At 45.4% G+C, this 72,089-nt stretch overlaps 1 protein-coding gene across 1 annotated transcript; it reads right to left on the bottom strand.

Annotated features, from left to right (window-relative positions):
* Positions 1–12,836: 12,836 nt before the first annotated feature.
* On the bottom strand, positions 12,837–39,927 carry LOC148526641 (E3 ubiquitin-protein ligase RNF31-like). The gene is made up of 11 exons (XM_088470183.1): positions 39,870–39,927; positions 39,487–39,695; positions 38,078–38,251; positions 35,843–35,941; positions 30,702–30,791; positions 27,341–27,455; positions 27,142–27,260; positions 26,858–26,971; positions 19,437–19,494; positions 18,175–18,271; positions 12,837–12,978 (listed from the first exon to the last, which is right to left on the bottom strand). The coding sequence occupies exons 1-11, from the start codon at positions 39,925–39,927 to the stop codon at positions 12,837–12,839; spliced, it is 1,275 nt and encodes a 424-aa protein (XP_088326309.1).
* Positions 39,928–72,089: the final 32,162 nt, after the last annotated feature.

The following is a 72,089-nucleotide window of genomic DNA, read 5'->3' as shown; positions in this document are numbered from 1 at the left end:
GTCGGCGCCATTTTCTCACTCGGCTGTGGACAGTGAAGAGGGAGGGTGGGAGTTAGGGCTGTGTAGTGTAGTGTAGTGTAGTGCTGCTATTGTCCACTACTTCAAAGTCCATAGGGGCTGGCTGTGTTGTGCTGTGCTGCTGTTGTTAATAGGGGCTGTGTCCACTACTTCAAAGTCCATAGGGGCTGGCTGGACTGTGTTGTGCAGTCAGTTCTCCATAGGGGCTGTGTCCACTCCAAAGTCCTGTGCAGTGTCCCAGTCCTAAAGAGGTGCTGTAGTGTTGTCCAGGGGGTGCTCTGTCCATCAGGGGTGCTCCCCCCAAGTGCTAAAAAAATAATATATTTTCTGTGTTTGTGAATTGTGTGCGCAGTAGCCGCACGTGCATCAACAAAGTAGTGCCAAGCGTGCGCCTGTGTCATAAGTAAAGGGCCGGCTGGCTTGACCGTTAAAGGGTGCTGTAACCCCCGAAAGTACACTCCAGTCCAAACCAAAAAAAAATTATTTTCTGTGTCTGTGAATTGTGTGCGCAGTAGCCGCACGTGCATCAACAAAGTAGTGCCAAGCGTGCGCCTGTGTCATAAGTAAAGGGCCGGCTGGCTTGACCGTTAAGGGTGCTGTAACCCCCGAAAGTACACTCCAGTCCAAACCAAAAAAAAATTATTTTCTGTGTTTGTGAATTGTGTGCGCAGTAGCCGCACGTGCATCAACAAAGTAGTGCCAAGCGTGCGCCTGTGTCATAAGTAAAGTGCCGGCTGGCTTGACCGTTAAGGGTGCTGTAACCCCCGAAAGTACACTCCAGTCCAAACCAAAAAAAAAATTATTTTCTGTGTTTGTGAATTGTGTGCGCAGTAGCCGCACGTGCATCAACAAAGTAGTGCCAAGCGTGCGCCTGTGTCATAAGTAAAGGGCCGGCTGGCTTGACCGTTAAGGGTGCTGTAACCCCCGAAAGTACACTCCAGTCCAAACCAAAAAAAAAATTATTTTCTGTGTTTGTGAATTATGTGCGCAGTAGCCGCACGTGCATCAACAAAGTAGTGCCAAGCGTGCGCCTGTGTCATAAGTAAAGGGCCGGCTGGCTTGACCGTTAAAGGGTGCTGTAACCCCCAAAGTACACTCCAGTCCAAACCAAAAAAAAAATTATTTTCTGTGTTTGTGAATTGTGTGCGCAGTAGCCGCACGTGCATCAACAAAGTAGTGCCAAGCGTGCGCCTGTGTCATAAGTAAAGGGCCGGCTGGCTTGACCGTTAAAGGGTGCTGTAACCCCCGAAAGTACACTCCAGTCCAAACCAAAAAAAAAATTATTTTCTGTGTTTGTGAATTGTGTGCGCAGTAGCCGCACGTGCATCAACAAAGTAGTGCCAAGCGTGCGCCTGTGTCATAAGTAAAGGGCCGGCTGGCTTGACCGTTAAAGGGTGCTGTAACCCCCAAAGTACACTCCAGTCCAAACCGAAAAAAAATTATTTTCTGTGTTTGTGAATTGTGTGCGCAGTAGCCGCACGTGCATCAACAAAGTAGTGCCAAGTGTGCGCCTGTGTCATAAGTAAAGGGCCGGCTGGCTTGACCGTTAAAGGGTGCTGTAACCCCCGAAAGTACACTCCAGTCCAAACCAAAAAAAAAATTATTTTCTGTGTTTGTGAATTGTGTGCGCAGTAGCCGCACGTGCATCAACAAAGTAGTGCCAAGCGTGCGCCTGTGTCATAAGTAAAGGGCCGGCTGGCTTGACCGTTAAAGGGTTCTGTAACCCCCAAAGTACACTCCAAACCCAAAAAATATATATTTTCTGTGTTTGTGACTTGTGTGCACTGTGGCTGCACGTGCATCAACAAAGGAGCAGCGCCAAGCGTGCGCCTGTGTCCCATAAGTAAAGAGCCGGCTGGCTCATTTCTTAAAGGGTGGTGTAACCCACAAAGTGCACTACTCTCCAGCAAAAATAAAAAAATATTTTCTGTGTTTGTGTGCGCTTTAGCCGCACGTATATATATCAATATAACATAAATGGAGGACCAAACTTTCTCTGATAAAAATAAAATAGGGAAAGATCAAGAACCACTTCCTACTAGTGCTGTTGCTGCTGCTGGGAGTTGTTCATCATCCCAGAGAGGAAGTAGGAACATCACTACTTTTACTAAACAATTGACCCTCCAACAGTCCCTAGCAATGAGGATGAAGTACGACAGCAGTCATCCTGAAGCAAAACGTATAACTGAGGCCTTGACTGCTATGTTGGTGTTAGACGTGCGTCCGGTATCCGACATTAGTGCAGTGGGATTTAGACAATTGATGGAGGTAGTGTGTCCTCGGTTCCAAATCCCGTCTAGATTCCACCTGCATCCTCAAAGCAGCAGCGACAAGCGTGCGTCTGTCTGTTAAAGGGTGGTGACACCCTCAAAGTGTGCTACACAAACAATTAAAATATTGTTCTTTTTTTTTCTGTCTTTGTGAAATGTGTGGGCTGTAGCCGCACCTGCATCCTTAAAGCAGCAGCGACAAGCGTGCATCTGTCTGTTAAAGGGTGGTGACACCCTCAAAGTGTGCTACACAAACAATTAAAATATTGTTCTTTTTTCTGTCTTTGTGAATTGTGTGGGCTGTAGCCGCACCTGCATCCTTAAAGCAGCTGCGACAAGCGTGCGTCTGTCTGTTAAAGGGTGGTGACACCCTCAAAGTGTGCTACACAAACAATTAAAATATTGTTCTTTTTTTTTCGGTCTTTGTGAAATGTGTGGGCTGTAGCCGCACCTGCATCCTTAAAGCAGCAGCGACAAGCGTGCGTCTGTCTGTTAAAGGGTGGTGACACCCTCAAAGTGTGCTACACAAACAATAAAAATATTCTTCTTCTTTTATCTGTCTATGTGAATTGTGTGGGCTGTAGCCGCACCTGCATCCTTAAAGCAGCAGCGACAAGCGTGCGTCTGTCTGTTAAAGGGTGGTGACACCCTCAAAGTGTTCTACACAAACAATTAAAATATTGTTCTTTTTTTTCGGTCTTTGTGAAATGTGTGGGCTGTAGCCGCACCTGCATCCTTAAAGCAGCAGCGACAAGCGTGCGTCTGTCTGTTAAAGGGTGGTGTAACTCTCAAAGTGCTCCAAAAAATAAAAAACTATTTTTTTTATGTCTTTGTGACTTGTGTGCGATGTAGCCGCACTTGCATCCTCAAAGCAGCAGCGACAAGCGTGCGTCTGTCTGTTAAAGGGTGGTGACACCCTCAAAGTGTGCTACACAAACAATAAAAATATTCTTCTTTTTTCTGTCTTTGTGAATTGTGTGGGCTGTAGCCGCACCTGCATCCTTAAAGCAGCAGCGACAAGCGTGCGTCTGTCTGTTAAAGGGTGGTGACACCCTCAAAGTGTGCTACACAAACAATTAAAATATTGTTCTTTTTTTTTTGGTCTTTGTGAAATGTGTGGGCTGTAGCCGCACCTGCATCCTTAAAGCAGCAGCGACAAGCGTGCGTCTGTCTGTTAAAGGGTGGTGACACCCTCAAAGTGTGCTACACAAAGAATAAAAATATTCTTCTTCTTTTTTCTGTCTTTGTGAATTGTGTGGGCTGTAGCCGCACTTGCATCCTCAAAGCAGCAGCGACAAGCGTGCGTCTGTCTGTTAGAGGGTGGTGTAACCCTCAAAGTGTGCTCCACAAACAATAAAAATATTCTTTTTTTTTTTCTGTCTTTGTGAATTGTGTGGGCTGTAGCCGCACTTGAATCCTCAAAGCAGCAGCGACAAGCGTGCGTCTGTCTGTTAAAGGATTACATCGGTGACAGCATCCAAGTAGGCATGTCAGACAGTCCGTACCTGTACTGGCAGGAAAAAGAAGCAATTTGGAGGTCCCTGTACAAACTGGCTCTATTTTACCTGAGTTGCCCCCCCTCCAGTGTGTACTCCGAAAGAGTGTTTAGTGCAGCCGGGAACCTTGTTAGCGAAAGGCGTAGGAGGTTGCTTCCACAAAATGTGGAGAAGATGATGTTCATAAAATGAATGATCAACTCTTCCAGGGAGACCAGCCTCCAGAACGTACAGAGGGACCTGTGGTTCCAGCAGGGACGAATTAATACTCTGTGAGGATGAGGATGTACATAACACTGAAGAGGGTGAGGAATCTGTGGATGAGGAGGATGAGGACGACTTCTTGCCTCCGTAGAGCCAGTTTGTGCAGGGACAGATTAATTGCCAGCTTGTTTTGTGGGGGCCCAAACGAACCAATCATTTCAGCCACAGTTGTGTGGCAGACCCTGGCGCTGAAATGATTGGTTTGTTAAAGTGTGCATGTCCTGTTTATACAACATAAGGGTGGGTGGGAGGGCCCAAGGACAATTCCATCTTGCACCTCTTTTTTTTCTTTGCATTATGTACAGTTTGGGGCCTAGTTTTTCAATGCCATCCTGTCTGCCACTGCAGTTTCACGCCTAGATGGGTCACGTGTTTGTGCCGCCCACTCGTGTCGCTTAGCATAGTTATCCAGCTACCTCGGTGCAACCTTTTGGACATAAAAACACTATTGTGAGGTGTGAGGTATTCAGAATAGACTGGAAATGAGTGGAAATTAAGGTTATTGAGGTTAATAATAGCATAGGAGCAGAAAAACCTACAAATTCTGTGATTTTAGCTGTTTTTATGCTTTTTTTCAAAAAAATACAGATCCAAAACACAAAACCCAGAACCCAAAACACGGAAGGGTGGTTTTGGCAAAACCAATCCAGATCCAAAACACGAAGAAAGATCCAGATCCAAAACCAAAACACAAAACACGAAAAGTGGCCGGTGCACACCCCTAATTTAAACACATTTTTTACAGGAAATCCCCCAAAAATGGATGTACCCATAAAAACTAAGTATCTCCCAGGTCTTATATATCTGCTGAGGTCCCATTTTCGCTTGCAAAAGCAGCCCCAATAGACAATCCGGAGCTTGGCCCTGGTAGATAATGCCATCATTAAATGGTGTTAGCCCATAGCAGCCTAAGGGGTACTACATTATGGGGCTTGCACAGCCTGACAGTAGTTACAACTTTGGTTCTAACTGCCGGGAAAGGGCTTTTTTTTAGAAGCTCTGTCCTGGCACCTCTAGAATGGCACATACACAAAAAGAGGAAAGTAGGGCTAGTTGTTGCGGCACACTTAGAAAAATACAATTAAAATATAACTTTTATTAAATATAGATCAATAAAATAAAAGGTACCAAAATCCCCCAAGAAAAAGCAAATAAAACAGATACAAATGCATTTAACTTTAGAATGGTAAATGCAAGTGGCAATTTACATTATTGTAATATAATTAGGGGTAATATTTTCACAACACAGCCATATTTGAAGTGTGCATGGGTATGCTGGTGCTTGTAGAACTACATCAGCCTATGCATGGCTTAAAACCTCAGAAATGTATGAACAGAGGACCACGTGGCTGCCTTAGAAAGATGTTCAGCTGAGGCGCCACGGCGAGCTGCCCACGAAGGACCCACAGAGCGAGTAGAATGCCCCGTAGCAGTAGCCGGTACAGGAAGTCCTGCCTGCGTGTAGGCCTGTGAGATAGTCATGCAAAGCCATCTAGCCAATGTCTGTTTGTTGGATGGCCATCCCTTCTTGTGAAATCCAAAGAGCACAAATAAGGAGTCTGATCTCCGAAGGGAACTGGTACGGTCCACGTATATCCTGAGGGCATGGACCACATTCAAGGAGGCCTCACCTGCCGATAGGTCTGGTGATTGAAAGGCCAGGACTACAATTTCCTCATTAATATGGAAACTAGTAACAACTTTTGGGGAAACCAGGGTGAGTCCAAAGCACAGCCCTGTCCTGATGGAATATCAGAAATGGGGAGCGAGAGGAGAGCACCTCTAAATTTGACACCCTTCTGGCTGACGCCATAGCCAGAAGAAAAAGAGTTTTCGCTGTAAGCCACTTGAGTTCCACAGATTCCAGGGGTTCAAACGGAGGACCCTGGAGGGCACGAAGCACTACTGACAAATCCCATGGAGCCACTGGAGGAACAAAGGGAGGCTGTATACGGAGGACACCCTGGGAGGAAGGTGTTGACATCTGGTAGTGGAGCAAGTCTACGCTAGAACCAAATGGATAGAGCAGAGACAGGCGGAGGCCAAGGTCTAATCCAGCTTGAAGGAAGGCCAGGACTCTGGAAATCCTAAACACTTGGGGGTCGTAGCTTCTGGTACAACACCATTGGAAATATGTATGCCACACTCTGTGGTAGATCTGAGCAGAGGCTGGCTTACGCACTCTGAGCATAGTTTTGACTACAGAGCTAGAGAATCCTGTGGACCTCAGGAGGGATGCCTCAAGAGCCACGCCACCAAAAACAGACAATCCAGGTCTGGGTAGAGGCAAGGACCTTGAGACGACAGGTCAGGTCATTGAGGCAGCAGGACGGAGTGTCGATGGAAAGATTGTGAAGACCTGAGTACCAATGACGTCTGGGCCAAGCTGGAGCCACCAGCAGTACAGTGCCTCCATCTTGTTTGAACTTCCGAAGAACACAAAGAAGAAGGGAGACTGGAGGGAGTAGGTACGCAAACTGAAAGGACCACTGCACTGATAGTATGTCTTCAAAAGGTTGCCTCGGCATCCCTTGTTCTGGACCCGTACACCCGGCAGTTTGTGATTGTGTCGGGAGACCATGAGGTCCACCTCTGGGAGGCCCCATCTGCTCACTAGGAGTTGAAAAACCTCTTGGTGACGAGACCATTCCCAGGGATGCACGTCGTGGCGGCTGAGGAAGTCTGCTTCCAATTGGCAACTCCCAGAATGAACACAGCAGAGATGGCCGGGAGGTGACCCTCACCCCATGTCAGAATGCGTGACACTTCTGTCATTGCTGCTCGACTTCTAGTGCCTCCTTGATGGTTGATGTAGGCCACTTTTGTGGTATTGTCGGACTGTACCTGTACAGGTTTTCCATAAAGTATGTCCTGGGCCAGTAGGAAGGCCCTGTAGACAGCTCGAATTTCTAATATGTTGATTGGTAGAGTTGATTCAACCGATGGCCAACGGCCCTGAAAGGAGTGTGGACCGGTCACTGCACCCCAACCCTGGAGAATGGTGTCCGTTGTTAGGAGTACCCAGTACAGATTCCAAAGGGGTGACCCTTGGTTAGATGAGATGTCTGTAGCCAAGATAGGGACAGTACCATCATCTGAGCTTTGATCCGAGGGGGTAACCCGTCCCACCTGGAGAGGATCAGCATTTGCAAAGGCCTGGGGGTAAATTTACTAAGATGGGAGTTCTATTTAAGAAGTGATGTTGCCCATAGCAACCAATCAGATTCTACTTCTCATTTATCTAGCACCTTCTAGAAGATAATACCTGGAATCTGATTGGTTGATATGGGCAACATCACATCTTAATAGAACTCCCATCTTAGTAAATTTACCCCCTGCAGTGGAACTGAGCATACTCCACCATGTCGAAGGTGGACACCATGGATCCCAGAACCTACATTGCTGAGTAGATCGACACCCGGCGACTGTAGAGACATCTGCGCACTCGTAGTTTATAAAGTGTAGAAAGATCTTGACTGATGTTAGAAAGATTCCCTGATCCTGAGAATCCAGCAGGGCTCCCAGATAAATCATTCTCTGGGAGGGATTCAGGGAGGACTTTTTCCAGTTGATTAACCATCCGTGGTTGTGAAGGAAAGCAATGGTTAGCTGCCGATGGCGGTGAAGCACTTCTAGGGATCCTGCTAAGAGCAGGAAGTTGTCCAGATATGGTAGCAGTCGGACACCCTGACCACGCAGGTGGGCCGCCATGATAGCCATAATTTTGGTAAACTCCCATGGAGCTGTGGATAGTCCAAAGTGCAGAGCCTGAAATTGGAAGTGTTGCTGTAGTATAGCAAACCGGAGATATCGCTTATGTGAGGGCGCTATAGGTACATGTAGGTATGCGTCCTGAATATCCAGAGATACCATAAAGTCCCCAGGCTCCATAGCTAGGATGCTAGAGCATAGGGTTTCCATCCTGAACCTGGGTACCCTGTGAAATTTATTCAGGGATTTGAGGTTGAGGATAGGCCGATGAGACCCATTCGGCTTTCGAACCAGAAAGAGAGTAGAATAATAATCAGAACCCCACTGAGTTAGTAGGCTGGCCTGCAGTAAGGACTGTATGGCTTTCTAGATTAGTAGGGCCTTGTTCGTGTCTGAAGGAGGGCCTGTGTATAAAAACTGGTGGGGAGGCCGTCGAAGAAATGAGAGGGCGTACCCCTGAGAGACCACTTTTCTTACCCAAGCATCCGTGGTAGTTTAACACCAGCACTGGGCAAACTGAAGAAGTCGGCCTCCCACTCTGGGATCCCTCAGAGGGAGGCACGTCCCATCAGGCTGAGGGCTTATCCTTGGGTTTTGAAGCAGGTCGTCTGTTGGTCCAGGCCTGCTTGGTCCTGGGCTTGGTGGCCCTAGTGGAAGCCAACTGACTAGGAAAAGACTTATCTTTAGAATTCCCATGAGGACGAAAGGACTTAAAAGATGTAGTCCGAGGCTTTGTAGCCGTAGTTGCTGAAGGCAGAAATGCAGTTTTTGATGCCGCCAACGTGGTTACAATCTTGTCAAGGTCTGGGCCAAACAAGATCCCCCCATTGTAGGGTAACACGTCTATGCCTTCCTTGGAATCCGCATCTGCCTTCCATGAGCGTAGCCACAGGGTACAGCGGGTAGACATTGCCGCGGCCGAGACTCTGGACGAAAGACATCTGATCCGTAGAGGCATCTGAGGGAAAGGAGACTTCAAGTGCGTCAGCCCAGCTCTCTATAGCTTCAGCCACCCATGCAATAGCCATGGTCGGGCGGGCAACAGATCCTGAAAGAGAGTATATCGATTTAAGGCAAGATTCCACCTTTCTATCCGTAGTATCCTTCAAAGAGGTTACTGTAGGGATAGGTAACGTAGCACTTTTAATTAAACGCGTAACATGTGAATCTACTGCAGGGGGAGTCTCCCATTTTGAACAATGAGTGGCAGCAAATGAATAACAGGAGGTCAGATGTTTTTGGGGCTGAAACCTCTTACCAGGCTACTGCCATGTGTTCAGCTAGTTGATCTGATAGATCGAACTCTGCTAAATCCACTTTCTGTTGTTTAAACAGTGGGTGCTTAGATTTAGGGGCTGGCTCGTCATCTTTATGAGTAAGATGGATTTATCAGCTCGCACCAAGGCAGGAATATTAATTAAGGGAGTCAGCGTTAGAGAGATCACCATCTTCTGTCTCCTCAGATGACACTTCAGAATCTGAGAGCTGCGTGGACTGCGATAACACAGGACACTTAGAAGGCTTACTGGGTAGGGGATTCTCCTCTTGCAACATAGTTTGAAAGGCTGTGGAGGTAGCCACCAGACTCTGTACTGAGCTAGAGAATAGGTCAACCCATAGAGGGGGCACAGGAGGTACCTGTATCGCCTGAACCTGTTGTGGCAACCCCATAGGGGGGAATTATGGCCTGTTGTGGTAACCCAATAAGGAGAACCACAGCCGAGACCGTAGGCGGTCCACAATAGTCGCCACAACCTGAGTAAAGGAAGCCCAGAGGGGTTCTTGTGCAGGAGCTGGGGGGTCTGATGTACCTGGTGGAGTATAACACTTAACACATAACCCATCTTGTATCAAATCCTCCTCACTTAAGCCTGCAGCAAATAATTTATATGATAGCAGTATGGGTGCAGATGCTTGATTGCTACTCTTGCCTTTGCTAGACAAAGCTGTAGAGTAGTGTAGTATAGCACACAATATGGCACTGGGTATAATGCAACCACTGGTAATGTAGGAAACAAGTAGGAATGCAATATACTGATCCTATCTTATGCTTGGGCAAGCTGCAGGAGCGCACAGCACAGATATGGCACAGTGCAGTAACCAACAGTATGTGACAACCCTCACAAATACATTTGCTGTAGAGATGTGAGGCACTGGAAAAACCCTGAATACACCTGTATGTTAGGGCAAAGTCAGAAAAAAAAAGGGAAAAATATAGAGAAATAGGCAGCACTAGCATAAGTCACATACAATGCAGAAATACCATATAACTGCAGAAGGGCACTACAATCAACTACACAGATTCTGTGGTCAGTGACTCAACATCTGGTAGGCTATAGCGCTACATAACCTGACTCCAGAGAGATGTATTTAGGGTAACCGGACCCTGCGTTTCCCTGAGAGAGCTGTGGCTGAGCCTGGAGAAAATGACAGCCGGAGACCTCTGAAGGAGCGTGGTCGAAGGAGAGCAGTTGAGGGAAGCGAGACGTCAGAGGACTGGCACCTGAGGGGCTGCTTTAATGTGGAAAGCTGACCTCCGCATGCTGATTTTTATCCAACGGGACGCTGGATTCCAGCTCCATATGTACCCTGGTGGTCTAGTGGATGACTTTGGACAAAGCCTGTGTTCACTCTCAGCGCCTCCAGTTCTGTCCCGAGACCGGAGGTATGACTCCCAATCCGCGGGTCACCGCAAGCGATGACCTACCTTGACTGTCCATTGCGTCCGAGCTGCAGTCTGGGTCCGTCCGCAGGGCCGGCTAGCGATGACCCCTGGATGCCTGCCGAAATCCCTAGTGTTGCGGTTCCCGATGGGGAGACGGAGCGGCAGTGCAGACATCCTGTGGACAGTCTGCTGCTGAAAGCTCAGTAGGAAAATAGAAAATAAACAAATCATAAACAAAAGCTATTTGGGCTGCCTAAGCAGCCCACTGCATAATGGTGATCAGATTCCGGCCGGGCACCGATGAAACTGAGGTGCTTCTGGCTCGGGGTATAGGGGGTGGACTGATGCATCCTGGGAGCTGAAAGCTTTAACTGCGTGGTGCCCAGTGGTCCTCAACCACCACCTACACCAGTGTTGGCTAACCTTGACACTCCAGCTGTTATGGAACTACATAACCCAGCATGCACTGCTACAGTTTTGCTATTAGGGCATGCTAAAACTGTGGCAGGGCATGCTGGGATATATAGTTCCACAACAGCTGGAGTGTCAAGGTTAGCCTTACACCCTAAGGTCTCCCTGTGGAGCCCTATGGACCTAGAAGAAAAAATACAATTATCAGTTTTCCCATCTGAAACTTGACAGATCCACTGGCATCAATGGGATTCAGCTGAAGAATCTACTGGCTACATACGTGCTGAGTTTCGGATAAACCGAAGCATTGCATCTCAACACATTGGGGGCAATTCAATTAGCAAATTGGCCTTGATGTGCCGTTTCGGAACAACGCATAAGGAAACTTGCCATGTTTAGGATACCATAATAGGCAAATATGTACACAGCTGAACATCGCTGGAAGTTAGGCTGCACATTGCCTTTTCTGAATCATCCCCAAAGAATGCCCTCTCACTCTTGTATACAGTCATAACTCAGGTTTCAAACCTGTAATCGTCAAAAAACCCAGAGAACCTATTTATTATAAAGTTTCTCTTGTCGCTGCAATCACAGTATCAAATAGATATCATCTCTCTGGACCTACATGATGTTCCACCACTCTACGTGCACAAATCGGATTGTAGCAATGTTCAGACTAGATTTCTGGCACCTTGCATGACCAACATCGCAAATTTAAGAAATTTACTGATGCACCAATTCCCATGCACACAGATTTATGTAAATAAATGATGTGGGGCCCTAAGTTTGATGAGGCCACCGCTGGAGATTTGTGATCCCAAAGATGAGGCAATTCCCAATGACTGTGGCAGCTACAGAGCCATTTCTCTACTTAATGTAGATATTAACTGTTTGTAAAGATCCATGCTAACAGATTGGTCTATGTAATTTTAATAAATTAATTATACAGTTTTATCCTGACCAGATTGGAACCTGACAAGCCTCTGAAAATACTAGAACTTATTGTCCTAATTTTTTTATCAACAAGTAAAAACTTTCCACTGTAATGCTTGACGTTGAGGCAGATACATATTTTTTAATAGAGTGGCCTTACCTTTTACGCAAATGTCTATGAAGATGGCCCTCAGAGGAGGTACTTAGATCTAAAAGAGAGGGGAAGGAAGAGCAAGAAACAGAGGCAGACACAGAAGGGCAGGAAAGCGAGAGGGGGGAAAGGGCAAGACAGAGGAGGAGTGAAGTGTATGCAAAAGAGAGACAGTAGAGGAAGAGAAAGAATGGAATAGAGAAAGGGAAGGGTGCCAGAGGGAGAAACAGAAAAGGACAGATGAGGGGGAAGAGATGGAGTAAGAGCGGGGCTGTGAGTAAAAGAAAAAGAGGAGGGGAAGCGCTGAGGACAGAGAGTAGGTAAAAAAGAGCCAGAAGAAAAGAGAGCAAAAAAACAAAACTAAAACCCAGGCAGCACCGGGAACAAGCGCTATTTTCACGTATAATAGATTCCAATGTAAAATAGGCGTTATTAACAAAAAACTTCGTAAACATTTTGTGATGGGTATAATAATACATGGATTTATTACTTGAACATATGTCATAAAGTTATGAAAGTACAGTATTAAATGAAATAAAATAAAACATATGACAAACCACATACACAAAATATATATATATAACATTCTATTCAGTGGATAAATCATCAATAGATCCTCCAATGCTTTTAAATGCCTTAAGGAAAGTGGGAAGAGAGAAAGTCATTACGAATGCTGGTTTCTTTGGACACTCAGCGTCAGTGGGATCTCTGACATCAACACCTAAATGGAGTTTCAGAGTGAGGGAAGATAATTAAATAGATGCATGTATAATACAGAGAAGAATAAATAGTTCTAAAATAATTTACAAAAAGAAACGAGGCAAAGAAAAAAAAAAACTAGACAGAAAATAACGAAGCTTACTTCATACCCATTCCCTCATACCCACTGCATTTTCATCAAGGTAAATGATAGACACTCACTCTTCATTCACCTCTTGGGCTGGACATACCAGGAGGTAGCGTCTATATACAGTGATAGTCTCTTCCAAGTCATAGAGCATACAAGGGTCCAGAGACAGTGCATTAATACGGCTGACCAAGTACTCCTTATAATGAGATCTGGGAGAGAGAGAATATATGACTGAGGTATTTTCTAATTGGACATATTTTAATATGTGTGCCAGTATGCAATGATGGATTCACCATCCCACATAAATCACCTCCTTGCCAGCCAGATGTACAAGTCACACATATAATGGGGGCATAAAGGTGTGCATATGTTCTAAGTGCATATTTCAAAGTGTTTTTGGAATTCTAGCAATGAGTATAATAATACATGGATTTTATTCTCAATAGCTATCATCTGCAGATTAAATAAAGTCATGTTTGAAGGCATGACTTTATTTAAGCTTACAGAGACATAGTAAACTGCTTTGTTTGTTTGTTTATTTAGCCTTTTGTTGCTAGCAATTCTAATGGTTGTGTATGGGCGGTTGTTAGCTCTCATTGGCAGCACATGCCTGTTTATCCTTACTTAAAGATCATTTCATAGGCTGTTTGCCATAGAGGCTGTGTGCATAGGTTTTGAAATTAAAGGAAAATGTTGGCATTACACTGGCATTATTCCAAAGGAAATCAGAAGGAGAACATTCTATCAGCCATCTCTGCGTCAGGACAATTTTGAAGCATAAATTGTGAGTTAACTGACTCTCCAAAACAAACACCTGCTGTCTGCATAACCCGATCACTCCACACTGAACCCCTTGCTCGGACACTGCAAGAACTTATCACCTTGCTTGAAAATATTTGTTCTGCCTTTTTGTTTTCATATACATAAGACGGCATAGCTGTACCAATGTCAATCTACATTTATGCCCGTTAGCCCTGTCTGAATTACCATTGCTTTTTAGTCTTGCCTCACATCCTCTCACTCTAACACTGTAACCCTGGCATTCCAAATGCACCAGATACCTGCAAAAAAGTTCACGAACCGCCGAGCAACAGTATAGGAAATCGCGGTCTAAGGCAGACTTCCTCCATTTTAAATTTATGCTCTCATCCTACAGTGCTGCCCTTTCCCTCTACAAACAGTCATATTTCCAGTATCTCATCTCCTCCCAGTCCTCAAACCCCCGGCGTCTCTTCACCACTTTCAACATCCTCTTCTGACAACCCTCTCCCCACCTCATACTCTGCCCTTGACTTTGCCACTTACTTTACATGTAAAATTGAATCCATACGTCAGGACATTGCATCACACCAGAGCCTCCTTTCACATGCCATCCATCTTGCCTACTCTGCCACTTTTTCTTTCCTTCCACTCCCTGCTTCACCCATTTGAGACTGGCTTCTGTCCTCTCCACTGCACTGAAAGTGCCCTGACGAAAGTCAGCAATGACCTCCTTGCTGCCAAAGCCAAAGGCCACTACTTTATGCTTATTCTCCTCAACCTCCCTGCTTCTTTTGACACTGTGGACCACCATCACTCTCTCCCTGTCACCCATTGCTGTCTCCCTCTCTCTGTCACCCTCTCTCTGTCACCCATTGCTGTCTCCTTCTCTCTGTCACCCACTGTTGTCACCCATTGCTGTCTCCCTCTCTCTGTCACCCATTGCTGTCTCCCTCTCTCTGTCACCCATTGCTGTCTCCTTCTCTCTGTCACCCACTGTTGTCACCCATTGCTGTCTCCCTCTCTCTGTCACCCATTGCTGTCTCCCTTCCTGTCACCCACTTCTGTCTCCATCACCCACTGCTGTCATTCTCTCCCTGTCACCTAGTGCTGTCACCCTTTCCCTGTCATCACTCTCTCCCTGTCACCCTCTCTCTGTCATCCACTGCTGTCAACACTCTCTCCCTGTCACCCATTGCTGTCAATCTCTTCCTGTTACCCTCTCCCTGTCATCATCCCCACCCTGTCACCCATTGCTGTCTCCCTTTCTGTCATCCATTGCTGTCAATCTCTTCCTGTCACCCTCTCCCTGTCATCACCCCCACCCTGTCATCCAATGCTGTCTCCCTCTCTCTGTCACCCATTGCTGTCCCCCTCCCTGTCACCCACTTCTGTCTCCGTCACCCACTGCTGTCATTCTCTCCCTGTCACCTAGTGCTGTCACCTTTTCCCTGTCATCACTCTCTCCCTGTCACCCATTGCTGTCTCCCTCTCTCTGTCACCCATTGCTGTCTCCCTCTCTCTCTGTCACCCATTGCTGTCTCCTTCTCTCTGTCACCCATTGCTGTCTCCTTCTCTCTGTCACCCATTGCTGTCTCCCTCTCTCTGTCACCCATTGCTGTCTCCTTCTCTCTGTCACCCACTGTCGTCACCCTCTCTCTGTCACCCACTGTTGTCACCCATTGCTGTCTCCCTCTCTCTGTCACCCATTGCTGTCTCCCTCTCTCTGTCACCCATTGCTGTCTCCTTCTCTCTGTCACCCACTGTCGTCACCCATTGCTGTCTCCCTCTCTCTGTCACCCACTGCTGTCATCCTCACCCTGTCACCCACTGCTGTCACCCTTACCCTGTCATTCACTGCTGTCACCCAATGATTGCAAAATACATATTTACGCATGTACAGACGATGAAGGACTTTTTTTTAAAAATGACCGGCTCCTATAAGATGCGCTGTGGCGCGCCGCAGCAGCCGGGCCATTGACAACATAAGCATCTCCCCCATGGACAGGATGCCTGTATACGCATGCACCGTTTACTCAGCTGAAGCCGGAAATAAATACTGTGGGCGAGTGCAGCTGGGTATGGTGCAAAGGGGTAGCAGGGCCTCAGGAAGCAGCAGCTGCCATCGCTGGATGAGGATAAGGGTATAATTGTAGCTTAGCACCCAGGGTGGACCTGCTTTATAGGTGCCCTATACAACTTTATACATTTTCATTTGGGGCCTGTGTGTGTTAATTATTTTCATGTAGGAGCCACTGTGTGTGTTTTTTTTCATGCAAATTTTATGTGTTTTATTACTTTTTTTCTGCAAAGCCTATGTGTTTTATTTTTATGTGGGGACTAATGTGTGTGTTTTGTTATGTGAAGCCTATTTGTTTTGTTTTTTTCTTGTGGGCCCTATGTGTTTTTTTTTTATGTTGTGGCCTATGTGTGTGAGTTTTTTTATATATCATGTGATGCCCCCACAGTGGGGGTTAATTTGTATGTTTTTTTCCCCATTGGGTCAATTGTATATTATTACTAAGGATACTGTAAGGTCTTATGCAGGAGAAGGTCCATGTGGGGTGACACCAGGGCCGGTTTTACATATACTCTGGTTACGCAGCCAAGTAGGGCGCCACCTAGAGGAGAGTGCCCTGACCCGGCCGTGGCCAGTGACATGCAAAGCGGCCTCCAGGCAGACAGTGTCACTGGAGGACACCTGCCGACGTCGCCGCCAGACCAGTCCCACACCGCCAGTCCTCTGCTGCCACTGTTAAGGACAGCAGGTAAATCTGAGTGGGGACCTGTGATGGAGCCCACTGTGATGGGGGGGGTGAGAGGGGCTATGATGGAGGGGATGTGAAGAGGGGATATAAGGGGCTGTGATGGAGGGGATATAAGAGGCTGTGATGAAGGGGCGGTGATGAGGGGGATATGGGGGCTGTGATGCGGGGATATGAGGGGCTGTGATGAAGTGAGTGAGAGGGGCTGTGATGAGGGGGCTGTGGTGAGGGGTGCTGTGAGGGGCTGTGATGAGGAGGATGAGAGCGGCTATGATGAAAGGGGCTATGATGAGGGGTGCTGTGAGATGCTGTGATGAGGGGCCTGTGATGAGGGGTGCTGTGAGATGCTGTGATGAGGGGGCTGTGATAAGGGGGCTGTGATGAGCAATGACGAGGGGGATGTGAGGGGCAGTGATGACTGGGGCTGTGAAGGGGAGTGCTGTGAGGGGCTGTGATGAGGGGTGCTTGGCTGTGAGGAGCTCCATGGGGGGGTGAATGAGGGAGCTGAGATGAAGGTCCACTGAGGGGCGCCAAAATCTAGATCCGCTTAACAAAATAAATTGGCTCTACAGATTCCCCTTTGTCATTGTTACACTATTACATGTACTCATATTTCACACACCGAAATACGAGGGTTTATTTCAACAGGGGGCGCCAAAATCTATATCCGCTTACCAAAAAAATTAGTCTCGGGCCGGCCCTGATTGTTTGATACTGTTAATAACTGTTTTCTTGTGTGCTCATTTGCCTATGTACTTTGTAAGGCGCTGCAGAACTCTTGTGGCATCATACAAATAAAGTATAGTAATAATAAGAAGAAATATCTTAGCAGGAAAAGACAGGCAGAGAAAACAAAAGTTATAAATTCAAGAGAAGAAAGTAGTTTGTGCAGAAGTGGAAAAAATAACAAGAACAAACAAAGAAAAAAAATGTTGGGTCCGACTATAATTTACACGCATGTCTGAATGCGGATGAATTCGGAATGTGGATGAATTGAAAACATAAACGCTAAGCATGACTGCGTACAGACCCACTTTTTTTCATATGCATCTTTATAAGCAGCATTTACAGATATGTCCTATTATACTGAGGCTCAACTCGCGCTAAAAAGCCTTTCTCGCGCACCAGGACCCGGACAACCCAGCCACGCCAGGCTTTTTTTATGCTAGAAGTGTGCGCCTCATACTCATAAATAGCGTACACAGTCCACTGAGGCTTGTGATATTTGTACATCTGTGTGCGACTAAGTCCGAATCTTTGTAAAAAGTGCTCCGATGCGAGCAGCTACGGCTTTTCCTCACTCCAAGTTCTGCTGTGCTTCATCTGTGACTTTGTACGTGTGCGCAACCAATTCCTGAGCAGATAAAGTCGCAGCCCAGCGTCTCTGGTGCACTGTGAGTGGGATTTCGCTGCATCAGCGATGTAAATTAGAAGCTAGAATGGGGTAGGTGTACAGCAGTGTCCTCGTATACGAAGCGTCTTTACACCATACAGTGCAAGATACCTGAAATGACTGAGACACTGGTTTCAGGTATCTTGCACTGTATGGTGTAAAGACGCTCAGTATACGAGGACACTGCTGTACACCTGCTAGGTACAAGAGATACGACCCAATTCCTTAGCATATGGTGCAAGTTAAACTCTTACTACACACCCACTACCCACCCACCACACAGTTCTCTTCTGTGTGTATGCCCAGATGACTCCCAGAATCTCCTATTTCACGGATGGGGAGAAATGCCCGAGACCCATATGTTCACTATAGCACAGGCGCAGTCTGCTAAAATGTGTAAGATGCACCCACATTCGGACCTGCGTGCAACTCAAAATCAGGTCCTTAGTGTTCAGGATAGGGGAAATGAAGTGTAGAGCGATACTCACTCACACAACCCAGCATATCCGACGGCTGTATGTTTTCCACAGGCCTCGTCTCTCATTCCATCAATGGTTTCTTTTTGCTCCAGCACACGACATCCACCTAGAAAAGAGAAATTGCAGCATATGGTGGAGTACTTTAAAATAATTTGTTATGATAACAGCACCAATGGGCGAGAGGATGGAAATTTAAGAGAAAACAAAAAAATCAACATGCTCAGTGGTGTTGCTGTGAAAATCTCTTGATGTGATTGGCTATAAAACATCACGGACAAATAAAGCTGGGTTCACATTAGACGATATTTTGGCTGACCGACGGCTTGGTCCGATATATTGTCAAAATCGCACTAATGAGAACTCTCTATGTTGGGCCATGAGCGCTCCAATTTGGTCGTCAATCGCATTGTAGGGTCGGCCATATATGCAGCTCAATATGAAAATGCGACTGACGACCCCATGCAGCAGGATGTGGCTGGTGCCGACATGTCAGGCGATCAGGCACCTGTTCGTCTACGTGTACCAGTCGCCCAATATGTTGGCCTGTCGCCTGTTCGCATCGATGGGTACACATATTGTCTAATGTGTACCCAGCTTAAAAAAATGGATTGTATACCAAACAATGTAATATCAATAGTCACATGCACACTTGGTCAGAATTTAAAGGAACAGAAGAACAGTATTGCCCGGTATAATTACATTATTAACTAAATTACTTTATTATGAAACATGGCAGAATACTTTCTTGATATTAACAATCAATGGTTTTTTAAGAACCAACATTAAGTAATTTCCTTTCTTTACGTACTGTAAGAAGAAGAGTAATTTTGGGAGCCACTCTCTTTTTGTCTCTTCCCGGTTGCCATAATGTAGTCAGATAACTTGAATGAGGCTTTGGCTGTAAGCTTGCTGGCCACACATACAACTAAGCTGGGCGATGTATCGTATAATATATTGTTCCAACATGAATATATTGTACACATCGTATAGTGGGTAAGCCTGATCCGTTGTTCTCGCAGGTCGTTCATTGCATCGTCCCATCTGCTGTTCTGCATGCCAGATGGGTCGATGCAATGAGCAATACGGTGCTGTAACGACAAACTGTACCATCGCACACCGGATTGTGCAGTGTGTACAGCGCGCGCAATATAACATTACATCACATCGTCACTGGGTCGCACCATTGTATGGTGTGTACCCAGCTTGAGTTTTGTCCTCTTTTATTGAAAACATGATTGCTTAGAGATAAACAATTGTCCATGCCAGCTTACCTCCAGGACCAACTTGTGTGCCAGCAGGGGGACCTGTGTTAAACTTCACATTAGACTTCTGACAGAAACATAAAAAATATGTCACTTTGACCAGTGGTTTTAAACAGTTAGTACTGATCATCTGGGTGAAAGAGATCAAAATATTTAGTCATTGTGGTAAAACAGGATTTTAATAGCTACAAATAAATGATTTTTTTCTTATAGTTCATTGTGGGATATAGGAACGGTGTATTGGCAATGCCAACTGGAGAATAGACTAGAAGAGAGCAATTTACAGTGCACAGAGTTTTTACTTGCACCCAATAGAGGTCCCAGACAACTAGGATTTTTTTATTCCGGAGAGCAGATGCTAGTTGTTAGCTGATGGAGCTGATGGAACATTTTCATTATCTGGAAGTCAATATAATTCAATTTTTGTAAATGGTACTTGTAATGTTCCAGATGTGTGAACAAAAACAGGAATATGGTACTTAACGATAAATCCCTTTCCTTGATTTCATAGGGAACACTGGAGTATACACATGGGGTATAGATGGGTGATGAGAGGAGCCTGGCACCTTCAAAATTCTCAAGAACAGAAGTTTACTCCTCCCCTCTATACCCCACAAGCCTCAGTTAAGATTTACAAACCCCAGGAAGGAAGAGCAGGAGAAGGAGGAACCAACCAAGAAAAAGGTCCAAGGGCCAAAATAGCTAACAATAGCTACCGCACACAGATACACTACCGACCACCAACCTGCAGCTGCAAACTAACCAGAGAATTGGAGCAAGGAACAGTGCTGGGAGGGCGTCCAGTGTCCCCTATGGAATAGGAGAAAGGGATTTATTGCTAAGTTTGGAAGGCGGGGAGGGGGGGTGGCTGGGCAAATGGAGGCGTTCCGGTAGGAACGCCTACCGTTTGTGGGCGGCCCTACTGACATCACTCATGATGTCAGTAGGTGGACTTCCTGCTCTGGGGCTTGCAGCCACGAGACCCTACCGTAAGTGTCTTGTCGCAAGCCCGATGGTCATAATGGTCTTGACCAACGCGACCATCACCTGGCCGCTCGCATAAGCTGTGGGTTGTCACCCACAGCTATGCGAGCGGCCAGGAGGCTGCAACTTAAAAAACAAGTGCCCGTCCTGATTCAGAGCGAGCGGCTCTGAATCAGGCCCAGAATTGCAAAGTGATAAGACAATGCCTAGCATCCAGTAAGTAGGGATCTGGTATAGACAGTGTGACCCATAGCATGAAGAAGTCTGGACACTTATGTATGTTAGATTATGCCTATCAGTCCAAGATCAGGTAAAGTGGACTAAAGTCCTCTACCTGATAGTGCATATAACCCCATAAGGAGATATAGAGCAGTTACCATAACTGAAAATCCAAGAATTGCCTGCCCAGGTCTAGCAGACATAGGGAGATATAGAACTAATGGTATAAACTAACATATAGTAAACCAGACGTTGTCGATTTTTTTGCACATTTGGTACAGGGCAATGGTATGTGTAAATCTGACATGTAGATAGGATCTTAGAATGGAGACCCAAACTAACGTGAGAAAAGTACCCTTGAAGGGCAGATCTCTGCCCACTACAGCTGCTGTTCTATGTTAGGTGTCCGCTGTTCCATGGACGAACCAGAGAGCATGAACCTGTTACTCTGCTCCAATAATGGTGACTACCCATATTTTGCCAAGAACACACACAGACATTTGAAAGTATTACATTTTCAGCCTAGCAGACGGGAAACTGTGATAAAGTACTCCCCTTCTGTGTCCCCAGCCAGGCCCCTTTTGTGTCTCCAGCCAGACCCCCTTCTGTGTCTCCAGCCCAACCCCCCTTCTGTGTCTCCCCAGCCAGTCTCCCTTCTTTGTCTCCAGCCCAGTCTCCCTTCTTTGTCTCCAGCCCAGCCCCCCCTTCTGCGTCTCCAGCCCAGCCCCCCTTCTGCGTCTCCAGCCCCAGTCAGCCCTCACACTTACCTTCTTCTTGTTGCTCCAATTCCTACTTCTCATGCAAAAAAACTTTATTGCACGGCGGTGGGCGGGCAGAGGGTGGGTTGGTGTTTGGGCAGCGGGTGAGGATGTGGGCCAGCCACTGGACGGGCAGCGGCAGATCAGCGAACAGGACTAATGGGTGGTCAGGTGCACCCCTGGACCACTCCCCAGTTTCGCCTAGGAGTATGACAAGAGTAACTCACAGATGCCCCTTATGAGGAATGGGGCGAAGCGATGGCCAGCAGTAACTTGCAGAGACTCTGCGGCTTCTTGTAATAATGGCAGGCAGTTTGCATGCAGATCAGGGGGGAGGACCAAATCCTTCCCTTTAGGCTAAACAGGCAGGCTGAGAACCATTGGGAGCCCACCTGATGCAAGGACGGCTCCCAGCGCAGCTCCTGAGTGAGGAAAAGCCATCGGTGGGTGCCAACGCTAAGCCTCGCCTCCAAGCTCTCCCACTGTGGCTCTGTATTACTATACTGCAGCTCTTAATAAAAAAAGCGGGTAAAGTGCAGCAGTATGTGTTTTAAAGGGTTGGGTACGAATACCGACAGATACTGGTGGTAAGTACCCTAACCCTCTCTCCCTGCATCAGCCTAAACCTAACCCTCCCCCTAGTGCCTAACCCTGACCCCAAAACTTACCATCAGAATGTCAGCAGTCGGGATGCTGGCATGGTGATTCTGACTGGTGCTGGGATTCCGGCGCCAGCATTCTGAGCATCGGCATCCCGACCGCTGGGATGCCAACTACATCCCGCTAAGTAGTGGCAGAAAAGGCGGCCACGCTTTAATTTAAATTGCTGCTACGCTAAGTATTGATAGGCTGGCTGGCAGCCAAACTCTAAATTGAAAACACCACTGTAGGCGCTGCCCTGTTGGGTACACTGCCACGCCGGAGACTAGGAGCGCACCGGTAATTGGTGGATCCAATGTTTGCTAACCAAAGAACGTATCCTACTTACCGCTGCTGACCTCTCTGTTGCACGGTAGAGCCACAGTGTGTGAAGACAATGGGGTCAGGGACCCGGACACTGACCTGTGCCGGCCGTGGTGGGTCCCTCCATAGGCCTCATCGATGCAGGCAGACTGTGGCAGCAGACAGACTGCCCGAGAGGATGTAAAACATAGACAAAAAATTAGTAATAAGCTGCACAGCAGCCCACAGACGCCCGCCTCCCTCAGGCACTTCATCTAAACAGAGGCCAGTGTGGTATAGAGGGGGAGGATCCAACTTCTGCTCTTAAGAATATTTAAAGTGCCAGGCTCGTCTCATCACCCGTCTATACCCCAGTGTATACTCCAATGTCCCCTAATGGATGAAGGACAAAAACTCAATTACTTCTGTTTTCCAGGTTATTAGTAAGCTACATGTAAGAGAGAGCAATAGGTCTTAATTTCCTCAACCGTTGCTATAGGACAGGGGTGGGGAACATTTATCTGCCTAGGGCCATTTTGATATATATAACATTATTCGCGGGCCCGGTGCAGGCCACGCCCCCTCCATATGATGTCACACGGGGACGGAGACACAATTGTCAGTGATTACAGCAATGCCTGGAGCATCCTGAGGATGCTTCGGGGAGCTGTAAGGGCAGCGATGGGACCGTCTGAAGCATCCTAAGGACGCTCCAGGAGCAACTACTGCATAGAATCTGGCCGCAGAGTGCCATTATAGGCACCCTGCTATCCAGATGAGGCTAGCAGAAAAAAGCTCAGAGGGCCAGACCAAATGACTCCAGGGGCCTTATATGGCCCCTGGGCCTGGGGTTCCCCTTCCCTGCTATAGGGAGACAAAAGGTTGTTTAACTGTCAATATGATGTCACTATATAATGCAATGTTATGCTCTGATTTATCAGTTTTGACACCACAAAGAGGTTTTTTTATCTGGAAATTTTCGCTCGCCCAAAACAATTTGATTGATCTCTTTGTTAGCAGGAACAAATTATGTTCCAACAAATTCTTAATGATGATCTAATTGGTGTTAAAGGAAGACTATGTATAATAATTTTTTAAAGTATCTAAAATTACATTATTAGGCTAAAGGTTGCCGCCACAAAGACCTTAGAAGAGTCATCAGTGTTTTGATCAAAACTATCAAAAACAGAGTGAGTCTGGATCAGAGAGGCCTTCCTCCTCAGAGCTGGAAACCAGTCTTAAGAAGAGGTAAAAAGGAGCTTTGCTCCTATGACTACTGCAAAGAGGTTGCAGCTGATACCTTACCAGTGAAGTAATCCAACACGACTATCCATACAGTTTTATAACTTACCACTGCACCCCCAAATTATGCAACCAACAGACCCAGACACCAAGAAGAGTCACCCAACACTCCCTACATGAACATAAATATAATCATGTGGTTCCTGATGCTAGGCACTACAATACAATATTGTCAATAACAATTACACAACTGAACATATAATCGTTATTGACAATATTGTATTGTAGTGTAGCGCCTAGCATCAGAAACCACTTGTTGAAGAGGGAGTTGGATTGTCCGTAAGCTGGGCAATGATGCCTTGGTCTGGGGAAGATTCTACTTTGGACTCGGACATGTTCGCTAGAGCAAAGAGGATGTTCTGCACAGACACATATGTGCACTCAAACACAGGGGTGTCACATGCAAATATACAGGTGGAGAGTAAAGTACAATCTAGAAGGGAAAATTGAGTCAACTCCTAAGGACACTAATCTATATTGGATGACCAGCAGCGTCATGCCAGGGGGAGTGGGTACGGTATACATGAAGTCTTAACTTGCTCTTACTTTGTATCCAACCTCCAGAGGACATTGCCATTCCAGTGTTCCCCAATGAAATATGTGAGAAAATAGAGAAACAAGCAAAAAGATTCCCACTGCAGATTGATGGTGAAATGGAATACTACAATGTTGTGCAAATAATACCTAAAGCTTGAGATTTGAGGACTCTAAGATCAGTGTCATAAGTGAAATATCGCACCATACACGGTGCGTTATAGCAGCTGATCCGATGGATTGGTACGCTATCGCTGCTATATCGTACCGTGTATGGGCATGATTTTACATTGCACCTCTAGATCTTACTGTATGTTCACTTGATCTGGGGATGCAATGTACTATCCCATGCAGCGCTATGCGGGTGGGGGAGGGGGGTGCCAGCGGATCACTCCGCCCGATATGTTGGCCGATGGATCGCCCGTCGTAGCGCAAGGTGCCTATCGCACCGTGCATGGGTACCTTAAGCTCGGTGTCATAAGCGGACTCTAAGCTCGGTGTCATAAGCGGACTCTAAGCTCGGTGTCATAAGCGGACTCTAAGCTCGGTGTCATAAGCGGACTCTAAGCTCAGTGTCATAAGTGGAATCGAAGCTCGGAGTCATAAGCGGAATCTAAGCTCGGTGTGATAAGTGGACTCTAAGCTCGGTGTCATAAGCGGACTCTAAGCTCGGTGTCATAAGCGGACTCTAAGCTCGGTGTCATAAGCGGACTCTGAGCTCGGTGTCATAAGTGAACTCTAAGCTCAGTGACGCATATTGAGAAAAGGTGAATGTGTAAATAAAATCTAGATTTTTTTTTTTTTACAATAGACCAGGGATGGGGAACCTCCGGCCCGCGAGCCGGATACAGCCCGCTAGACCATTTAATCAGGACCGGCCGACTGTGGCTCTCTCCCCCACACAATCTGCAGGGCTGCTGGACTGGAGACAGTCACAGGAAATAAATATTTTCCTGTTACAGCCAGGCTGCCAGTGGCCACTCAAGACTCGCCCACTAAAACCGCAACCCCCTGCCTGCTAACCCAATGGCAGCTCAAGTGACGTCATGCATAGTACTGGCAGCGTAGTGGGAGGCTCCATAAGCCTTCCCTACGATGCATGCAGTCACCCGGCGCCTTCCCCTTGCCAAGTGACATCACGCTGCGTGATTCAGACAAGCGCCGCCGGCTGCAACATCATACAAAAGAAGTTCAGGTCCGTGAAGGAAACCCGAGTGACTGAGCTGATTGGGGACGGATTGCAGCTAGTGATCGAGGAAGCGATGTCCACGTCAGTGCCTCTGAAGCAAGAACACTCCGTCTGTAAGTCCACTGCCACCGACCAAAGATTTTAATAATTGTTTTGTGATATATATATATATATACTATAATGTATATATGTGTGTGTAAGTGTATGTATGTGTGTAAGTATTTATGAATATATACATACATACTATGTATATATATATACACACACACACACAGTCATGTGCATAAATATTGGGACATTGACAGAACTTTCATATTTTGCCTCTATTCACCACCTGCAGACTTTCAGATTTAATTTGAGGGTAATTACATCCAAATCAGGTGAACGGTGTAGGAATTACAACAGTTTCTATATGTGCCTCCCACTTTTTAAGGGGCCAAAAGAAATGGGACAAACTAAACAATCCTAAATCTAACTTTCACTTTTTAATACTTTGTTCCAAATCCTTTACAAGCAATTACAGCCTGAAGTCTGTCACCAGACACTGGGTTTCATCCCTGGTGATGCTCTGCCAGGCCTCTACTGCAAATGTCTTCAGTTACTGCTTGTTTTTGGAGCATTTTCCCTTCAGTTTTGTCTTCATCAAGTGAAATGCATGCTCAATCGGATTCAGGTCAGGGGATTGACTTGGCCATTGCATAACATTCCACTTTTTAGCCTTAAAAAACTCTTTGGTTGCTTCTGCAGTATGCTTCGGGTCATTGTCCATCTGCACTGTGAAGCGCCGTCCAATGAGTTCTGAAGCATTTGACTGAATATGAGCATATAATATTGCCCGAAATACTGACTGTATATATATATATATATATATATATATATATATATATATTATACATACACACACACATATATATATATATAACTATACAGGTGTAATGGGCTGTTGGTGATTTAGGGGGCGGCACCTGTCATCATGTGTGTGTCCCTTAAGCTGGGTACACACTGTGTCAACACAGTCGATTCGCCGGCACAGCAGCCGTTATGGCCCCTGACTGATGTAAGAAACATCTAAATGGCCCTTGGCAGAAAAAAGGTTCCCCACCCCTGCAATAGACAAACAGTTCTAATCAGTAGGTTTTCCATACACAACTTATGATTGATAGTTTTTTTTCTTTAGAGACTACTGTGTAAAAACTATTAAAATTACTATATTAACCAAAATGTAATTTGTGCAATATATGTTTTTATAAGATTTTGATAAATTCAGAACATCTGTAATAAGGGAGCTTGGTGCAGAGTGGATATACAGTCAGTGGATTTTATGTGCTGAATATGAATTATTACAGTAATAGCTACTCAGTGCTATCATCATCATCATCATCATCAACAGAGTTGGCCATAAGCACTACAAGTGAAGGTAACAAACAAGAAAGCTTACAGATCAATGTGAACTTTAATGTGCCACTGATTATTGGGGGAGAAGTTAGGAATTGTTTGCTCACTTGGAGAAGTGTTTGTAGACGAGGCACCTCCCAATCACGTAGGTAGAACAAACAGTCTCTAGGATGATGAGCATGGAGAGACATCCTCACTGCACAGGAAGGGACTGTGCACTTCTGAAAGAGAGAATATATAACGGAACATGGCTTCAAAGTGTGGACATGGCATGACTTGATGACAATTTTACTGATATAATACAGCAAAAATCCCTGTGACGTTAATCAATGACCAACACAATGCTTTGCCAAACATTTTTATCTTTGATTATAGGGCACAAGCTACTCACATTCTTGGGGTGGAAAGTGTTGTAGCATCCGCTGCAGAACTGGTGCCGACACTGAGAGCAGATAAAGTGCATACAACCTCCTCTTGCAAGGGCGTAAGAGAACTTGCAGTGTGGGCAGGCTGAAGAGATATATACACAACATTCATACATAAATTGCAGCAACTATAAAGTAAAGCTAGTAAGTATGTAGTATCCTCACTTATCCCATTTTCCTGCAGGTATACAGCCAGCCCCTGTGCCTGGTACTCAGCATCATTTTCTCTCTTCCAATTCTGGAAATCTTCACAACTCAGTGTACGGTGCAGCTCTTCCCACTGCACGAAAGAAAGGAAGAAATACTCTGGTATCTGCTCTTGGTCCACACTTAAAGAAGTTTTTAAGTTTGTCTGGCCCAAGTGTGAGACACCACATCCAAGACCCCTATATGTGAAGATTTTGTCCATATCATTATACATTTGGCTTCCCCGAGATATCATGGGATTTTCCGTGCCCACAGCAGATTGTGGTTGACTACACCATCTATTAGTGTTACTACCATTTTTCCTGGATTTGTACCCCCTATGAAGTCCATGAGAAGGACGAAAAGTGCAGGGTCAGGTTCCGCTTATAATGTCCATGTTTATGTTCAGCCTTGGAATCCAAAGATCAAAGGGATAATTACCAGGCTATCTTTATACCTTCATATTGGCGTTATCAACGACACCTCTTTTTATACATTTTTGCTTTTTATGCAAATTTTTAACATTTAATCAAGAATTATTCTGATGTACTAATATTTGGCCATTGGCCGCATTGTTGGGTGATTCCTTTGGTGAGAGGGTATGTTCACAAAACCAAATGGACATCTCACACATTGAATAAGAACCTTGGTGGCCATATCAGAAGAACTCTTCAATGCCAATATCTGTCAGCTGAAAGTTTTCAGTGGTATCTCCATTGTGGCTTTCTTTATTGGCATTTGTTATTGGTATTAAACTATATTAAATCATACAAAACATTCCATTTGTTAGCGCCCTCTAAGAATTGTGTTCGGATATCTTCATGGTTGTGTCCTATTAACAGGGGACTCTCTTAGAGGTGCTACTGAATTGATTGACGCAACAAATAGGCCCCCCCATCCTTTAATAATTTAAGACTAGTTCCATCCTGTCATAATGAATTTGCTGAAAGTCAACAAGTTGTTTTATGCAGAGAGCAATGAAATGTGTATAAAAATAGTAATTAATATTAATTGCTGTTGTAAGGGCAGTTTATTTACCAATCACACCAAGCTATTTTTGGACAATAAAATATCCCAGCGAGAAAATTTTACAAAATGACAAGTTTGCTGTATCAAATAGCAAGTGAACATAGCTTGCGGTTTATAAAACAATTCTTAAATATTCCTTGTTGGTCAGAGTAGGCTTTAGGAAAGGTTTATAACTGTATAAAGTGTTTGATGCTATCTGTATTTACCAACCCTTTATGAAGGGGTGCCAGAAACCAGCACAATGCATATGGCCCATATAGTGTGGAACCAGAAAGAGGGTAACATTCTCCTAAATAGCAATGGTCACTGGGCCTGAAGCAGAGCTGGAAGGAAATTGTGTGGATGTGCTCAGAAAATAAAATATGCATCTTTGCCCGTATACAGAGTTTTACCCATCTTGTGTTTCACCCGCCCGCTATGTATAAGCTTGGTTAGCTACTTGTCCTCATCAACAGAGCAAACTTGTATCTTTTGCACTTAGTGTAGGATAAATGCATCTACAAGCAGCTGTATTTTTTATTAGATTTTGGGCAGCATAGTATCAGTTTCTGTGAACATGTCCTCACTGAGCTTTCAGTCAAAAGAGCAAATTTGATCGAAATGCATTGCCCATACTTGTGTACATTCAGTTTTTGGCACAGGCACTGTGCGAAATATGCATGATACTCTCTGCACAGTCCTGTTGTCTTATCTCAAGAAAATTGTTTTTTAAAAAAAAATCTCATTCTTTGCAAAACTTCTTGGAATGGCTTATGCACTATGATGCCTGTAATTAACTCATCCAGAGATTCCAGACAATGGAGGTTTACAGTATTTGTAAATTTATCATATCTCTATCTTCATAGCAATGGTCTTCTTGTCGGAGTTAGGTACCCAGAAAGCATTTCATAGATTAGTTGGCTTTATTCAGTTCTGCCTGCTCAGTTTCCATCCCTCTTTTCATGTATGAGTGCTCAATCAAATCATTTGTAATTTTAGGTGCGACATCCAGTCTAATGATTATCCCCTCTAGTCTTTGCTAGGTCACTTGAACCCACTACATCATCCATCATCCCCTATTTGGGGAGTGGGCCCAAACCACTAAAATAACCTTGTACGTGAACAGTAGTTATTTGTGTGACTTATCCCAAGGCTTCACTCCAAATCATCATTAGGATACGAACAAAGTTACAGTAGACCTTAGGATGTAAAATCAGTAGCACAAACTCACAAGAGCTCAATTTGACTTCATCTTCCAATGCCAGACTCATGCTACCATGTATCTTAATGTCCAGATTACATAGGACTTCAGTGACCTACACCATACAGATTATGCCCAGAGACCCAGTGAATTGAGAGATGACATACGAATATGGTAAATTTACAACCTGCAATGTTTTTTTAGGATTGCTGCAGCCAAGCTGATATTGTTGCCAAGAACCTGTACTTCTTTCACACACAGTTTGCATTCCTGGAGAAGCTGTAGATTTATCGGTATTCAATCGGGAAACCGGCTGACGTAAGCCCGACAGCCGGCTTCCCGATTGCTTTATCCCGGCGAGGGTTAAATGACAGGCGTCTAAATCTAGACGCCTGTAATTTTTCCGACGCCGGGGGTGGGAGGGTTAGGTTTAGGGCACCCGGGGGGGACGTAAGGTTAGACACCCCCCCGGGAGGGTTAGGCTAGGGGAAGGGGGGGTTAAGGTTAGGCACCCCCCCGGGGGACTTAGGTTTAGGCAGCGGGGAAGGGGGGGGGTTAGGTTTAGGCACTTAGAGGGGGAATTAGGGTTAGGCACGGGGGGGAGGTTAGGGTTAGGCACCCCTAAGGAGGGTTAGGGGGGTTAGGTTAGGTTAGTTTGTACTTACCTAGGGACGATCGGGATTTCCAGCGCTGTCGGGCCACCCGGATCTCTGCATCTGTCGGACTGACGCTGCCAGGAATCGAACTGCCGGCCATGCGTCAGCCGGTATTTCATACTGATTCCAATTTATCAGATTAACAAGAGATGCCAAACTAACCATTTGTGGGTTTTAAGACACTAAAGATCCTTCCCAGTAGATCTTTAAGGTTCTATGATGCAGCTTAATAGTTTATCTTCCTACATGAACCCCATTCCCTCATTACTTCCCTTAGTCATATTATCATGTTATCTGCCTATGTTCTATTTGGTTGATGGAGAAAAGCATGTTTTCTTCTGTTTTTCTGATATTTTTTGCTAACACAATGTCATTGGGCAGCAGCGAAAATTTTAAATAAAATTATTAAATTAAATTTGTGTAATTCGTCTGCAAAGTAACATCTTAACCATACATACCATGCACTAACACTTACTGGTCGCTTGCAGTTCCTGCAGAAGCTGCAAGAACACTGAGGACACTTCACATCTAGCTGATCTCTCTCATAAATAAATCCGAATGAGCACTAAAAAATAAAAATACAGAACAAAAATTAATGTAGTAAAAGTAACTTGGGGTTTAATGGCGGTTCATTATGGCTAACTCTACTCCAAAATGAAACTATTGGTATTACGTTTGTTGGATTTAAGGAACAGCCACAAACTATTGTGGCAAAAGCAAGATATATAAAATAAGAAGTATTAACAAAAACAGATTTTATCACTTACCAGTAAATCCATTTCTCTGATTCCACAGGGGACACTGGCGCTCAAGACATCGGGGCATAGACGGTGGTTGAGTAGAGCCTGGCACTTTAAATAATGTAAAAGTGTGACTGGCTCCTCCCCCTCTATGCCCCATCAGCTCCAATTAAGAAACTGAGCCCGAGAGGAGATGGAGAACAGACAGAAAAGGAAGGAAAAGGAGAACACCCCCGAAGGAACAACTCTCTCTTAGGGAAAACAACAACACTCTGCAGGCAGTCACACTAACAAACCAACCACACAAAAAACTGCAACAGAACAGGAGCAGAAATTCCAATGGGAAAACTTTAAAGCAGGTAAGCAGCGCTGGGCGCTCATCCAGTGTCCCCTGTGGATTCAGAGAAATGGATTTACCGGTAAGTACCCAAATCCTATTTTCATCTTCATCCACTAGGGGACACTGGAGCTCAAAACACTGGGGAAGTCCCAAAGCTTCCCTCCCAAGGGGAGGAGAGTGCTGAGTAACCTGCAACACCCTGAGGCCAAAACTTGAATCAGAAGCCACAAAGGTATCAAACCTGTAAAAATGAACAAAGGTGTGCAGAGAAGTCCACGTAGAGGCACGGCAAAGCTGAGACGCAGAAGCTCCTCTGCGCGGAACCCAAGAAGTACCCACAGAGTGCGTAGGATGCGCCAAAATGGATACAGGAGGAGGCCTAGCATTGGCAACATAAGCCTTCCGAATAGCCAGATAAATCCATCTGGCCAAAGTCTGTTAGGCGCAGGCCAACCCGCAGGGCCACATCATAAAGAACGAAAAGAGCATCCGATTTGGAGAGTGTGGAGATGGCCTCTACGTGTTTTTCTGCTCACTGTAATATGCGGCTATCCTTGCGCATTGCCATGCGACTGCGTGTCCCCCCCCCTGCCGGCTGATGTACACCACTCCTGTGGCATTGTCGGATAGCACTCAAACGGGCAACCCCAGCAGTAGAGATTCAGTCGATAGCAGCACGTTGTAAACAGCCCTGAAGAGACCAGCGCCCCTGGAATTGGTTGTCCGAGATCACTGCTCCCCATCCGTGAAGACTGGCGTCCGTAGTTAGAAGGATCCAATCCCAGATGCCGAAACAGCAACCAGCCACAAGGTGGTTCGTCCGGAGCCACCAGATCAGAGAAATGCGAGCTTGAGGGGACAGTCTCACTAGACTGTGCATCTGAAGATGTGACCCCAACCATTGGGATTACAATGGCCTGGAATGTAATCTGCCAAATTGGATGGCTTCGAAGGCGGCCAGGATTTCCCTAGAAGCTGTATGTAAAGGTGTACAGATACCCGCTATGGCTTGAGTACCAAGCGGACAAATTCGCAGATTACAGAGGAAGGAACTGGTAGTAAGGAAGTGTCCAGAATCATCCCGAGAAACTGAAGCCGCTAAGACGTACCAGCTGTGACTTCTGGATGTTGACAATCCAGCCGTGCTGTATGAGGATCCGATGAGTAAGCACCAGCTGGTCCTGCAGTCTTTCCGCAGACAGAGCCTAGATTAGTAGGTCGTGCAGATAAGGGACAATGTTCATTTCCTGAGTCTGAAGATGAGCAATCATCACCGCCATCACCTTGGTGAAGACCCTGGGAGCCGACGACAGGCAAAAGGGATCGATTGGAAACCCTGTAGTGAAAAAACAAACTAGAGACTGTGGGACACAAGATTTCGAACCCAAATGTCGGAACAAGTCTGAAACCAAACTTCCATGAAACGCAGAAGGCGGGCACTCTCCTTGGAATCCCCTAGGTGGAATGGGAGCCCGTCATGCCACAGGTTTGTCTGCTGGCTTGGGGTTCCAGTGACGGGAACTTGAAGCCTGGTGTCCTCTTGAACTAACTCCTCGAGCTGCTGAAGACGCACCTCTTGGTCTGCCCTAAAACCTAGCAGGTGTCTGAAAGGAAGGACCTTTGAAGGAGCGACGTGGAGCCGCTGCTGAGGAAGGCAAAAAGGGACTCTTGCCCCCCATGGCAAGAGAAATCCACTTGTCCAACTCCGGACCAAGCAGTATATCTCCTGTAAACGGAAGAGCTTCAACAGCACGCTTTGGCCCTGCATCCGCCTGCTAAGAGCGAAGCCACAGTGCGCAGCAGGTTGCAACCGCTGAAGCAGAGAATCTGGAGCCTATCTGTCCTATATCTCTCAAGGCATCACCCAGATAAACAGCTGATTCCTGAATATCCTCAGCTAGAGAGAGAAGATCTGCTTGTGGAGTATTAGACTTCAGGCCCCCCGCCAATTGTTCAGCCCACTTCTCTACTGCCTTGTTGATCCAGGAACCGACCAAGGCCGGTCTGAGTAGGGCACCGGCAGCAGTATAGGAGGACTTGAGAGTAGTCTCCAATTTACGCTCGGAGCTCTCCTTTAGGGCCGTAGCACCTGGGACTGGTAGCGTAGTCTTCTTCGATAGGCATGAGACAGAGGAATACACAGGCAGAGGTGGTTCCCATTTACTTCTGTTATCTATGGGAAAGGGATAAAGAGAGAGAAAGCGTCTGGGGATCTGAAATTTCCTATATGTATGCTTCCAGGCTGCTGCAAGCTGCTCGTCTAACTGGAGAGAAAGAGGAAAACTAACAGTGGACTTTTGTTTCTTACTGAACAAAGGAATCCAGCGATTTTGGTACCTCTGAATCTGCAATGTGAAGGACCTCCCGATCCACCAGGATAAGAGCCTCAATACCATGTGTAACTACGGGTTCTAGTGAGAACACCTCCATGTCCGAATCCTCCAGCAGCTCACCTTCCTCCTTCAGAGACGAGTGATCTGCGTCCAACTTCTCCTCTGACTGAACTGCTGGAAGGGCTCTTTTTCTAAGAGGCTAAATTACCACGGTCTCCGGGGATTTAGAGGCGGCACCCATCAACTGGGCTAGATTATCCACAGAACGGGCTAACCCCAGAGCCCAAGCTGGTTTGATAGCTAAAGAAGACAAGTGAGAAGTGCTGAGACCATCCCTGCAGCTTCCCATTCTCAAAGGTTAAATCCCCTGCTAGGCTATTTATCCAGGTCATAACATTCTGGTTAGCTTGCCCTGCTACAGCAGAACCCTCTGACTCACACGCCTCGCACAGGGAGGAACCTTCAGAGCGAGCATGTGTAAACATTTTCTGGCATTTAAAGCATGCAAACAGTTTCTGAGAAGTACCTTTATCTGTTGCCTTAATTCCACACACACACACATTAGCAAGAGACAGACAAGCACCCACAGACCAATCTCAAAGGACACAGCCACACACTGTAGTACTAGGGAGACAGAGCAGTAGAGGAGGCCAGTGGCAAACGCAGGATTTCTAGAGGGGAGTTTCCAAATGCTTGATTTTAGAGTGAGTGTGGCTAGTCCATGAAGAAGGCATAATTAGCACTTAACCAGCTTTAATATGCATCATACAAAGTATATTGTGTGTCATAATTCCAGCATATAGAGGACCAGCGATCACAGTAAGCCATTAAATGCAGCAGTAGGGCCATCCTGCCTGAGCTGAATGTTTTTATTTTAGATGTGGGCATCATTCCAGAGCATGGGAGCAAGTCTGGGAGTCTGGGGGAGCAGCAGAATAATCTAGCACTGCCCTGGACATATATGTACATATTGAGCTCTATAGCAGCACATCCCTAATAGTGAATGTTTTCCAGATCTCCTAGTTGGTGCAAAGGTTATTTATTACTGACTGATACATGTTAAAAGTTGGACAGGTGGTGCTAATTATTTCATTTGTGATATTGTGAAGAACATGCAGCACTAGTAAAATTCTATTATATTACAATTTTTATTATGGTCATGGTGTGGGCTGGGGAGGGGGGTTTCCAGGCAGACGGAAACCCCCCCTGCGTTTGCCTATGGAGGCACCTGAGGGAACTCACAGGCCCCTGGACTCTGGCTCCTAAAAGTGTTGTGCAGCAGCTTCCGTTATCTGCATCTGTGACCTAACATTAGGCTATGGGAACAGCTGTTATGAGATTCTTTGGTGCAGCTCTAGGAGGCTTTTATATCACAATAGCTCCACTGCCAGCAGCAGGGACCGGAGCTGAAAGGAGAGAGGCAGCGTGTTAAAATGTCTCTGCTCCGAGTGAGCAGGGCACGCCAAACAGAGGAGGAGGCTGTATTGAGCGCGTCACAGCTGCAGAGTGTATGCAGTAGTCGTGGAGGAGAAATGGGGGGAGGGGTACAGGAGACAGCGGGGACCGGTCTCTTCTAAGAATGACAGCCGTGGCAACACAGCGCTGTTGCAAGTCCAACTATAATGTCCACCGCTCCTGCTACTCAGAAGTGGTGGTCCTACTTTCCAACTGCTGCGGTCATGATACTGGGCTGGGGAGAGCGGCGAGGAGACCTGGACACAAGTCTGTGTCAGTTGCCCTCAGGGTTACCAGACACAGGCTGCAGTAGCCGTGGCGGTACCCTTCCTGGCAGCTCCCACGTAGCAGGTAGACTGCCTGTCCTAAGTGAAAGAAAAAAAAATGCACTGTAACAAAAGGGCTGGAGACAGCCCCAATGTGCAACGACTCCCTCAGGCACATTTCTAAAACTGGGGCTAATAGGGCATAGAGGGGGAGGAGCTAGTCACACTTTTAGATTATTTAAAGCGCCAGGCTCTACTCAACCACCGTCTATACCCCTGTGTCTAGAGCTCCAGTGTCCCCTAGTGGATGAAGGAGAAATTATATAGATTATATACAGGTAGTTTTTTTAGCAAGAATGAATCAAAGTCAAACAAATATGTTTATGCGATTAGTATATTTCAGGAAAGTTGGAAAATGTTGAAAAGTCTATAAACTATCTAGACACGTAACTACCCAAAATACTCACACTGGATATACTCACATGAGTGCACCAAAGGAACTTCGGATCTTTCATAAGTGTTCTCTCAGTCAACTTTTTATGGAACAAATCGTAGGCATCCACCTCTAGCGTGTCCCGCAACTAGACAACACAATATAAAGCACTGTCAGAACTGTATGCCTCCAAATTACCAGTACATATACATACATATATACATATATATATATATACACATATATACACATACACACACACACACACACATATACATACACACAAACAGATGGGCCCAGCTAGTTTGTTGCTCCATACGCCATGCAGCGCGCCCTGCATCTCACGCCACGGTACGCCTTGCTCCACAACTCCCCCGCACCCTGCAATGACACACCCATGCAGTTATGTGTTGGAGGCACTCATGTCAGGTTTAAGGCACACATTCAGCGTCAGGGGTTCAGACTGATCAGACGCATGCACAGCTGTCACTGGGACAGGACGATTTAATGTTCAGTCATGGTGGGGTACTGTATTGAAAGCACTACATTGCTCCACCCTGTAGTGACACACGAATGGATCCACCACTGTACTTTAGAAAAAAAATATATAGAGGAATGAATCTAAACTAATCATGATTACAAAATAATATTGGGCTGTGGTGAGATTTGAACACTGGACCATGGTAATGTAAAAGCACCGCTCTACCACTAGGCCAAGAAGGCTTTTACATCCATCTACTGAATCCTTATGCACTCCACCCAACCGCTGCCCTAAAGCTGGGCATCCACTATACAATTTTCTGTCAGATATCTGTCCAATCTGGCTGGTTGGAATGAAAACCTGGTAATGTATGGGAGCAAATGACAGTCGATCATATGGTTTTAAACACTGAAAAAAGGACAAAAAAAAATGTTCAAAGTGGTTAAACTTGTGTGTTTTAACCAATTTGTCAGAACAACCGTTTTTGGCTATTTTCCAGTGTTTGTGAGCAAATGGACGATTGTCATTTGCTCCCATACATTACCAGGTTTTCATTCCAACCAGCCAGATTGGACAGATATCTGACAGAAAACTGTATAGTGGATGCCCAGCTTTAGGGAGGGCGCAGTGAGGTAAGCATAATAATAATGATAATAATAAAAACGTGTCTTCCTTTCAAAATATTATGTAAACACATAACCACACCATTAGTGACTAATAATTCATCCCGTCTCAGTGCGTGCGTCTCATTAATGTATCGGTTATACCGTTATAACAACAAGGCAATTACACGATCGTACAGTACTGTATGTGTACTGATTTGCATCCCGTTCAATGAGCTTCAGAGATATTATTAAAAAGATTGGTCGTGCGAACATGCAAATACACTGCGTGAACATGATTGGCCCGCTTATCAGGGATATCCATCCACTTCTACAGTATGGTATTCAGTATTATAAATTTCATCAATGGAGCATTCGCCACCCAGCGGTTAAGCGGTGTATCACATGCCATGGATTCTCTTACGTTGTAGAACGCCACAGTACAGCCATCATGCAACGTTCCAAGGCAAGCCTCAGAAGCCTGAATGTCGTGCTATGAGCAACAAACTAGCTGGGCCCATCTGTATATTTATATATTTTTCTTTTAAATCAAGCGTTTTTATTAAAAGATTTTACTGGTTGTAGAACATAGAAAAAAACAAAAAAACAAAAACAAAACTTACCTTGCTCCTGTTCTCATCTTACCTACCTCCATTCTTATCCAATACCACACATTGATGAGTATACTGATAAACTTATCATGCACTTTTGAAGTGCGGCCAATTAAGGAGTAAATGGAAACATACAGTATTAAACTACTCTTGATCCCTGAGGAAAATCAACCTTATTTGATTTATATCAAAAACGTAATATATCACCACATTTCAAAAAACACAATACAAAAATGTAATAAAATCTGGGACCCTTGCAATAGAAACAACTTTAAAGACATTAGAAAACGTAACTAGTGTATTGTACCAAAGCGCACAGGGTTTCTTGACAACAGCCTTAAGAGAAATGAGTGAAGATAAGCAGTTAGGGCCTGATTCATCATGGATCGCAATTGCAACCGTGTATGCAGATATATTTTACAAATGGGCTACATTAGTGTTACATTATTTAAATATATGTGTTTTACACAGTTATTATGGCTTAAAGGTGAGTTAAGTTATGGCTCAGGCCAAAAAAGTACCTATGGAAGAAAAAACATGTAAAGTTGGGTCTGAGAGGAGGTCATAGGGATCACTATTAGTAGACTCACCAAGATATCCAGTGTAGAAAAATAATGCAAGAGTTCACCCTCATCACTAATCTCTGGCTCCTCGCATGCTGGACACACCATGTCTCTGATGTGCTTCTCTTTAACGGCGACTGTGAAATACGTACAGAAGCAGTCTGGGCAGATACAGCACTCACATGAGGTCAGAGAGCGCATCTAAAAAAAACCAATAGGACAGCAATGTCAAAGGACAGAACAATAGTTAGTTGCACAAGGACATTTGCCCCAGAGGCATGTGAAATCAAGCAAGTTTAATCATCTCTCCATGTAAAGCCGGGTACACACTGGGGCGATGTGTTACAATATGGCCAAATCATAACGACATATCGTGCAGTGTGTATGCACAATATGCGTGCTCCCGCAGCCGCATGCAACGTCGTCAGGTTTGACGTGCTGCACATCAAACCTGACGATATCGCATGTGGCCCTATTCATGTTAATGAAGGACAGAACAAGTGATCATTCAGTCGTTTTTAACATCGCTCTGATGTGTACCCGCGGTATGAGATGTCGACGGGCCGTCATATCGTCCCGGTACATATCGTCCAGTGTGTACCCAGCCTAAGAACACCTGCAAGTTACAGAGGGATTCCACATAGAAGCAACCTGATAAACATACAACACTGTAAGGTGTGGAAGACCATGGTTATTGAGGCTTAGTTAAAAGGACAAGAGTTATTCAGATTTGTCTATTTACATAGATCTACACTTAAAAACCATAGTATCATTATGTTTGGAAACCTCAAAACGTCACACATTGTAACAGAAGCCCAGAGAGATTCTGGACCCTGAACAAATTTTGGTTTCTTGCTCTTCAATGTGTGCAAACATTAGATGGTTCCTGTGGAAATAGGTATAATACAGTAATATAATGTAGCTAGCTGACTCAACATCTACTGGTTTGAGCGAGCTTTTCCTTGCTGCAGTGTGTAGATGACCAAATTTAAATATAGTTTTCCATAGTGAGAATATTTTAGTTTCAAAATTTTTCCTTTTTTTTTTTCCCAGTTTTCGAAATTCTTTGGTTTTCCTCGGATAACAGGGAAAATATTGATATTGTTTGACATTATAATGTGGGTGGTATCAAGGTAATACAGAATGACTGTATGCCAAGTGAAGATAGAAAAAAAACCCTTGTTGCGGGGAAGCTCCCATCCACAGACTGCACATTCCTGAGTTAGAAAGTGTTTACTTACCTAAATTATCTGGAGTAAAAATACAATGGAAAACAAGACCTCTATCTTTTACTGACGGAGCGCAATTAAAAGCTATGAGAGGACATTCAATGTTTCAATGAATTTCTAACTTTTCATTAGTGCTCATCTATAAGTAATGCGTTTCTCTGTTGTTAACTATACCTTGCTCCTTCATTGTATAATACACAAATTCACTGAATCTTCAATATCCCCGCCACCAGAAACCCATGCACTATGAGCTTCCTCTGCTTTGAAAGCCCCCAGCTCATGTCCTGCTTTCTGTGTTGCAGCATCAATCACTCGTTCCAAAACATAAGGGAGTTCAGACTGCAGCCAAGATAGAGGCACTTCTGTTCCAGAGTATTGTACTGCGCTGTACACCTCTTCAGGTGGAAAACCCCTTCCTGAGAGACAGAGACAAAAGATCAACATGTATTTTTAACATATTGGGGGGTAATCAATTAGCGTGCCAGACTTTTTCAATTAGCGGGGATTCCCAGAGACCCCGTGTGCGTTTCCCTGCAGTCGGACTTTACCTCGCAGCTAATGAATGCGTAAAAACACCAAACAGGGCTCACGCGTGGGGGGAAAACCCATTGTTTCCACGGAATCAGTGGGTTTCCGCGCCTGAATCATGATTTTTCAGCGTGGGAAAAAGGTTATTTAATTGAATAGCCCTTCCTCACGCCGCAGGGATGTTTCCCAGTAATTAGTCGCTGTGTAAATCCCACGGCTAATTGAATACCCCCCATTGTCATGTTGCACGTACCTATATCATCTTTTGCACAAAACAATGTATAACAGCTAACGATACTGGATCAGAACCTCTATATACCCCTGCCTGTACCTTCTAAAACCCTTCCTATAAACCTCTAAGGATGATGCTAATTTGCGTACGCAGTCATACAGTAAATAAAGACATAGACATGGAATCTGTGGTTCCAAAGCACAAGTGTTATTCAAGTAAAAGTTCAGACAGTTACACGCAATTGATCAAGACACAATTTAGGCACAAAAGGAAAATTATACAGACCCAAGTACAGTATACATACGCAGGCGCTTCCGGACCCGGAGATAGGCATCAGCAAGAGACCCCTCGTCATGCAGCGTTCAGCATGAAGACTGAGAACCAGCGTTCGTGCACACATATTTATACTCCCCAGAATAAACAGGACAATAGGGAAGTTTGTTGCTGGTGTCATTGGTTCCCAGGGGAGAAGCATCTGCTACAGCACATTTAACAGGCTAGTTCAAAAAGACTCTCCCTGCCTCTAACAGCTGGGGCTCTTCCTCTTCACGCCCCCTGCAACATCCTAACAGTTGTTCCTAAAATATACATTTTGTTGCTTGTAGGCTCTGCGATCCATAACTCGAGAATGCATGATGCGATCTCCCCACCGATAACACCGGAATACTGTAAAAAGAGTACGCATCAGTACAACTCCAAACACGACTTGTTTAGCATGTATAATACCTTAGTTATCAAATATCTTTATTTCTCAGCATCTAAACTAACTGAACCAACTTAAATCATACACTTTAAAGCGTATTGAACCTTATGTGTGAATATGTAATGTGTGGGTATTCAGGGTTTGATATAAGGACGCTAGTTAACTTGGGGCAGATGCGTGCGCATAAAGCTAATAAAACAGCGGTTTCATACAAAGTCCTATGCATTCGCTAATATGCAACTAGTTAACAGCGCAATTGTGTGTATTAATGTGTGTATGGGAAATGGTGAAAGATGCAAACGCATGGTGCTATTAGTATTATCGCCACATGTACTAAAATGTGAGTTTATCTAAAATGGCGCTTAGGCGGCCATTCGCAAAATGGCGTCTTGCGATCTCATTTTCAAGATGGCGTCTTGCGGCCATTCGCAAGATGGCGTCGCCGCGATTAAATTTTAAACTGAACTTGTCTCAGCCAATTATTCAGCTTCGACACAGCATATGTTGATGACTCAGTTAAGCATATAACCACTGTGGGAGTGGAAAAATTTATAGCAAAGCAGACATTTGCAATAATTGCCCCCTTGTGCACAAATCTGATTAAAGCCAATTAGTTACTATAGCTTACTGTAAATTTGCCCTTAGTAAGTAAATATTTAATATATTAATACTAATATTTCCATTGTATGTGACTATTAGGGGACCTTGTGGATTAAGTTTTAACCCTAAGAGGCAGGACATGGAAACAGAACTGATAATTAATTTTCTTCCCTACAACCTCCCAGTTACTACTCTGTTTATACTTAATCCAGCAAGGAGACAGAAAATAAACTAGAGTACTTTAGAGACCGCACATCCCTGGATGTGGTTGGTCTGTGTTCATCTACATTTTAGGAATAAAGGATGAAATAAAAAGTGTAAAAATATAAAAAGTGTAGAAAGGGGACCACAGAAAGTTGGATGTCAAACTTTCTCTCAACAAGAGAGGAGGAATACATGGGGATAAGCAACAGCCTGGAGGATCTTCTTACCAAAATAGTCCTCCACAAATGTGGTTACCGTAAGTTCAGAGATCAAAACTGACACAGGCCAACAGTAAGCAGGTGACACTGTGACCGTGGTGTAAAAGTCACTGATTGTACATATTGTAGTACCACCAGTCAGATGAGGTACAGTCTGACAAAAATCGCCACGTGCATCCTGATGTAGTCTGTGGACCAGGATTGAGGAGTCTCATCCGAGAAAAGGGGTGGCCGGTCGCTGCTCTTGTATTGATTTTTCAGACTGATACAGACTTGGAATGACTGGTAAAATTATATTGAGCTTTCCCAGAGATAGATATTATTTTGATGCATGCGCTGTTGGAGAGATAGAACAAAATTGCGCATGAGCAGTCAAAAAAAAGAAAAGCGAACAGGTGACGCAAGCACAGTTCAGCAAGAGAAGCCGGTAAGTATATCGCTTCTGCAGCATCGTGCTTTGCAGGTCGATTCTATTAATCACATCTCTGGAATACATATATACTGTATACATGTGCTGGGGAGGGTGGGGGGGGCAGTTGGAGGCGTGGGTCAGCGATCACCACCACCTGGAAATTCTCCTCTATACTCGCTACCGCACTGGCCACATCTGTATAGCAGCACATCCGCACATTGGGCAGTGAGAGAGGAGACTGCTGCTGCTGAGCTGAAGCAGGGTCCTCTAACTGCCCGATATGCCGTTGCGCTACAATACAAACTCACCCGCAGTGGTAGTGGGCAGAGAGAGTTGGTACAGGTGGGCAGTTATAGGTTTTTGAGAGCAGGTGGATTTGGCCATGCACCCCTCCTACTACCAGGGCCCGTGTCCATCTCCTGCACCCCCAATCCACACACCTGGTAGTGTTCATCTCCTGCACCCCACCCCCCCCACACACACATAAAAACTCCTAGTAGTGTCCATCTCCTACACCCCCCCTCCATGCACTCCTGGTAGTTCCATCTCCTGCCTGCACTACCCCTTTCCCCCCACACACAGTCCTGGTGGTGTCCACCTCTTGCACTCCCACTCTTGGTAGTATATATCTCCTGCCCGTACCCCTGCCCTCAACCTTTGGCCCTCATTCAGAGTCGATCGCAAGAAGTGATCGCTCACTCTGAATGAGGAAAGGCCACTTCTTGTTTAGAAGTGCTGCCTCCAGGTCACAAGCCAAGCTGTGGGTTACCACCCACAGCTTAGCTTGCGGTCAGGGTGATGGTCGCGATTGTCATCACCCTCGCGACCATCGGGGCTTACGACTAGGGGTGAGCGGGTTCGGATTTCTGAAATCCGAACCCCCCCGAGCCCCCCCGATCCGAGTCCGATCCGAGTCAGGCTTGACTTTTCCCGCCTGACTCGGATTCTGAAATCGAGGCAAAACGTCATCTTCCCGCCTTCCGAGTCTCGCGGGTTTTGGATCCTATATAAGGTACCCACGTCGGCGCCATTTTCTCACTCGGCTGTGGACAGTGAAGAGGGAGGGTGGGAGTTAGGGCTGTGTAGTGTAGTGTAGTGTAGTGCTGCTGTTGTCCACTACTTCAAAGTCCATAGGGGCTGGCTGTGTTGTGCTGTGCTGCTGTTGTTAATAGGGGCTGTGTCCACTACTTCAAAGTCCATAGGGGCTGGCTGGACTGTGTTGTGCAGTCAGTTCTCCATAGGGGCTGTGTCCACTCCAAAGTCCTGTGCAGTGTCCCAGTCCTAAAGAGGTGCTGTAGTGTTGTCCAGGGGGTGCTCTGTCCATCAGGGGTGCTCCCCCCAAGTGCTAAAAAAATAATATATTTTCTGTGTTTGTGAATTGTGTGCGCAGTAGCCGCACGTGCATCAACAAAGTAGTGCCAAGCGTGCGCCTGTGTCATAAGTAAAGGGCCGGCTGGCTTGACCGTTAAAGGGTGCTGTAACCCCCGAAAGTACACTCCAGTCCAAACCAAAAAAAAATTATTTTCTGTGTTTGTGAATTGTGTGCGCAGTAGCCGCACGTGCATCAACAAAGTAGTGCCAAGCGTGCGCCTGTGTCATAAGTAAAGGGCCGGCTGGCTTGACCGTTAAAGGGTGCTGTAACCCCCGAAAGTACACTCCAGTCCAAACCAAAAAAAAAATTATTTTCTGTGTTTGTGAATTGTGTGCGCAGTAGCCGCACGTGCATCAACAAAGTAGTGCCAAGCATGCGCCTGTGTCATAAGTAAAGGGCCGGCTGGCTTGACCGTTAAGGGTGCTGTAACCCCCGAAAGTACACTCCAGTCCAAACCAAAAAAAAAATTATTTTCTGTGTTTGTGAATTGTGTGCGCAGTAGCCGCACGTGCATCAACAAAGTAGTGCCAAGCGTGCGCCTGTGTCATAAGTAAAGGGCCGGCTGGCTTGACCGTTAAGGGTGCTGTAACCCCCGAAAGTACACTCCAGTCCAAACCAAAAAAAAAATTATTTTCTGTGTTTGTGAATTGTGTGCGCAGTAGCCGCACGTGCATCAACAAAGTAGTGCCAAGCGTGCGCCTGTGTCATAAGTAAAGGGCCGGCTGGCTTGACCGTTAAAGGGTGCTGTAACCCCCAAAGTACACTCCAGTCCAAACCAAAAAAAAAATTATTTTCTGTGTTTGTGAATTGTGTGCGCAGTAGCCGCATGTGCATCAACAAAGTAGTGCCAAGCGTGCGCCTGTGTCATAAGTAAAGGGCCAGCTGGCTTGACCGTTAAAGGGTGCTGTAACCCCCAAAGTACACTCCAGTCCAAACCAAAAAAAAATTTATTTTCTGTGTTTGTGAATTGTGTGCGCAGTAGCCGCACGTGCATCAACAAAGTAGTGCCAAGCGTGCGCCTGTGTCATAAGTAAAGGGCCGGCTGGCTTGACCGTTAAGGGTGCTGTAACCCCCGAAAGTACACTCCAGTCCAAACCAAAAAAAAAATTATTTTCTGTGTTTGTGAATTGTGTGCGCAGTAGCCGCACGTGCATCAACAAAGTAGTGCCAAGCGTGCGCCTGTGTCATAAGTAAAGGGCCGGCTGGCTTGACCGTTAAAGGGTGCTGTAACCCCCAAAGTACACTCCAGTCCAAACCAAAAAAAAAATTATTTTCTGTGTTTGTGAATTGTGTGCACAGTAGCCGCATGTGCATCAACAAAGTAGTGCCAAGCGTGCGCCTGTGTCATAAGTAAAGGGCCAGCTGGCTTGACCGTTAAAGGGTGCTGTAACCCCCAAAGTACACTCCAGTCCAAACCAAAAAAAAATTTATTTTCTGTGTTTGTGAATTGTGTGCGCAGTAGCCGCACGTGCATCAACAAAGTAGTGCCAAGCGTGCGCCTGTGTCATAAGTAAAGGGCCGGCTGGCTTGACCGTTAAAGGGTGCTGTAACCCCCGAAAGTACACTCCAGTCCAAACCAAAAAAAAAATTATTTTCTGTGTTTGTGAATTGTGTGCGCAGTAGCCGCACGTGCATCAACAAAGTAGTGCCAAGCGTGCGCCTGTGTCATAAGTAAAGGGCCGGCTGGCTTGACCATTAAAGGGTGCTGTAACCCCCAAAGTACACTCCAGTCCAAACCGAAAAAAAATTATTTTCTGTGTTTGTGAATTGTGTGCGCAGTAGCCGCACGTGCATCAACAAAGTAGTGCCAAGCGTGCGCCTGTGTCATAAGTAAAGGGCCGGCTGGCTTGACCGTTAAAGGGTTCTGTAACCCCCAAAGTACACTCCAAACCAAAAAAATATATATTTTCTGTGTTTGTGACTTGTGTGCACTGTGGCTGCACGTGCATCAACAAAGGAGCAGCGCCAAGCGTGCGCCTGTGTCCCATAAGTAAAGAGCCGGCTGGCTCATTTCTTAAAGGGTGGTGTAACCCACAAAGTGCACTACTCTCCAGCAAAAATAAAAAAATATTTTCTGTGTTTGTGTGCGCTTTAGCCGCACGTATATATATCAATATAACATAAATGGAGGACCAAACTTTCTCTGATAAAAATAAAATAGGGAAAGATCAAGAACCACTTCCTACTAGTGCTGTTGCTGCTGCTGGGAGTTGTTCATCATCCCAGAGAGGAAGTAGGAACATCACTACTTTTACTAAACAATTGACCCTCCAACAGTCCCTAGCGATGAGGATGAAGTACGACAGCAGTCATCCTGAAGCAAAACGTATAACTGAGGCCTTGACTGCTATGTTGGTGTTAGACGTGCGTCCGGTATCCGACATTAGTGCAGTGGGATTTAGACAATTGATGGAGGTAGTGTGTCCTCGGTTCCAAATCCCGTCTAGATTCCACCTGCATCCTCAAAGCAGCAGCGACAAGCGTGCGTCTGTCTGTTAAAGGGTGGTGACACCCTCAAAGTGTGCTACACAAACAATTAAAATATTGTTCTTTTTTTTTCTGTCTTTGTGAAATGTGTGGGCTGTAGCCGCACTTGCATCCTCAAAGCAGCAGCGACAAGCGTGCGTCTGTCTGTTAAAGGGTGTTGTAACTCTCAAAGTGCTCCAAAAAATCAAAAAATTTTTTTTAATGTGTTTGTGACTTGTGTGCGATGTAGCCACACTTGCATCCTCAAAGCAGCAGCGACAAGCGTGCGTCTGTCTGTTAAAGGGTGGTGACACCCTCAAAGTGTGCTACACAAACAATAAAAATATTCTTCTTCTTTTTTCTGTCTTTGTGAATTGTGTGGGCTGTAGCCGCACCTGCATCCTTAAAGCAGCAGCGACAAGCGTGCGTCTGTCTGTTAAAGGGTGGTGTAACTCACGAAGTGCTCCAAAAAATAAAAAACTATTTTTTTAATGTGTTTGTGACTTGTGTGCGATGTAGCCGCACTTGCATCCTCAAAGCAGCAGCGACAAGCGTGCGTCTGTCTGTTAAAGGGTGGTGACACCCTCAAAGTGTGCTACACAAACAATAAAAATATTCTTCTTTTTTCTGTCTTTGTGAATTGTGTGGGCTGTAGCCGCACCTGCATCCTTAAAGCAGCAGCGACAAGCGTGCGTCTGTCTGTTAAAGGGTGGTGACACCCTCAAAGTGTGCTACACAAACAATTAAAATATTGTTCTTTTTTCTGTCTTTGTGAATTGTGTGGGCTGTAGCCGCACCTGCATCCTTAAAGCAGCTTCGACAAGCGTGCGTCTGTCTGTTAAAGGGTGGTGACACCCTCAAAGTGTGCTACACAAACAATTAAAATATTGTTCTTTTTTTTTCAGTCTTTGTGAAATGTGTGGGCTGTAGCCGCACCTGCATCCTTAAAGCAGCAGCGACAAGCGTGCGTCTGTCTGTTAAAGGGTGGTGACACCCTCAAAGTGTGCTACACAAACAATAAAAATATTCTTCTTCTTTTATCTGTCTATGTGAATTGTGTGGGCTGTAGCCGCACCTGCATCCTTAAAGCAGCAGCGACAAGCGTGCGTCTGTCTGTTAAAGGGTGGTGACACCCTCAAAGTGTTCTACACAAACAATTAAAATATTGTTCTTTTTTTTCGGTCTTTGTGAAATGTGTGGGCTGTAGCCGCACCTGCATCCTTAAAGCAGCAGCGACAAGCGTGCGTCTGTCTGTTAAAGGGTGGTGTAACTCTCAAAGTGCTCCAAAAAATAAAAAACTATTTTTTTTATGTGTTTGTGACTTGTGTGCGATGTAGCCGCACTTGCATCCTCAAAGCAGCAGCGACAAGCGTGTGTCTGTCTGTTAAAGGGTGGTGACACCCTCAAAGTGTGCTACACAAACAATAAAAATATTCTTCTTTTTTCTGTCTTTGTGAATTGTGTGGGCTGTAGCCGCACCTGCATCCTTAAAGCAGCAGCGACAAGCGTGCGTCTGTCTGTTAAAGGGTGGTGACACCCTCAAAGTGTGCTACACAAACAATTAAAATATTGTTCTTTTTTTTTCGGTCTTTGTGAAATGTGTGGGCTGTAGCCGCACCTGCATCCTTAAAGCAGCAGCGACAAGCGTGCGTCTGTCTGTTAAAGGGTGGTGACACCCTCAAAGTGTGCTACACAAAGAATAAAAATATTCTTCTTCTTTTTTCTGTCTTTGTGAATTGTGTGGGCTGTAGCCGCACTTGCATCCTCAAAGCAGCAGCGACAAGCGTGCGTCTGTCTGTTAGAGGGTGGTGTAACCTTCAAAGTGTGCTCCACAAACAATAAAAATATTCTTTTTTTTTTCTGTCTTTGTGAATTGTGTGGGCTGTAGCCGCACTTGAATCCTCAAAGCAGCAGCGACAAGCGTGCGTCTGTCTGTTAAAGGATTACATCGGTGACAGCATCCAAGTAGGCATGTCAGACAGTCCGTACCTGTACTGGCAGGAAAAAGAAGCAATTTGGAGGTCCCTGTACAAACTGGCTCTATTTTACCTGAGTTGCCCCCCCTCCAGTGTGTACTCCGAAAGAGTGTTTAGTGCAGCCGGGAACCTTGTTAGCGAAAGGCGTAGGAGGTTGCTTCCACAAAATGTGGAGAAGATGATGTTCATAAAATGAATGATCAACTCTTCCAGGGAGACCAGCCTCCAGAACGTACAGAGGGACCTGTGGTTCCAGCAGGGACGAATTAATACTCTGTGAGGATGAGGATGTACATAACACTGAAGAGGGTGAGGAATCTGTGGATGAGGAGGATGAGGACGACTTCTTGCCTCCGTAGAGCCAGTTTGTGCAGGGACAGATTAATTGCCAGCTTGTTTTGTGGGGGCCCAAACGAACCAATCATTTCAGCCACAGTTGTGTGGCAGACCCTGGCGCTGAAATGATTGGTTTGTTAAAGTGTGCATGTCCTGTTTATACAACATAAGGGTGGGTGGGAGGGCCCAAGGACAATTCCATCTTGCACCTCTTTTTTTTCTTTGCATTATGTACAGTTTGGGGCCTAGTTTTTCAATGCCATCCTGTCTGCCACTGCAGTTTCACGCCTAGATGGGTCACGTGTTTGTGCCGCCCACTCGTGTCGCTTAGCATAGTCATCCAGCTACCTCGGTGCAACCTTTTGGACATAAAAACACTATTGTGAGGTGTGAGGTATTCAGAATAGACTGGAAATGAGTGGAAATTAAGGTTATTGAGGTTAATAATAGCATAGGAGCAGAAAAACACACAAATTCTGTGATTTTAGCTGTTTTTATGCTTTTTTTCAAAAAAATACAGATCCAAAACACAAAACCCAGAACCCAAAACACGGAAGGGCGGTTTTGGCAAAACCAATCCAGATCCAAAACACGAAGAAAGATCCAGATCCAAAACCAAAACACAAAACACGAAAAGTGGCCGGTGCACACCCCTACTTACGACCAGACCCTGAGGTTGGGTCTGGGCTCTCGTAAGCCCCAGGGAACTTCCTGCTCTGTTTCAGCAGGAAGATCCCCACTGACATCATCAATTATGTCAGTGGGGCCACCCCCAAACGTCAAGCGTACCGACTGGGCAGAACTATAGAGCTTATCCTATTGCGTGGTACCCCCTAGAGCAGGAAGCGTTGTCTGGAGCTGGTGGTTTAGGATTCGGATTGCTAGTGATAGTTAGGTTTGATTTATTTTATAATTATTTTACTTAGTGTTAGTTAGTGTTAGCATTAGGTATTTCTCTTTTTAGTATAGTTTTAGTGTTATCTTTAGTTTATTAGTATATATAGTAGTTTATTTAGTATTAGTCAGTTTTTTTAATTTTATAATTATTTTACTTAGTGTTAGTTTTAGGCATTTATCTTTTCAGTATAGTTTTAGTGTTCTCTTTATTTTATTAGTATATATAGTAGTTTATTTAATATTAGTTTTAGTCAGTTTTTTTAGTATAGTTTTAGTATCTTCTTTAGTTTATTATGTTCGTATATATTGTAGTAGGAGAGGATAGAGTAGGGAGGAGGCGCTAGGGTAGCAGCCATGGGCTGCTTCTGTTTTAAGATCCGCTGGCCCTGCTGTAGGAGGAAGGTAAGTGCGCTGTTAATGTTATTTGTTGTACTTTGTTTGCACAGTTAGGAGTTTTCATGGATATCAGAAGGGGCGGAGCTGAGATGAAAGTGGGCGTTTCTGGACATAGAGGGTGGTGTTTTGTTCCAATTTAGTAGGTGTAAATTTTGGGAGGTGTCTGTGCCCAAGTCTGACCACTAAGGGGCTATGTATTACTTGTTATTATTTACGGTATTGCTGTAAATCAGTTATCCCCACATTGTAACATTGCTGACTGGCAGCGATAAGAGGTCGGACCAGGGCTTATAATACCAGTTGCAGATCCACTAAAATGGGAAGAAAAGCAGAAATAGAAATGGTTGTTCTAGTCTCCGAGAAGCCCAGCCCATAGACCCGTATGACTGTAACGTGGGGCATTGATGAGTAAGTGTCATTCTGTATCACACTGCTTACACCTACACATTACAGGGGCCCCAGGGTAATGTCTGTGTTATATAACTAATGCTGTAAATACATTATTCTCTCTCTATTAGAGCCGTCGTAAGGCCCAGCTGGCGGAGCAGGCCCAGCAGATAGAGGAATTAACCAGTAAGAGAACCATCTTACCTTTTATGTTGAACAGTAGATGCCAGGCGTGTGACATGTACAGACAGGGCCAGATTAAGGCTTGTGAGGGCCCTGGGGAAACTAAGTTGTGTGGGCCCCCTACCAAGCCACACGGAGCCTTCCCCACCTCCCCCTCTACACGAAGCCTATCCCTAACTCTCCTGATTACTTACCTTCTGGCTCTGTGTTGTGAAAGCAGCAGCACATTCATCGCTGCTGCATAGAGTGCAGAGCGGCTCCTGAAGCCCGACATCAGCGATCAGCGCCACGTGCATGATGTGTCACGCGATGCTGATGAGGGGACTCTGGACCCGCTCTGCGCTTTATACAGCAGCAATAACTGTACTGTTGCATTCAGAACACAGCTCAGCGGCAGCTCAGCCCCCATCCGGGAACAGGGTCCACATACACATACTGTATATACACATAAACACGTACATACACATATATACATATTACATACATACACAACATATATACACATTTATACACATACATACACATGAACACATACATACACATATACTGTATACACAAAAACATACACAACATATATAAACATATACACACACAAACACATATATAAACAATAAAACAGTACACATACACTTATAATTTATGCAGCTGCTATTCCATTAATTAGGCTCCGCCCCCTCACACCGTTATCCCGCGATTCGTAGGTCATATGGGGGTGGGGTTTACCTAATTGGCTCCACCCGCACTTCAGCCACGATAGCTGCAGGGGAAGTTGCTCCATCAGCGTGCGCTAGTGGTGGGGGCCCCGGGACAACCTCCCCTGTCGCCCCCCCTTTAATCCGGCCCTGTGTACAGATGCATGTGTGTGGTGTTAGCCATGATTGCTTTGCATCTTTCCAGTTGGCTTTTCCCAGTTAACTAGGAATACAAGGAGAGGACAGATTTAGCAGCATTCTAGTAGAATAATATAAACAGCTGCACCTCCACCTACTTCCACAACACTCCTTATCTCAAGCCCAATGGGACATAACCTGCTCCATCAGCCTGTCCCTATTGCATGTAGACAAGCAAATCACAGTAACTATTCAACTAGCCACTCAATGGTGGCTCTATAGCACATATAACATGGCTTATAACTCTATAGCACATATAACATAGCTTATTCATGTTCTGAGCTGATGTACGTCTGTATAATGTTACCGCATGGCCTGTAACCAATTATACTAGCAATTTTCTTTCTTTGTAAGATATGGATTTAAGAGGTTTAAAAAACCCCAAAACAACAAAAACAAAACAGTCATGATTTATATATGGGGAGAAGATTGGAAAAGATCATTATAGCTGCTGCCATCTGTCTCTGACATCCATCCCTACAGGTCCTTGTTGGATAGGTTATAGATTCAATGTGACTTGATGTGGTTTTTCCAAGCATTTCATAGGGGTACACAGGAATCTAGCCATGTTCAGTCTACCATAATATTTACATACAAACGCAACCTGACCTCGAGATGCTAGGTGGCCCATTGCCTTTAATTGAATGAGCCCCTTTTGAGTCTTGTGACCTGTACTCTCCCTGCTGCTGTACATGGCTGACTTACTAATAGGAGTTGGGCTATAAAGAATGAACATTCTCTGAAAGGGTCCATGGTCCATCCTTACAGAGCAGGTGCCCTGCGAACATGGACAATCCCTTTAAGAAGAATGTTGATTTCAATGGTCTACTTGGTTGGCGTTTGCCTGAAGAGTATTTTGCAGCTATAGAACATAGGGAGAGATGTACTAAGCCATGTCATGAGTGGAGGAATGTGCAACTGGAGAAAGTGCCCTGGCTGGGAACAGATGTTATCAAATTGTGACACGTTGTGAACAAGGTCATGCACCAATTAGGCAATCTGAATAAAACACCTTATTTGGCTCACCGAATCTGTATGGGAGTGCCCACTGTATTGTTTGTGTGACTAACATGAGTGACGTGTAATGTCCTCTGTATTACGTCTCAGAACATTGCCTCTGTATTTTATAGCACTGTGTAGATTGTTGTATGCCATTAGAAACAAATAAAACCTATTATGGAGTATGATGGCTCAGTCGAATATTCTCTTGTCCTAATGCACAGCCAAACTCCAGGAACAGGAGAGGGATATTCATGCTCTACTCCAGCAGCACTTGGAGGAGATCCATTCCATGCGCCAGGTACAACAGCTGCAAGAGAACCTGCTTAGAGAAGAGCTGAGGCAGCTGCGGGAACAGGTCAGATGCAGATCTATCTATACACAGTGTTTTCTCTTTAGGCAGTACAGGGCTGGAATAGCAGATGATGAAGTACACTTGGCCCAAGCGCCTTCTTAATTTCCCTGAGAATTTATTAGCACTAGTTTAGTCCCTATGGACATTTTGTGGCCCTAAGAGCTTCTCGCACAATTAGACCATAAGTACAGAGTGCTCTCACTGAGCTATGCTTCTAGGGGGTACAGAGCCAGATGAGGGGGGATGCAGATGAAATAAGAAATGCACCTGCCACTACTACCCGCAATGAAGAAAACACCTGCCGCATATCTGGGAACCCCTCTGGAATTAATTTCACTATTTTAGAAGTTTGTTCGCTATTTTTTTTTCTTTCACCCCCAAATTTAAAATTATTTTTTTGGGATGTCCCGATTTTTTATTTTAACTTTTTTTTTACACAGATTAGTTTTACGGGACACTCCCAAGGCTGCAGGCTATTTTTTTTTTAAGTCTGCAACCGCTAAACCCCAATTCTACACTTTTTTTCGCCCGCTAAACACTGTAGAAAACTTATCCCCGTTTACTTACAAAGACTTTTCGCACTGGGATATTTAAAATAGGCAAAAATGACATCATCTGCTATAAATTATTGCTGATAACAGCTTTTTGACTCAAATTGAATACTGCCGTATATATGTAATAATCACAGCTGTCAGTCTACGGCCTGATGTGACTGAGAGCTTGTGCTTGTGACATAGTATCTTGTGCTTGTGCTTGTGACACAGTATCTGCTTCTCTCTGTAGAATACCGTGGCATCGCTGAAGGCTGCAGCAGCTGCATCACCAGTGCAGCCACCAGGAGCATTAGAGATCATAAGCACCTGTGCAGCCTTCATATTCGCCTTTGCAGCCCTCATATTCAACTGTGTAGCCAATTGATGGACTTATGATACTTATAAAGGTACTAACTCATATTTATTATTTTTTTATTATTATTTATTAGTTCCAGCTCATATTAGAACTAATGGCAGAAACATAACCGTCGAAAAGATTTGGGGATAAATGTATTAAATGGCGATTTTAATCAATGTTGATCAATTTGAAATCAATTTAAATTGATGTTGTGCTTCAGGGGCTAAATCACACATTTACTAAAATATAAAAATTGTCTCTTAGTAAATGTGTGATTTAGCCCCTGAAACACAACATTGATTTATATCCGGCCTTTAGTAATTTACCCCTCGGACAAAGATCTATTGGTTTGTATGCGACCTCCTATATGTTGTTATCTTTCCAACTGCTTTCCGTGTTCTTCACCAGGGACTTTATATCATCCTCCAATATGACAAGTATTAGCTTTGTTCAGTGCATTGAATATAAATGTGTTATATCCAAGGCCACTGAAAATAAGCAATGTTTTCCTGACAATATAAAAACCTTGCCAAAAAAAACACAGAAGTACTAAAGATACAGCACTGGGTTAGGTAAAGTTGTAGGAGGGCGCGTACATACAGGTAAGTTACCTGTCACTGACATACTGTGGGGACGGCCACTTTGTGGGCTGAGATAACATTCAGCCTATGAAGTCACTGGTGACTATACGTACAATCTCTCCTATCCAGAATCCCAATATCCAGTAACAGCTAATGTAGTACTGCTGGTCAGTGATTTTGTCATACACTTAAGCCCATATTCAGTTAAGTGTGAAAAGTCCAGACTTTTCGCATGCCGGTCTTTTCGTACCTCTTCGCTATTGCGCGCGTCCCAACGTCAGCCGGCAAATTGGTAACCAGCGAAAAGTTCTGACAAAAATGGGGAAATCAGCCATGACACCCCAAAAAGCTGAACTAACATAGGGGATCACTATAATGTGTACTAGTACCCTTAATAAAAGGTGTTTTGGGTGCTTAAGGTCTTTCAATTACTTGCTATTAGCGTCTTTGCAAAAGTGGGGAAGAATGGAATTTAGCAATCTTTTTTCTTGTAAAATAACTAGTCCCAGCAAATTTGGGATACCTGACAATGGGTACTAGCATATCTTGAAGTTGCTAATGTGATTTTTTTTTTAAATTTGTAAAAGCCACCTGCCGCAAGCACCTGCAAAGTAAAAAACACCTGGTGCATACTTGGGAACCCCCCTGAAGTCTACTTCGCTAGTTTTTAAGTTTGTCCCCCAACTTTGTTTTTTTTTCGTCCCCAAAACTAAACATTTTAGTATTTTTTTTACTTTTTTTTGACACAGTTTACCTTTAGGGGACTGTCCAAAGGGTGCACGGTGTTTTCTGAACGTTTGCACCCCAAAATCCCAATTCTGTCCTTTTTTTCGACACCTATTCCTAGGTGAAACTTTTTCGACAGTTCCAATGCATTGACTTTTTGCTCCGGCGAAAAGTCTGTGGAATTGAATACAGGGATAAGTTCTAGCCGGCGAAATTACATCACCGGTGAAACTTTTTCGTGAAAGCGGCTTTTAGCTCCTAATTGAATATGGCCCATAGACTGTGACAAGATGGAGATGCCAGGACAATAGGGACTTAGCCAGCTGGACAGCCCCCACATCTAAATTGGGTTTTAGCATTGCTTGTATAGTATTGTGTTAGCCATGTATGAATTTCAATTCTTATACGTTGCCAGGTGGGGCTGCACACACCGTTACTAATGTGTATGCATACCTTGCATTTGTATATATTGTTAGTTGTGTATCATGCCTCCTGCAGTTGCAGCTATACACAGTCAGCAGGCTTCCCACTCAGTCACTGATCCCGCTTTAGCAGACATCCTGGAACCACACATAGTAGGTTGTCTGTAAGTGAGCTGAGGACAGGGGAGGCAGTTCCTGAGTGGCCCCTGGTTCATAGAAACCCAGTCACAGGTAGGAATGGGCTAGAGAATACCCATCTAAACTCTAAAGCCATATCAACTGGGAATGTCACTTTGTTTATAACAATGATTTTTAATGTATTCATGAAGCCATGTCACTTTATTGTATATTAATGCTGTCATTTCACTGATATATTCAAAGGATCATGGGAGCCCAGGTCAGTTCTGGGAGGAAGAGGCGGAAATTCTGAACATCAGAGTGGAGATGAAAAAAAGAACTGATCCGGGAGCAACCAACAACTGGAGACCATGAAAGGGACGGTGAGTACCGGCAGAAGAATGATACCAAAACATCCTCCAAGAGCAACTTCTCCCAACCATCCAAGAACAGTTTGGTGATGAACAATGCCTTTTTTTCCAGCATGATGGAAACAAAGCAAAACAAAACATCGAAATTTTGGGTCCATGGCCCAGAAACTCCCCAGACCTCAATCCCATTAAGAACTTGTGGTCAATCCTCAACAGGCGGGTGGACAAACAAAAACCCACAAATTCTGACAAACTCCAAGCATTGATTAGGCAAGAATGGGCGGCCATCAGTCAGTATGTAGCCCAGAAGTTGATTGACAGCATGCCAGGGTGAATTGTAGAGGTTATGAAAAAGAAGGGTCAACACTGCAAACATTGACTCTTTGCATAAACTTAATGTAATTGTCAATAAAAGCCTGAAATTAAATGATTGTAATTTTACTTCAGTATACCATAGTAACATCTGACAAAAAGGTCTGAAAACACTGAAGCAGCAAACTTTGTGAAAACCAATACTTGTGTCATTATCAATACTTTTGGCCATGGCTGTACATTAGTCCAGAGCCTTGGGACAAGTGTAACAAAACACAAAAGTAGATCTTGGCCTGTCTGGCTCTAACTAAAAAAAAAATATTCCCTATCTCAGTGGAAGAAAACAAAAGTCCTTAGCACAGCACTTACATTAATCACAGTGTCTCTCAACAGTCCTCTGACCTGCTCCCCAGGCAGTGAGAGACTGACACATCCTTTATCAGCTTCTCACATGTGTTCTGGTAATGAAGGCTGCTAATCAGCTTCTGTCTACCAGACACATAGCATGGGGAGATAGTGACAGGCACTGTACAGTTGGATTGTCAGCACCAAGTACTCGGGCAGACAGTGGGACATACAGAAGAATAAGCAGGCAACGTATGAGACACAGTCTGAGGTTCAGCGCACTAGCAGGCAGGCAGAGTTACAGAAAGGATAAGTAGTAGTTTCACCTAAGCACAGTCCGGGGTTTGGTGCGCTTGTGGGCAGATACTGAGGAACAGTACAATAGAGCTAAGTTCAGAGGTCAAAACTGACACAGGCCAATAGCAAGCAGGTGACACTGACCGTGGTGTAAAAGTCACTGATTGTACATATTGTACTACCACCAGTCAGATGAGGTACAGTCTGACATATATCGCCACGTGCATCCTGACGTAGTCTGTGAACCAGGATTGAGGAGTATTACCCGAGAAAAGGGGTGGCCGGTCGCTGCTCTTGTATTGATTTTACAGACTGATACAGACTTGGAATGACTGGTAAAATTATATTGAACTTTCCCAGAGATAGATATTATTTTGATGCATGCGCTGTTGGGGAGACAGAACGAAATTGCGCATGTGCAGTCAAAAAAAAGAAAAGCGAACAGGTGACGCATGCGCAGTTCAGCAAGAGAAGCCAGTAAGTGTATCGCTTCTGCAGCATCGTGCTTTGCAGATCGATTCTATTAATCACATCTCTGAAATACATATTCAGTATACATGTGCTGGGGAGGCTGGGGGGGCAGTTGGAGGGGTGGTCAGCGATTACCCCCACCTGAAAATTCTCCTCTATACTTGCTAACGCACTGGCCACATCTGTATAGCAGCACATCCGCACATTGGGCAGTGAGAGAGGAGACTGCTGCTGCTGAGTTGAAGCAGTGTCCTCTAACTGCCCAATATGCCGCTGCGCTACAATACAAATTTGCCCGCAGTGGTAGTGGGCAGAGAGAGTTGGTACAGGTGGGCAGTTATAGGTTTTTGAGAGCAGGTGGATTTGGCCATGCCCCCCTCCTACTACCAGGGCCCGTGTCCATCTCCTGCACCCCCAATCCACATGTCTGGTAGTGTTCATCTCCTGCATCCCCACTCCTGGTAGGGTTCATCTCCTGCAACCAACCCCCACATTTCTGGTAGTGTCCAACTGCTGCAACTCTTCCCCCCACAAACACATACAAACTCCTAGTAGTGTCCATCTCCTACACCCCCCTCCACGCACTCCTGGTAGTTCCATCTCCTGCCTGCACTACCCCTTTCCCCCCACACACAGTTCTGGTGGTGTCCACCTCTTGCCCCCCACTCCTGGTAGTATATATCTCCTGCCCTTACACTTTGGCCCTCATTCAGAGTTGAACGCAAGAAGAGATCGCTCACTCTGAGTGAGAGCGGGCACTTCTTGTTTAGAAGTGCTGCCTCCAGGTCACAAGCTAAGCTGTGGTTTACCACCCACAGCTTAGCTTGTGGTCAGGGTGATGGTCGCGATGGTCATCACCATCGCGACCATCGGGGCTTACGACCAGACCCTAAGGTTGGGTCTGGGCTCTCGTAAGCCCCAGGGAACTTCCTGCTCTGTTTCAACAGGAAGATCCCCACTGACATCATCAATGATGTCAGTGGGGCTGCCCCCAAACGGTAAGCGTTCCGACTGGAATGCCTCTGTTTGGCCGGGCACGCCCCCGGCCCACCCAGCAAAAGGGGCGAGCTGTCACTCAACATCGACAGCTCGCCCCGTCTGCTACAAGACCCCTAGTGACGGAGGGCCCATCGCTAGCCGGCTCCGTCGTGCGCATGCTCTGTGGGGACCATCGACCCGGTTGCAAGTGCATCTGTGCTTGCGACCGGGTCTGAATGAGACCCTTAGTGCGTTGTCCACAGATGGTCACTATCGATTGCATGAAACTATCACCAAAAACCATTGATGGTTTCGCCCCCACGATGGTCATCCCTTCCCCCACAGATGGAGTTTCACTTATTTGGAGCCTTGCAATTTTCCACGGCTCAGTCTCTTCCTCAGGCTGCCTGGGTGTATAAATAGGCTGCCTGGGTGTATAAATGGGCTGCCTGGGTGTATAAATGGGCTGCCGGTAGGCTTCACCCTTTTTCTCAACAAGGCACAGGAAATGGAAATCCCCAGCTTTATAAGAATGGTTTCTGTATACTGTACTTACAGATGATTGGTTTAATGTGCAGATGTGTCTTACAATAGCCCCTTTTTATGTGTAATTCTGTTTTTATTCAATTGGTTTGTTTATTTTCTTTAAATCACACCGCTATGTTTACCCGCCTACGCCAACGTTTTGTGCCTTTATATAGGAATGCTGCACTGTAAATTAGTTGGCAGAATGGAGAACTACAGAATGTGAACAAGCAGAGTGTGAATGAAAGGCGGCATATGTACAGCAGGTAGTAACTGGCAAGCACAACTGACCTCTCTTTAGCTGCCCATCAGCTCGCACCGTGCTAGGACGGGTGAGAAGAACAGTCTACAGCTGTAAGGATATAACTGACTAACTTTATCTAATACGCAATTTCCATGGTGACTTTGGGCCTGATTCACTATGGATCGCAACTGCAATTGCAATAGCGATTACGCAAGCAGTCTCACTGCGATAGTATGCTAATCCACTGCGATCGCAATACCATCGCAGCACAACATAAGCACGTCCACTTTACCTAACACACATCCATAAGCCTTATAAAGACTGAAAAGCCATTGGTAACATTGAGTACCATTGCAGCCTCACGCACACTTGCACAAGGCCTGACCTTACTCAGGAATTGCTAACCTCATCGCATGCTGTGAGTACAGATGCTGCGTATGGCATTGCAGTAGATAATTTATGCACACCCCTGTAATTGTGATCGAATGCACTGGCACGCATGCGTTTCCCCGACCACCTCCCTCAAACGGCACTCCCTGTTAATCACTCTGCAATTGGGCTTTGTAGTCACTGCGATCACAGTGGGCGGTTCGCGCTCGTGCACTGCGATGCATGCACAGAATGTAACAATCAGCCAATTGCGTGCATAATTGCAGTTGCGATCGGTAGTGTATCAGGCCCTTTGATGTTAAGCGCAACCTGAGCACTAATTTCTAATAATACATTCATAACTAATACCTCTTTCACATGGGAATGCTGAGTTGCATCGGGTCCCGCGACCTCTTTCAGACTTCACCGCAATCACGCGCTGAGCCGATGCTTGGAAAGGTTACCCGTTCACACTGCACAGTGATGTTATAGCTTTTATTGTGAGGGGTATCATTCTGAGTTATCTATAGTAGTGTGTGAGGGGTATAATTCTGAGTTATGTATCGTAGTCTGTGAGGGGTATAATTCTGAGTTATGTATAGTAGGGTGTGAGGGGTATAATTCTGAGTTATGTATCATAGTGTGTGAGGGGTATAATTCTGAGTTATGTATCGCAGTGTGTGAGGGGTATAATTCTGAGTTATGTATCGTAGTGTGTGAGGGGTATCATTCTGAGTTATGTATCGTAGTGTGTGAGGGGTATAATTCTGAGTTATGTATCGTAGTCTGTGAGGGGTATAATTCTGAGTTATGTATCGTAGTGTGTGAGTGGTAAAATTCTGAGTTAAGTATCGTAAGAGCAGAATACTCATTTATTTTTTATCCACAAGAGCATTTGAAGACTATTTGCACATCTACCTCAGGGAATAAGAAATTCTAGTTTAATTAAAAAAAAACTAAAAACCCTTTGTACAGTATGTGTATCTATAGATATAATAGAGGATAGCAGGTCCTGAGATGGACATGCTTAGTAACGGGTGGGGCGGAGAAGGGAGTCTTGACCAAACCTGGTTGAGTGTAAGGTCGGCGGAGAGACACCCATTCGCTGGGCCCAATATGCAACGATGTATAAATAATTTGATAGAAGAGCTGAATCTTGTCTGCAGATTATAAAGTGAATTGGGCTGAAAGATAATATAAAGCTTCATGACAGCTAATGTAATCATCTAACAGTTCTGCACACTGCAGCCTCACGTGGAGGTGGTCTGAGGCATTGTATACCATCCATGATCTGCTCCTGCAGCAGCATTACATGTCCTGGGCCAGTGCCTCTGTCTCTGAGAACCTCTGTGGACTGCGGCCTCATGTGAAGATGGTTTGAGGCACTGTACACCATCCATGATCTGTACCTGCAGCATTACATGTCCTGGGCCAGTGCCTCTAGTGTCCATCTCATACACCCCCCACCCCCTCCACGCACTCCTGGTAGTTCCATCTCCTGCCTGCACTATCCCCTTCCCCCCACACACACTCCTGGTGGTGTCCACCTCTTGCACCCCTACTCCTGGTAGTGTATATCTCCTGGCCACACCCCTGCCCTCACACTTAGTGCGTTGTTCACAGATGGTCACTATTGATTGTATGAAACTATCACCAAAGAACCATTGATGGTTTCACCCCCACGATGGTCATCCCTTCCCCTTGGGTTGCGTCAGGGGCCGGAGCTAGGAGAGATAAAAACATTAAAATAAAAAATAAAACAAAAACAAATGGAGTCTCACTTATTTGGAGCCTTGCAATGTTTCACGGCTCTGCCACTTCCTCAGGCTGCCTGGGTGTGTAAATAGGCTGCCTGGGTATATAATATATATGTTATATTAGGGACATGGCACATAGGAGCGGTGTATGTTACTGCCCAAATGTGGGGTTATCTGCACTTGTAGTTACAGCCGTGATGTATTGCTTGTAAATGCAGGGCCAGAATAATGTTTGTGGGGCCCCCAGAGCAGCTAAGTTGTTGGGGCCCATACTGATAAAATTGACAGTAAGAAATACTGGCGATGTTATTATCAGTAAATACTCCCAGTACCACAAATGTGTTATACACAATGTAGTTCCTCCAGTTTCCATTACGCCACACAAAATCCCCATTTCTCATATGCCACATATGCCCAACATTGGTGATGTGGCTATGTGTGTTGGGCCCCTGGGTAACTGCACCAGCTGCCCTGTAGTCACTCTGGCTCTACATTAATGCATTGTATGACAGCCATCACTGCCTTTATAGTGCACCTCTCGCTCTTTACTTTTCTTTGCGGGGGGGGAATGAGTCTTTCCCGGGATGACAGAAAGCCTAGATGGGCCCCTGCCAGTACAGGGCTGCACATTGGCCTTCTGAGGGTGCAGAGTGTGTCCTAAGAGGCTGGAGAAGCATCGCCAGGCCCCTACCCAAACTTTACTATGGTGGCTGATCCACTGCACAACATTCACACATGTGATATTGGAACAAAATAAGCCCTCCCCAAACTGCAAAACTGCCCAATTTGGTTGAAATATTGTCCCTTTTGGGCTTTGTAACTTGGGACAGTTGGGCGGTATGCTATCCTGCCCCAGCTCACCCCTAATCACAGTCTGATACTTTATTTCATACAAATGTATGCCTGTATGGCTGCTGCTAATGTCTGTGTGATGACATCACAATGGCCCATTGTTACACAATAAGTGGTAAGCCAGTGCAGAACTCTAGAGCTTATCCTGTTACGTGGTACCCCCTAGAGCAGGAAGCGTTGTCTGGAGCTGGTGGTTTAGGATTAGGATTGCTAGTGATAGTTAGGTTTGATTTATTTTATAATTATTTTACTTAGTGTTAGTTAGTGTTAGTATTAGGTATTTCTCTTTTTAGTATAGTTTTAGTGTTATCTTTAGTTTTTATAATTATTTTACTTAGTGTTAGTTTTAGGAATTTATCTTTTTAGTATAGTTTTAGTGTTATCTTTAGTTTATTAGTATATATAGTAGTTTATGTAGTATTAGTCAGTTTTTTTAGTATAGTTTTAGTATCTTCTTTAGTTTAGTATATTTCGTATATATTGTAGTAGGAGAGGATAGAGTAGGGAGGAGGCGCTAGGGTAGCAGCCATGGGCTGCTTCTGTTTTAAGATCCGCTGGCCCTGCTGTAGGAGGAAGGTAAGTGCGCTGTTATTGTTATTTGTTGTACTTTGTTTGCACAATTAGGAGTTTTCATGGATCTCAGAAGGGACAGAGCTGAGATGAAAGTGGGCGTTTCTGGACATAGAGGGTGGTGTTTTGTCCCAATTTAGTAGGTGTAAATCTTGGGAGGTGTCTGTGCCCAAGTCTGACCACTAAGGGGCTATGTATTACTTGTTATTATTTACGGTATTGTTGTAAATCAGTTATCCCCACATTGTAACATTGCTGACTGGCAGCTATAAGAGGTCAGCCCTGGGCTTATAATACCAGTTGCAGATCCACTAAAATGGGAAGAAAAGCAGAAATAGAAATGGTTATTCTATTCTCCGAGAAGCCCAGCCCATAGACCCGCATGACTGTAACGTGGGGCATTGATGAGTAAGTGTCACTCTGTATCACACTGCTTACACCTACACATTACAGGGGCCCCAGGGTAATGTCTGTGTTATATAACTAATGCTGTAAATACATTATTCTCTCTCTATTAGAGCCGTCGTAAGGCCCAGCTGGCGGAGCAGGCCCAGCAGATAGAGGAATTAACCAGTAAGAGAACCATCTTACCTTTTATGTTGAACAGTAGATGCCAGGCGTGTGACATGTACAGACAGGGCCAGATTAAGGCTTGTGGGGTCCTGGGGAAACTAAGTTGTGGGGGCCCCCACCAAGCCACATGGAGCCTACCCCACCTCCCCCTCCACATGAAGCCTATCCCTAACCCTCCTGATTACTTACCTTCTGGCTCTGTGTTGTGAATGCAGCAGCACAGTCATCGCTGCTGCATAGAGCGCAGAGCGGCTCCTGAAGCCCGACATCAGTGATCAGCGCCACGTGCATGATGTGTCACGCGATGCTGATGAGGGGACTCTGGACCCGCTCTGCGCTGTATGCAGCAGCAATAACTGTACTGTTGCATTCAGAACTTAGCTCAGCGGCAGCTCAGCCCCCATCCGGGAACAGGGTCCACATACACATACTGTATATACACATAAACACATACATACAAATATATACATACATACATACACAACAAATATACACATAAACACACATATATATTAGGGGTGAGCGGGTTCGGATTTCTGAAATCCGAACCCCCCCGAGCCCCCCCGATCCGAGTCCGATCCGAGTCAGGCTCGACTTTTCCCGCCTGACTCGGATCTGAAATCGAGGCAAAACGTCATCTTCCCGCCTTCCGAGTCTCGCGGGTTTTGGATCCTATATAAGGTACACACGTCGGCGCCATTTTCTCACTCGGCTGTGGACAGTGAAGAGGGAGGGTGGGAGTTAGGGCTGTGTAGTGTAGTGTAGTGTAGTGCTGCTGTTGTCCACTACTTCAAAGTCCATAGGGGCTGGCTGTGTTGTGCTGTGCTGCTGTTGTTAATAGGGGCTGTGTCCACTACTTCAAAGTCCATAGGGGCTGGCTGGACTGTGTTGTGCAGTCAGTTCTCCATAGGGGCTGTGTCCACTCCAAAGTCCTGTGCAGTGTCCCAGTCCTAAAGGAGTGCTGTAGTGTTGTCCAGGGGGTGCTCTGTCCATCAGGGGTGCTCCCCCCAAGTGCTAAAAAAATAATATATTTTCTGTGTTTGTGAATTGTGTGCGCAGTAGCCGCACGTGCATCAACAAAGTAGTGCCAAGCGTGCGCCTGTGTCATAAGTAAAGGGCCGGCTGGCTTGACCGTTAAGGGTGCTGTAACCCCCGAAAGTACACTCCAGTCCAAACCAAAAAAAAAATTATTTTCTGTGTTTGTGAATTGTGTGCGCAGTAGCCGCACGTGCATCAACAAAGTAGTGCCAAGCGTGCGCCTGTGTCATAAGTAAAGGGCCGGCTGGCTTGACCGTTAAGGGTGCTGTAACCCCCGAAAGTACACTCCAGTCCAAACCAAAAAAAAAATTATTTTCTGTGTTTGTGAATTGTGTGCGCAGTAGCCGCACGTGCATCAACAAAGTAGTGCCAAGCGTGCGCCTGTGTCATAAGTAAAGGGCCGGCTGGCTTGACCGTTAAGGGTGCTGTAACCCCCGAAAGTACACTCCAGTCCAAACCAAAAAAAATATTATTTTCTGTGTTTGTGAATTGTGTGCGCAGTAGTCGCACGTGCATCAACAAAGTAGTGCCAAGCGTGCGCCTGTGTCATAAGTAAAGGGCCGGCTGGCTTGACCGTTAAGGGTGCTGTAACCCCCGAAAGTACACTCCAGTCCAAACCAAAAAAAAAATTATTTTCTGTGTTTGTGAATTGTGTGCGCAGTAGCCGCACGTGCATCAACAAAGTAGTGCCAAGCGTGCGCCTGTGTCATAAGTAAAGGGCCGGCTGGCTTGACCGTTAAGGGTGCTGTAACCCCCGAAAGTACACTCCAGTCCAAACCAAAAAAAATATTATTTTCTGTGTTTGTGAATTGTGTGCGCAGTAGTCGCACGTGCATCAACAAAGTAGTGCCAAGCGTGCGCCTGTGTCATAAGTAAAGGGCCGGCTGGCTTGACCGTTAAAGGGTGCTGTAACCCCCAAGTACACTCCAGTCCAAACCAAAAAAAAAATTATTTTCTGTGTTTGTGAATTGTGTGCGCAGTAGCCGCACGTGCATCAACAAAGTAGTGCCAAGCGTGCGCCTGTGTCATAAGTAAAGGGCCGGCTGGCTTGACCGTTAAGGGTGCTGTAACCCCCGAAAGTACACTCCAGTCCAAACCAAAAAAAAAATTATTTTCTGTGTTTGTGAATTGTGTGCGCAGTAGCCGCACGTGCATCAACAAAGTAGTGCCAAGCGTGCGCCTGTGTCATAAGTAAAGGGCCGGCTGGCTTGACCGTTAAAGGGTGCTGTAACCCCCGAAAGTACACTCCAGTCCAAACCAAAAAAAAATTATTTTCTGTGTTTGTGAATTGTGTGCGCAGTAGCCGCACGTGCATCAACAAAGTAGTGCCAAGCGTGCGCCTGTGTCATAAGTAAAGGGCCGGCTGGCTTGACCGTTAAAGGGTGCTGTAACCCCCAAAGTACACTCCAGTCCAAACCAAAAAAAAATTATTTTCTGTGTTTGTGAATTGTGTGCGCAGTAGCCGCACGTGCATCAACAAAGTAGTGCCAAGAGTGCGCCTGTGTCATAAGTAAAGGGCCGGCTGGCTTGACCGTTAAAGGGTGCTGTAACCCACAAAGTACACTCCAGTCCAAACCAAAAAAAAAATTATTTTCTGTGTTTAGCCGCACGTATATATCAAATCGATATAACATAAATGGAGGACCAAACTTTCTCCGATAAAAATAAAATAGAGAAAGATCAAGAACCACTTCCTCCTAGTGCTGAAGCTGCTGCCACTAGTCATGACATAGACGATAACATGCCATCAACGTCGTCTGCCAAGGCCGATGCCCAATGTCATAGTAGAGGGCACATACAATCCCAAATGGCAAAGTTCAGGAAAATGACCTTGAAAAAGACATTTAAATCAGCTGAAGAGAAACGTAAACTTGCCAATATGCCATTTACGACACGGAGTGGCAAGGAACGGCTAAGGTCGATCCCTAGTATGTTCATGACTAGTGGTTCAGCTTCACATGACGATGGAAGCACTCCTCCCACTAAAAAAATCAAAAGAGTTAAGCTGGCAAAAGCACAGCGAAGAACTGTGCTTTCTAAGAAGATATCACAAATCCCCAAGGAGAGTCCAAGTGTGGTGGTGGTTGCGATGCCTGACCTTCCCAGCACTGGACGGGAAGAGGTGGCTCTTTCCACCATTTGCACGCCCCCTGCAAGTGCTGAAAGGAGCACCCACAGTCCACTTGCTGATATGCAAATTGAAGATGTCACTGTTGAAGTACAACAGGATGAGGATACTGGTGTAGCTGGCGCTGAGGAGGAAGTTGGCGAGGAGGATTCTGATGGTGATGTGGTTTGTTTAAATCAGGCTCCGGGGGAGACAGTTGTTGTCCGTGGGATGAAAAAGCCCATCACGGTCATGCCTGGGCAGAAGACCAAACATTCCACCTCTTTGGTCTGGCAATATTTCTATCCAAATCCGGACAACAACTGTCTTGCCATATGTACCATATGTAAAGGTGAAATAAGTAGGGGTAGGGACGTCAACCACCTAGGAACATCCTCCCTTATACGGCACCTGCAGCGCGTTCATAAAAAGTTACTGTCAAGTTCAGAAACTTTGGCTCAGACCGTAAGCAGTCCAGGGACACCTAAATCCCGTTGTCCTGTTGTATCCAAGCGCCTGCAAACCACACCGTCAACTCCCTCCTCGTCAATTTCCTCCTTAGTCAGGATCGGAAGTAGTCCTGCAGGCCATATCACTGGCATGACTGACTCTCCTATCCGGGATTCCTCCGGAGGATCCTGCATTGCTACGCCTACTGCTGCCGCTGCTGCTGTTGCTGCTGCTGCTGGGAGTCGTTCATCATCCCAGAGAGGAAGTAGGAACACCACTACTTTTACTAAACAATTGACCCTCCAACAGTCCTTAGCGAGGAGGATGAAGTACGACAGCAGTCATCCTGAAGCAAAACGTATAACTGAGGCCTTGACTGCTATGTTGGTGTTAGACGTGCGTCCGGTATCCGCCATTAGTGCAGTGGGATTTAGACAATTGATGGAGGTAGTGTGTCCCCGGTTCCAAATCCCGTCTAGATTCCACTTCACTAGGCAGGCGATACCGAGACTGTACAGAAACGTCAGAAAAAGTGTCCTCAGTGTCCTGAAAAATGCCGTTGTACACAATGTCCACTTAACCACGGACATGTGGACAAGTGGAACAGGGCAGACTAAGGACTATATGACTGTGACAGCCCACTGGGTAGATGTATCACCTTACGCAGCAACAGCAGCAGCGTCACCAGTAGCAGCATCTCAGAAACGCCAGCTCGTTACAAGGCAGGCTACGCTGTGTATCACCGGTTTCAGTAAGAGGCACACCGCCGACAACCTCTTAGAGAAACTGAGGGAAATCATCGCCCAGTGGCTTACCCCACTTAGACTCTCCTGGGGATTTGTGATATCTGACAACGCCACCAATATTGTGCGGGCATTACATCTGGGCAAATTCCAGCACGTCCCATGTTTTGCTCACACAATAAACTTGGTGGTGCAGAATTTTCTGAAAAGCGACAGGGGCGTGCAGGAGACGCTTTGGGTGGCCCGAAAAATTTCTGGCCACTTTCGCCATTCAGCGACTGCGTGCCGAAGACTGGAGCGCCAGCAAACACTCTTGAACCTGCCCCGCCATCACCTGAAGCAAGAGGTTGTGACGCGGTGGAACTCAACCCTCTATATGCTTCAGAGGATGGAGGAGCAGCAAAAGGCCATACAAGCCTATACATCCACCTATGACATAGGCAAAGGAGGGGGTATGCACCTGACTCAAGCGCAGTGGAGAATGATTTCCGTGTTGTGCAAGGTTCTTCAGCCCTTCGAACTTGCCACACGTGAAGTCAGTTCAGACACTGCCAGCTTGAGTCAGGTCATTCCCCTCATCAGGCTTTTGCAGAAGCAGCTGGAGAAAGTGAAGGAGGAGCTAAGACGGAGCGATTCCGCTCGGCATGTGGGACTTGTGGATGAAGCCCTTCATTCGCTTTGCCAGGATTCCAGGGTGGTCAATCTGTTGAAATCAGACCACTACATTTTGGCCACCGTGCTCGATCCTAGGTTTAAAGCCTATGTGGTGTCTCTCTTTCCGGCCGACACAAGCCTGCAGAGGTGCAAAGACCTGCTGGTGAACACACTGTCAGCTGAAGCGGAACGTGACACGTCAACGGCTCCTTCTTCATTTTCTCCCGCAACTGGGGCTGCCAGGAAAAAACTTAGGTATCCTAAGCAACCCGCTGGCGGTGATGCAGGGCAGGCAGGACCAAGTTTGGACATCTGGTCCGGACTGAAGGACCTGGCAACAATTTCTGACATGTCTACTGTCACTGCATATGATACTGTCACCATTGACAGAATGGTGGAGGATTACATCGGTGACAGCATCCAAGTAGGCATGTCAGACAGTCCATACCTGTACTGGCAGGAAAAAGAGGCAATTTGGAGGCCCCTGTACAAACTGGCTCTATTTTACCTGAGTTGCCCCCCCTCCAGTGTGTACTCCGAAAGAGTGTTTAGTGCAGCCGGGAACCTTGTCAGCGAAAGGCGTAGGAGGTTGCTTCCACAGAATGTGGAGAAGATGATGTTCATCAAAATGAATTATCAGCTCTTCCAGGGAGACCAGCCTCCAGAACGTACAGAGGGACCTGTGGTGGTGGATTCAAGTGGGGACGAGTTAATACTTTGTGAGGATGAGGATGTACACACTGAAGAGGGTGAGGAATCGGTGGATGAGGAGGATGAGGATGACATCTTGCCTCCGTAGAGCCAGTTTGTGCAGGGACACATTAATTGCCAGCTTGTTTTGTGGGGGCCCAAACGAACCAATCATTTCAGCCACAGTTGTGTGGCAGACCCTGGCGCTGAAATGATTGATTTGTTAAAGTGTGCATGTCCTGTTTATACAACATAAGGGTGGGTGGGAGGGCCCAAGGACAATTCCATCTTGCACCTCTTTTTTTCTTTGCATTATGTACAGTTTGGGGCCTAGTTTTTCTAACTGCCATCCTGTCTGCCACTGCAGTGTCACTCCTAGATGGGTCACGTGTTTGTGCCGCCCACTCGTGTCGCTTAGCATAGTCATCCAGCTACCTCGGTGCAACCTTTTGGACATAAAAACACTATTGTGAGGTGTGAGGTGTTCAGAATAGACTGGAAATGAGTGGAAATTAAGGTTATTGAGGTTAATAATAGCATAGGAGCAGAAAAACCTACAAATTCTGTGATTTTAGCTGTTTTTATGCTTTTTTTCAAAAAAATACAGATCCAAAACACAAAACCCAGAACCCAAAACACGGAAGGGTGGTTTTGGCAAAACCAATCCAGATCCAAAACACGAAGAAAGATCCAGATCCAAAACCAAAACACAAAACACGAAAAGTGGCCGGTGCACACCCCTAATAATATATATATATATATATATATATATATATATATATATATATACACATACTGTATACACAAAAACATACACAACATATATAAACACATACATACACACAAACACATACTGTATATAAACAATAAAACAGTACACATACACTTACAATTTATGCAGCTGCTGTTCCATTAATTAGGCTCCGCCCCCTCACGCCGTTATCCCGCGATTCGTGGGTCATATTGGGGTGGGGCTTACCTTATTGGCTCCACCCCCACTTCGGCCACGATAGCTGCAGGGGAAGTTGCTCCATCAGCGTGCGCTATTGGTGGGGGCCCCGGGATGACCTCCTCTGTCGCCCCCCCTTTAATCCGGCCCTGTGTACAGATGCATGTGTCTGGTGTTAGCCATGATTGCTTTGCATCCTTCCAGTTGGCTTTTCCCAGTTAACTAGGAATACAAGGAGAGGACAGATTTAGCAGCATTCTAGTAGAATAATATAAACAGCTGCACCTCCACCTACTTCCACAACACTCCTTATCTCAAGCCCAATGGGACATAACCTGCTCCATCAGCCTATCCCTATTGCATGTAGACAAGCAAATCACAGTAACTATTCAAATAGCCACTCAATGGTGGCTCTATAGCACATATAACATGGCTTATAACTCTATAGCACATATAACATAGTTTATTCATGTTCTGAGCTGATGTACGTCTGTATAATGTTACCGCATGGCCTGTAACCAATTATACTAGCAATTTTCTTTCTTTGTAAGATATGGATTTAAGAGGTTTAAAAAACCCCAAAACAACAAAAACAAAACAGTCATGATTTATATATGGGGAGAAGATTGGAAAAGATCATTATAGCTGCTGCCATCTGTCTCTGACATCCATCCCTACAGGTCCTTCTTGGATAGGTTATAGATTCTATGTGACTTGATGTGGTTTTTCCAAGCATTTCATAGGGGTACAAAGGAATCTAGCCATGTTCAGTCTACCATAATATTTACCTACAAACGCAACCTGACCTCGAGATGCTAGGCGGCCCATTGCCTTTAATTGAATGAGCCCCTTTTGAGTCTTGTGACCTGTACTCTCCCTGCTGCTGTACATGGCTGACTTACTAATAGGAGTTGGGCTATAAAGAAGGAACATTCTCTGAAAGGGTCCATGGTCCATCCTTACAGAGCAGGTGCCCTGCGAACATGGACGATCCCTTTAAGAAAAATGTTGATTTCAATGGTCTACTTGGTTGGCGTTTGACTGAAGAGTATTTTGCAGCTATAGAACATAGGGAGAGATGTACTAAGCCATGTCATGAGTGGAGGAATGTGCAACTGGAGAAAGTGCCCTGACTGGGAACAGATGTTATCAGATTGTGACACATTGTGAATAAGGTCATGCACCAATTAGGCAATCTGAATAAAACACCTTATTTGGCTCACCGAATCTGCATGCGAGTGTCCACTGTATTGTCTGTGTGACTAACATGAGTGACGTGTAATGTCCTCTGTATTGTGTCTCAGAACATTGCCTCTGTATTTTGTAGCACTATGTAGATTGTTGTATGCCATTAGAAACAAATAAAACCTATTATGGAGTATGATGGCTCAGTCGAATATTCTCTTGTCCTAATGCACAGCCAAACTCCAGGAACAGGAGAGGGATATTCATGCTCTACTCCAGCAGCAGTTGGAGGAGATCCATTCCATGCGCCAGGTACAACAGCTGCAAGAGAACCTGCTTAGAGAAGAGCTGAGGCAGCTGCGGGAACAGGTCAGATGCAGATCTATCTATACACAGTGTTTTCTCTTTAGGCAGTACAGGGCTGGAATAGCAGATGATGAAGTACACTTGGCCCAAGCGCCTTCTTAATTTCCCTGAGAATTTATTAGCACTAGTTTAGTCCCTATGGACATTTTGTGGCCCTAAGAGCTTCTCGCACAATTAGACCATAAGTACAGAGTGCTTTCACTGAGCTATGCTTCTAGGGGGTACAGAGCCAGATGAGGGGGGATGCAGATGAAATAAGAAATGCACCTGCCACTACTACCCGCAATGAAGAAAACACCTGCCGCATATATGGGAACCCCTCTGGAATTAATTTCACTATTTTAGAAGTTTGTTCGCTATTTTTCTTTCTTTCACCCCCAAATTTAAAATTATTTTTTTGGGATGTCCCGATTTTTTATTTTAACTTTTTTTGACACAGATTAGTTTTACGGGACACTCCCAAGGGTGCAGGCTATTTTTTAAGTCTGCACCCCTAAATCCCAATTCTACCCTTTTTTCGCCAGCTAAACACTGGAGAAAACTTATCCCCGTTTACTTACAAAGACTTTTCGCACTGGTGGAAAGTCTTTGAAATTGAATACGGGGATAATTAAAATATGCGAAAATGACATCATCTGCGATAAATTATCACCGATAACAGCTTTTTGCCTCAAATTGAATACTGCTGTATATATGTAATAATCACAGCTGTCAGTCTACGGCCTGATGTGACTGAGAGCTTGTGCTTGTGACACAGTCTCTTGTGCTTGTGACACAGTATCTGCTTCTCTCTGTAGAATACCGTGGCATCGCTGAAGGCTGCAGCAGCTGCATCACCAGTGCAGCCACCAGGAGCATTAGAGATCATAAGCACCTGTGCAGCCTTCATATTCGCCTTTGCAGCCCTCATATTCAACTGGGGTAGCCAACTGATGGACTTATGATACTTATAAAGGTACTAACTCATATTTATTATTTTTTATTATTATTTATTAGTTCCAGCTCATAGTAGAACTAATGGCAAAAACATAACTGTCAAAAAGATTTGGGGATAAATGTATTAAATGGCGATT

Source organism: Taudactylus pleione, unplaced genomic scaffold, assembly GCF_031769625.1.
Source record: "Taudactylus pleione unplaced genomic scaffold, aTauple2 ptg000095l, whole genome shotgun sequence".
Taxonomy (NCBI): Eukaryota; Metazoa; Chordata; class Amphibia; order Anura; family Myobatrachidae; genus Taudactylus; species Taudactylus pleione.
Note: the sequence above shows the minus strand (reverse complement) of the source record. Positions and strands in the feature narration are given on the sequence as shown.

Excerpts from the sequence above, each read along its gene's own strand:
- LOC148526641 (XM_088470183.1), bottom strand. The coding sequence starts at position 39,927 with ATGATTCAGGCGCGGAAACCCACTGATTCCGTGGAAACAATGGGTTTT. Across the intron at positions 39,696-39,869 it reads AATGGGTTTTCCCCCCACGC|GAAGGGGTTTTCCACCTGAA; the intron begins GTGAGCCCTGTT and ends TCTGTCTCTCAG. Across the intron at positions 35,942-38,077 it reads TTTCTACACTGGATATCTTG|TTGCGGGACACGCTAGAGGT; the intron begins GTGAGTCTACTA and ends TGTGTTGTCTAG.